This window comes from Lolium perenne, chromosome 5 (assembly GCF_019359855.2).
Source record: "Lolium perenne isolate Kyuss_39 chromosome 5, Kyuss_2.0, whole genome shotgun sequence".
Classification (NCBI taxonomy): Eukaryota; Viridiplantae; Streptophyta; class Magnoliopsida; order Poales; family Poaceae; genus Lolium; species Lolium perenne.
In genome coordinates this window covers 51,104,536-51,176,469 of record NC_067248.2, presented here as the reverse complement: position 1 = coordinate 51,176,469, position 71,934 = coordinate 51,104,536, and the positions used below count along the sequence as shown (strand labels likewise).

The 71,934-nt window shown below is 45.2% G+C and overlaps 2 protein-coding genes and 2 long non-coding RNA genes across 15 annotated transcripts; 2 read left to right on the top strand and 2 right to left on the bottom strand.

Moving 5' to 3' along the window:
* Positions 1-22,800: 22,800 nt before the first annotated feature.
* LOC127299162 (uncharacterized) lies at positions 22,801-24,489 on the top strand. Of its 2 annotated transcripts, none has more exons than XR_011744795.1 (4): positions 22,801-23,467; positions 23,573-23,753; positions 23,858-23,933; positions 24,043-24,489. It is a non-coding gene; the product is annotated as an uncharacterized lncRNA (long non-coding RNA). The 2 variants fall into 2 exon arrangements; XR_007850345.2 differs by having other exon boundaries at positions 23,568-23,753.
* A 259-nt stretch (positions 24,490-24,748) lies between these two features.
* Positions 24,749-39,339, top strand: LOC127299161 (uncharacterized). Of its 11 annotated transcripts, none has more exons than XR_011744786.1 (8): positions 24,749-25,812; positions 25,925-25,986; positions 26,246-26,332; positions 34,405-35,350; positions 36,006-36,095; positions 36,669-37,039; positions 38,106-38,223; positions 39,168-39,339. It is a non-coding gene; the product is annotated as an uncharacterized lncRNA (long non-coding RNA). The 11 variants fall into 11 exon arrangements; XR_011744790.1 differs by having other exon boundaries at positions 24,749-25,986; positions 34,405-34,588; positions 34,837-35,350; XR_011744789.1 differs by having other exon boundaries at positions 24,749-25,986; positions 34,405-34,950; positions 35,031-35,350.
* Positions 39,340-52,220: 12,881 nt separating this feature from the next.
* Positions 52,221-53,721, bottom strand: LOC127299159 (uncharacterized). The gene is made up of 7 exons (XM_071820581.1): positions 53,519-53,721; positions 53,359-53,421; positions 53,155-53,268; positions 52,999-53,056; positions 52,847-52,891; positions 52,703-52,774; positions 52,221-52,629 (listed from the first exon to the last, which is right to left on the bottom strand). The coding sequence occupies exons 1-7, from the start codon at positions 53,695-53,697 to the stop codon at positions 52,537-52,539; spliced, it is 624 nt and encodes a 207-aa protein (XP_071676682.1). The 5' UTR covers positions 53,698-53,721; the 3' UTR covers positions 52,221-52,536.
* Positions 53,722-54,028: 307 nt separating this feature from the next.
* Positions 54,029-57,482, bottom strand: LOC139831480 (uncharacterized). The gene is made up of 3 exons (XM_071820764.1): positions 56,644-57,482; positions 55,673-56,241; positions 54,029-54,051 (listed from the first exon to the last, which is right to left on the bottom strand). The coding sequence occupies exons 1-3, from the start codon at positions 57,480-57,482 to the stop codon at positions 54,029-54,031; spliced, it is 1,431 nt and encodes a 476-aa protein (XP_071676865.1).
* Between the last annotated feature and the right edge of the window lie 14,452 nt (positions 57,483-71,934).

Below are 71,934 nucleotides of genomic sequence, written 5' to 3'. Positions count from 1 at the left end.
TCAATCATTTTGTGTTAGATCTTGCATTATTAGTGCTTGTGATTTGCTTTTGTTTAAGATTCGTGCCGATGATGATGAATATTTGGGCACAAATTGATTCAGGGTTTGGTCAGTAAACAATTGGTGTGTACAAATTTGTTGTGCATGATCTTTGGTTTACTGACTCAAATCCTGGATATAAGTGTGTCCAATGTAACTGAGGCTACCTCTTTTTTTCGAGCCCATATTATCATGCATGATCTTTGTTCACTCTCTGTTCCATCATCGTTGCAATTGACTCCGTGTTTTTTGCACGATCTTTGGTGCTACGTGACAGGTGCAGAGCAGCGACGTCGACAGCGACGACGAGTCCTTCCACACCCAGACTCGTCACGTCCTCAGGAGGCTACAGTCCGGCCATTACGATGGCCCCTTTGCTCGAGGCATTTACAAGTGCCCCTTCTGCAACAGGAAGCTCCGCGCCACCGACTTCAACTGCCTGGTGAACCATGCTGAATCCATTGGCAGATGCGGCACTAGAGTTGGAACGACGGTGAACGTGCATGCGTTCATGGCCAAACACAAAGCACTTGGGATTCACCTGCGCAACCTCCAGGCGAGTCACAGGCGCAACCTGGAGGCGTTGAACATGCCTACTGCACTCTCTGTATGTATTTGCTCTATCTCAGAGAGCAGCTTAAATTCATGTAAAATGTAGCTTATGTTGTACGGTTCTATCGGTACTACTGTTGGATCTGTCGTGAACATATCTATGCTATGTTGGCTGCTGTATGCAGCTTATCCTATATTTTTTCTGGATTTGTGCCCTAGATTTCCTACCTGATTGGGTAAAAATGAAGGCATAAAGAAATGAATGTCGTTAAAAAACAGAAGGAGAAGCTGCTCTAGATTTGCTACCAATTTGGGCTATCAAATATGAATGAGATCGAGCGAGAGAGAGGAAAAATGTACATTGAAAACTGCTAATCTGGGCGAAAGAGACAGAAACCACTCGTGCCCACGTCTCGGACCCACACGGCTCCACACGCTACGGCCCCAAACGCTACGGCCACACACGCTACGGCCACACAAACATGGTCTCGTCCTGTCCCACGCGGTTCCTTCCTACCATCCCCACACGACGCGGCCCCAGAAACGACACGACCCCACTCGTCAGCACGGAACGGCCAACTTAACGGAATCCTGCCGTCCGAGCTGCTTCTGCTCCTTCTATGGGTTTCAGACAAGTGATGCGTGTAGTTGACACGTCCGTTGGGAACCCCAAGAGGAAGGTGTGATGCGCACAGCGGCAAGTTTCCCTCAGTAAGAAACCAAAGTTTAATCGAACCAGTAGGAGTCAAGAAGCACGTTGAAGGTTGATGGCGGCGGGATGTAGTGCGGCGCAACACCAGAGATTCCGGCGCCAACGTGGAACCTGCACAACACAACCAAAGTACTTTGCCCCAACGAAACAGTGAGGTTGTCAATCTCACCGGCTTGCTGTAACAAAGGATTAGATGTATAGTGTGGATGATGATTGTTTGCAGAAAACAGTAGAACAAGTATTGCAGTAGATTGTATTTCAGTATAGAGAATTGGACCGGGGTCCACAGTTCACTAGAGGTGTCTCTCCCATAAGATAAACAGCATGTTGGGTGAACAAATTACAGTTGGGCAATTGACAAATAAAGAGGGCATGACCATGCACATACATATTATGATGAGTATAGTGAGATTTAATTGGGCATTACGACAAAGTACATAGACCGCTATCCAGCATGCATCTATGCCTAAAAAGTCCACCTTCAGGTTATCATCCGAACCCCCTCCAGTATTAAGTTGCTAACAACAGACAATTGCATTAAGTATTGCGCGTAATGTAATCAGTAACTACATCCTTGAACATAGCACCAATGTTTTATCCCTAGTGGCAACAGCACATCCACAACCTTAGAACTTTCTGTCACTGTCCCAGATATCAATGGAGGTATGAACCCACTATCGAGCATAAATACTCCCTCTTGGAGTTACAAGCATCTACTTGGCCAGAGCATCTACTAGTAACGGAGAGCATGCAAGATCATAAACAACACATAGACATAACTTTGATAATCAACATAACAAGTATTCTCTATTCATCGGATCCCAACAAATGCAACATATAGAATTACAGATAGATGATCTTGATCATGTTAGGCAGCTCACAAGATCCGACAATGAAGCACAATGGGGAGAAGACAACCATCTAGCTACAGCTATGGACCCATAGTCCAGGGGTAGACTACTCACACATCACTCCGGAGGCGACCATGGCGGCGTAGAGTCCTCCGGGAGATGAATCCCCTCTCCGGCAGGGTGCCGGAGGCGATCTCCTGCCTCCCCCGAGATGGGATTGGCGGCGGCGGCGTCTCAGTAAGGTTTTCCGTATCGTGGCTCTCGGTACTGGGGGTTTCGCGACGGAGGCTTTAAGTAGGCGGAAGGGCAAGTCAGGAGGGGGCACGAGGGCCCCACACCACAGGTCGGCGCGGCCAAGGGGGGGCCGCGCCGCCCTAGGGTTTGGGCGCCTCGTGGCCCCACTTCGTCTCCTCTTCGGTCTTCTGGAAGCTTCGTGGCAAAATAGGACCCTGGGCGTTGATTTCGTCCAATTCCGAGAATATTTCGTTACTAGGATTTACGAAACCAAAAACAGCAGAAACAAAGAATCGGCACTTCGGCATCTTGTTAATAGGTTAGTTCCAAAAAATGCATGAATATGACATAAAGTGTGCATAAAACATGTAGATAACATCAATAATGTGGCATGGAGCATAAGAAATTATCGATACGTCGGAGACGTATCAGCATCCCCAAGCTTAGTTCTGCTCGTCCCGAGCAGGTAAAACGATAACACAGATAATTTCTGGAGTGACATGCCATCATAACCTTGATCATACTATTTGTAAAGCATATGTAGTGAATGCAGCGATCAAAACAATGTATATGATATGAGTAAACAAGTGAATCATATAGCAAAGACTTTTCATGAATAGCACTTCAAGACAAGCATCAATAAGTCTTGCATAAGAGTTAACTCATAAAGCAATAATTCAAAGTAAAGGCATTGAAGCAACACAAGGGAAGATTAAGTTTCAGCGGTTGCTTTCAACTTATAACATGTATATCTCATGGATATTGTCAACATAGAGTAATATAACAAGTGCAATATGCAAATATGTAGGAATCAATGCACAGTTCACACAAGTGTTTGCTTCTTGAGGTGGAGAGAAATAGGTGAACTGACTCAACATTGAAAGTAAAAGAATGGTCCTTCAAAGAGGAAAGCATCGATTGCTATATTTGTGCTAGAGCTTTGATTTTGAAAACATATAGAGAGCAATAAAAGTAAAATTTTGAGAGGTGTTTGTTGTTGTCAACGAATGGTAGTGGGCACTCTAACCCCCTTGCCAGACAAACCTTCAAAGAGCGGCTCCCATTTTATTTTATTTTTGTGTGGCACTCCTTCCAATCTTTCTTTCACAAACCATGGCTAACCGAATCCTTCGGGTGCCTGCCAACAATCTCATACCATGAAGGAGTGCCTTTTTATTTTTAGTTTTATTATGATGACACTCCTCCCCACCTTTGCTTTCTCAAGCCATGGCTAACCGAATCCTTCGGGTGCCGTCCAACAATCACATACCATGGAGGAGTGTCTATTTAAGTTAATTAATTTGGGACTGGGAATCCCATTGCCAGCTCTTTTTGCAAATTATTGGATAAGCGGATGAAGCCACTAGTCCATTGGTGAAAGTTGCCCAACAAGATTGAAAGATAAACACCACATACTTCCCCATGAGCTATAAAACATTGACACAAATCAGAGGTAATAAATTTTGAATTGTTTAAAGGTAGCACTCAAGCAATATACTTTGGAATGGCGTAGAAATACCATGTAGTAGGTCGGTATGGTGGACACAAATGGCATAGTGGTTGGCTCAAGTATTTTGGATGCATGAGAAGTATTCCCTCTCGATACAAGGTTTAGGCTAGCAAGGCTTATTTGAAACAAACACAAGGATGAACCGGTGCAGCAAAACTCACATAAAAGACACATTGTAAACATTATAAGACTCTACACCGTCTTCCTTGTTGTTCAAACTCAATACTAGAAATTATCTAGACCTTAGAGAGACCAAATATGCAAACCAAATTTTAGCATGCTCTATGTATTTCTTCATTAATGGGTGCAAAGCATATGATGCAAGAGCTTAAACATGAGCACAACAATTGCCAAGTATCACATTACCCAAGACATTTATAGCAATTACTACATGTATCATTTTCCAATTCCAACCATATAACAATTTAACGAAGAAGAAACTTCTCCATGAATACTATGAGTAGAGCCTAAGGACATACTTGTCCATATGCTACAGCGGAGCGTGTCTCTCTCCCATAAAGTGAATGCTAGGATCCATTTTATTCAAACAAAACAAAAACAAAAACAAACCGACGCTCCAAGCAAAGCACATAAGATGTGATGGAATAAAAATATAGTTTCAGGGGAGGCACCTGATAATGTTGTCGATGAAGAAGGAGATGCCTTGGGCATCCCCAAGCTTAGACGCTTGAGTCTTCTTGATATATGCAGGGGTGAACCACCGGGGCATCCCCAAGCTTAGAGCTTTCACTCTCCTTGATCATGTTGCATCATACTCCTCTCTTGATCCTTGAAAACTTCCTCCACACCAAACTCGAAACAACTCATTAGAGGGTTAGTGCACAATAAAAATTAACATGTTCAGAGGTGACACAATCATTCTTAACACTTCGGGACATTGCATAAAGCTACTGGACATTAATGGATCAAAGAAATTCATCCAACATAGCAAAAGAGGCAATGCGAAATAAAAGGCAGAATCTGTCAAAACAGAACAGTTCGTAAAGACGAATTTTAAAATGGCACCAGACTTGCTCAAATGAAAATGCCCAAATTGAATGAAAGTTGCGTACATATCTGGGGATCACGCACGTAAATTGGCATATTTTTCTGAGCTATCTACAGAGAGGCAGGTCGGAATTCGTGACAGCAAAGAAATCTGAAACTGCGCAGTAATCCAAATCTAGTATGAACTTTTCTATCAAAGACTTTACTTGGCACAACAAAACACTAAACTAAGATAAGAAGAGGTTGCTACAGTAGTAAACAACTTCCAAGACACAAAATAAAAACAAAGTACTGTAGGTAAAAACATGGGTTGTCTCCCATAAGCGCTTTTCTTTAACGCCTTTCAGCTAGGCGCAGAAAGTGTGCATCAAGTATTATCAAAGGGTGGTACATCATCCTCACCTTGGGCTTTAGGAGTTGCCTCAACAATGCATGTTATCTTATCTATGTAAGTTTCAGAGGCTCCCTTTTCATTAGTCGTAGGCTTGCTACTCTCATCAAACAAATTTTCAGGAACAAGCCAAGCATAGTTATCTTCTAGTGCATCATTCATAGCTAGGAGTTTACATGGTATTGGTGCTTTGATCTCCCCACCATCATTAATATTATTAGTGTATCTTATTCTATCCATAACCATCTTTTCAAGGAGACTAACAAAATTGGTATATGAACCAAGCATATTATATTTAGCAAAGACCTTTCTAGCTTCTCTTGCTAGACCACCAAATTCTCTAAGAAGGGTTTCTAAAACAAAATCTTTCTTTTCCCCTTCTTCCATATCACCAAGTGTAAGGAACATGTGTTGGATTATAGGATTAAGATTAACAAATTTAGTTTCCAACATGTGAACTAAAGAAGCAGCAGCAATTTCATAAGTAGGCGCAAGGTCTACCAAGTGTCTATCTTCAAAATCTTCAATGGTACTAACATGATTGAAAAATTCTTCTATATTATTTCTCCCAACTATAGACCCACGTCCTACCGGTATGTCTTTTGTGGTAAAATTAAAAGGAAACATGATGAATCAAGTAAAGTAAATGCAAGTAACTAATTTTTTTTGTGTTTTTGATATAGCAAACAAGATAGCAAATAAAGTAAAACTAGCAACTAATTTTTTGTATTTTGATTTAGTGCAGCAAACAAAGTAGTAAATAAAATAAAGCAAGACAAAAACAAAGTAAAGAGATTGGGAAGTGGAGACTCCCCTTGCAGCGTGTCTTGATCTCCCCGGCAACGGCGCCAGAAATTTGCTTGATGCGTGTAGTTGACACGTCCGTTGGGAACCCCAAGAGGAAGGTGTGATGCGCACAGCGGCAAGTTTCCCTCAGTAAGAAACCAAGGTTTAATCGAACCAGTAGGAGTCAAGAAGCACGTTGAAGGTTGATGGCGGCGGGATGTAGTGCGGCGCAACACCAGAGATTCCGGCGCCAACGTGGAACCTGCACAACACAACCAAAGTACTTTGCCCCAACGAAACAGTGAGGTTGTCAATCTCACCGGCTTGCTGTAACAAAGGATTAGATGTATAGTGTGGATGATGATTGTTTGCAGAAAACAGTAGAACAAGTATTGCAGTAGATTGTATTTCAGTATAGAGAATTGGACCGGGGTCCACAGTTCACTAGAGGTGTCTCTCCCATAAGATAAACAGCATGTTGGGTGAACAAATTACAGTTGGGCAATTGACAAATAAAGAGGGCATGACCATGCACATACATATTATGATGAGTATAGTGAGATTTAATTGGGCATTACGACAAAGTACATAGACCGCTATCCAAAGATGCATCTATGCCTAAAAAGTACACCTTCAGGTTATCATCCGAACCCCCTCCAGTATTAAGTTGCTAACAACAGACAATTGCATTAAGTATTGCGCGTAATGTAATCAGTAACTACATCCTTGAACATAGCACCAATGTTTTATCCCTAGTGGCAACAGCACATCCACAACCTTAGAACTTTATGTCACTGTCCCAGATATCAATGGAGGCATGAACCCACTATCGAGCATAAATACTCCCTCTTGGAGTTACAAGCATCTACTTGGCCAGAGCATCTACTAGTAACGGAGAGCATGCAAGATCATAAACAACACATAGACATAACTTTGATAATCAACATAACAAGTATTCTCTATTCATCGGATCCCAACAAACGCAACATATAGAATTACAGATAGATGATCTTGATCATGTTAGGCAGCTCACAAGATCCGACAATGAAGCACAATGGGGAGAAGACAACCATCTAGCTACAGCTATGGACCCATAGTCCAGGGGTAGACTACTCACACATCACTCCGGAGGCGACCATGGCGGCGTAGAGTCCTCCGGGAGATGAATCCCCTCTCCGGCAGGGTGCCGGAGGCGATCTCCTGAATCCCCCGAGATGGGATTGGCGGCGGCGGCGTCTCAGTAAGGTTTTCCGTATCGTGGCTCTCGGTACTGGGGGTTTCGCGACGGAGGCTTTAAGTAGGCGGAAGGGCAAGTCAGGAGGGGGCACGAGGGCCCCACACCACAGGTCGGCGCGGCCAAGGCCTGGGCCGCGTCGCCCTAGGGTTTGGGCGCCTCGTGGCCCCACTTCGTCTCCTCTTCGGTCTTCTGGAAGCTTCGTGGCAAAATAGGACCCTGGGCGTTGATTTCGTCCAATTCCGAGAATATTTCGTTACTAGGATTTCTGAAACCAAAAACAGCAGAAAACAAAGAATCGGCACTTCGGCATCTTGTTAATAGGTTAGTTCCGAGAAAATGCACGAATATGACATAAAATGTGCATAAAACATGTAGATAACATCAATAATGTGGCATGGAACATAAGAAATTATCGATACGTCGGAGACGTATCAACAAGGTCTTGGGGAAAACTGAGGAAAAACTAAGGAGCTGGGGAAAACTGAGCACAACTAAGGACCCGAGGGCACATAAATAGAAATCCCTATTTTTAATTATTTTTTGAATTTTTAATATTTTTTTGCAAACCTAAAACCTGAAAATTTGAAAATCTTATAATTTGCTAAAAGTAATAGTAATGTTCTAGGATTCAAAAAATCTTATAATTATTAATTTTAATTTTAAAAAAATTGAAAATATATAAAATTCTAAATTTTTGGAAAAAACCTAAAATCTTCCTGCTTTCATATTTTCATTTGGAATTTTGAGAATCTAAAAATAGGCTAACCGGGGAAACCCAGGTGAATTCGGATGTAAATTTTTCCCACGATGATTTTGATATATTATACGTTTTTTTCCGACGTCGTATGCAAAAGTTAATGTGGTTTTGCCATTTTTCAAAAAAAAATTTACAAAAAAAGTCAAAATTCGAATTTCTTAATTTCACCGAATAGTAGATTGCATAACATACAAGAATCTGAAAACATTTTATATTTTGAATTTTCTATCATTTTTATTTGTATTTTACAAAGAAAAAAAGGCGAACGGGGGGGGTGAGGTGCGTGGGGAGTAGGAAAACCTTTAGTACCGGTTCGTGACATGAAAGGTCTACCCTTTAGTACCGGTTCGTGTCACGAACCGGTACTAAAGGTTTTCCGGCTAACGCCAACCCTTTAATACCGGTTCGTGACACGAACCGGTACTAAAGGTCCTTCCCAAACCTGTATTAAAGGTTGCAGGGGGGTCTGGGCAATGCAACCGGTACTAATGCACCCTTTAGTACCGGTTCGTAAGGAAACCGGTACTAAAGGGTTGGACAGAAGCCCCCTTTTCTACTAGTGCATGAAGAGATACACATTTCCTGAATTGGGATAGTGGTAGCTGATATTAAACTACCGTTATCGATAGTATCAAGTATTTTAGTTCATTGACATGTATTACCTGCAGATTGACTACAATGTTATAGAGGACATGGATTGAATTTGGTAAAAATACGTTGATCAAGACTGGGGCGAGCAAACTGACCCTTCGCAGGAATCAGTGGGTAAGTTTTGTTGGTTCCTATGAAGAGAGAGCTTTTCATTATAAAAAAAACGAAGAGAGAGCTTTTAGTGAGTGCGAAGAAATTGGCGGTGTCTCGTCGCGGCGCTGGATGGTTAGCATCTGTGGTGCGCTGTTCTCTTCCCAGAGGTCTTTGCCGTATGGGCCACCACAGGTTTGGCTCCCCTCCTTCTCCCACTACTTCTCCCTCGTGATGTGTCTTGAGCTGGTCAATTCGTGGTGCTAAACACAGACCTGCTTCTTATAAGGGAATGGATACATGAACCATTCATGATTTTGTACTACCGTAAGTATCTAGGATACTTTATTACTTTATCATTCAATTTGCCAATTCAAATCCTAAATGGTTCAGACTCAAGAAACTGCTTTGTTTCGTATTACTTTTTTTATTTCAGTGGGAACAACTATATTAGAGGAGAGGCTTGAGAGGTTTGGTGTTACTTTTTTACTTTACCATAGCACTATGGTTACAGATGGCTTGAGTTGTTTGATACATTTAAATACACCGATGAAAGTTGCAGCAACATTGCTCAACCCATTGTTAATACATGTTAATGCAAATTCACTGCCAAGTTTGGAGAATAGCTTTAGAAGAAACAGTAATTCACAAGTTCATCTAAAGCACATAGTTATTTGTACCATTAACTTCTATATTGATCTATTTCTTTGATATATAACCAACCTACCAAGTTTATTTCATTGCTTGCATTATTTAGTTCACCTTTGAAACATAGGGCTTTCGTAGAAAATGAGATATCCACTCTAATTGGGTATGGGGTTCTAAAGAAATTCATACAAGAATATTTTGTGTTTAGAACAGAGAGTAAGATTGCATAGTGAGTTTTAAGTTTCAGAGTTGAAAAACTCATCTTGAGTACTCCTAACTAGCTGTATAATTTATGTCGACAAAAAAACATGGAAGAATAATTTTCTTGGCCATATTATGAATGTTATGTCTATAAGGTTGGTAGTTTCCATGCCATGTGAAAACTGTGGCTCCTAGACGAAAGCATTCCTGATAAAACCACTTAAGAGGTAAGTTGTACGTTCTTTCACTATAAAGAGATCATAAAGTTCATATCCTTTAGTGTACGCCATGCACGGATGGCGCTTGGAGGATCTCAGCTGGGAGCAAGCATGAGGAACATAATGAGGCGTGGGGATGCACACGCGTAGTCCATGCTTGTGCTGCTCATAGTGAGTCTGTCAGGACATTATTACAATCTATATAAGTAAGTCATGTTCTGTAGATAAATCCATGGATAAAGGTTTTCCTAATTGGTTAGTAAGTATGAGTAGAGGAAACAATTAATGAAATCCTGCAGAAAGAACTAAGTCATGTAGAAAGAGTGCAAGTAATACTAGCCAGCTAGCTAAATGTGCCCAGGTTCAGATCCCCTTGACCTGGCAAGTCTCGGTTCTAGAATTCTCTCAAGGAAGTAGTCTAAATTTAATATGTGCAGTGCAACGTGTTGGCTATAGCTATTTTTCGTTTGGCTAGATATCCTTTTCCTCTTTACAAACGTTACATCTCGTGCACCGCATTCCGCAATATCAACACATCAGATGTTCTAAGGGAACATATCAGAATTCGAATTCAGAGAAAAATAACCGGTCCTCTCCTAACCAGATTTTGTTGTTCTGTTCTGATCACATGTTCCCTTCTGGCTCTTGTTCATTCTTCCTCCATGGTTGCAACGTTTGATTTGGAGGAGTTCATCTGACATTGCAGGTTCTGCATAAATAATATGGTCACTAAACAAACTATTGTCAAAACAATATCGCATAGAAAGTAATATGAACAATTGGATGCCACGCAGAGTTCTTCCTCATGGTTCTCAGTGATGGCTGGTCTGAGCCCATGCTGCCAGCTGATACGTCTCAAACGTATCTATAATTTCTTATGTTCCATGCTACTTTTATGATGATACTCACATGTTTTATACACATTATATGTCATTATTATGCATTTTTCGGCACTAACCTATTGACGAGATGCCGAAGAGCCAGTTCCTGTTTTCTGCTGTTTTTGGTTTCAGAAATGCTACAAAGGAAATATTCTCGGAATTGGACGAAATCAACGCCCAGGGTCTTATTTTTCCACGAATTTTCCAGAAGACCGAAAGGATTACGAAGTGGGGCGACGAGGCGCCGCCACACCAGGGCCGCGCGGCCAAGGGTGGGGCCGCGCCGCCCTAGCGTGTGGGCCCCTTGTGCCGCCCCTAAACCAACCCTTCCGTCTACTTAAAGCCTTCGTCGCGAAACCCCCAGTACCGAGAGCCACGATACGGAAAACCTTCCAGAGACGCAGCCGCCGCCAATCCCATCTCGGGGGATTCAGGAGATCGCCTCCGACACCCTGCCGGAGAGGGAAATCATCTCCCGAAGGGCTCTTCATCGCCATGATCGCCTCCGGATCGATGTGTGAGTAGTTCACCCCTGGACTATGGGTCCATAGCAGTAGCTAGATGGTTGTCTTCTCCTCATTGTGCTATCATGTTAGATCTTGTGAGCTGCCTGTCATGATCAAGATCATCTATTTGTAATGTTACATGTTGTGTTTGTTGGGATCCGATGAATATTGAATACTATGTCAAGTTGATTATCAATCTATCATATATGTTGTTTATGTTCTTACATGCTCTCCGTTGCTAGTAGAGGCTCTGGCCAAGTTGATACTTGTAACTCCAAGAGGGAGTATTTATGTTCGATAGTGGGTTCATGCCTCCATTGAATCTGGGACAGTGACAGAAAGTTCTAAGGTTGTGGATGTGCTGTTGCCACTAGGGATAAAACATCAATGCTTTGTCTAAGGATATTTGTGTTGATTACATTACGCACCATACTTAATGCAATTGTCTGTTGTCTGCAACTTAATACTGGAAGGGGTTCGGATGATAACCTGAAAGTGGACTTTTTAGGCATAGATGCATGCTGGATAGCGGTCTATGTATTTTATCGTAATGCCCTGATTAAATCTCATAGTACTCATCATGATATATGTATGTGCAAGGTTATGCCTTCTTTATTTGTCAATTGCCCAACTGTAATTTGTTCACCCAACATGCTATTTATCTTATGGGAGAGATACCACTAGTGAACTGTGGACCCCGGTCCATTCTTTACATCTGAAATACAATCTACTGCAATTGTTCTTTACTGTTCTTCGCAAACAAACATCATCTTTCACACTATACGGTTAATCCTTTGTTTTCAGCAAGCCGGTGAGATTGACAACCTCACTGTTACGTTGGGGCAAAGTACTTTGATTGTGTTGTGCAGGTTCCACGTTGGCGCCGGAATCCCTGGTGTTGCGCCGCACTACACTCCGTCACCAACGACCTTCACGTGATCCTTGACTCCTACTGGTTCGATAAACCTTGGTTTCTTACTGAGGGAAAACTTGCTACTGTACGCATCACACCTTCCTCTTGGGGTTCCCAACGGACGTGTGTTCACTGCACGCATCAAGCTCTTTTTCTGGCGCCGTTGCCGGGGAGATCAAGACACGTTGCAAGGGGAGTCTCCCACATCCAATCTCTTTACTTTGTTTTTGTCTTGCTTTACTTTACTTTATTTACTGTCTTGTTTGCATTCTCCATATTAAAAACACAAAAAAATTAGTTACTTGCATTTACTTTATTTACTTCGCTTTATTTACTACTGTTAAAATGAATACTCCTGAAAACACTAAGTTGTGTGACTTCACTAGCACAAATAATAATGATTTCCTATGCACACCTATTGCTCCACCTGCTACTACAACAGAATTTTTTGAAATTAAACCTGCTTTACTAAATCTTGTCATGAGAGAGCAATTTTCTGGTGTTAGTTCTGATGATGCTGCTGCCCATCTTAATAATTTTGTTGAACTTTGTGAAATGCAAAAGTATAAGGATGTAGATGGTGATATTATAAAATTGAAATTGTTTCCTTTCTCCTTAAGAGGAAGAGCTAAAGATTGGTTGCTATCTTTGCCTAAGAATAATATTAATTCATGGACTAAATGTAAGGATGCTTTTATCGGTAGATATTATCCTCCCGCTAAAATTATATCTTTGAGAAGTAGCATAATGAATTTTAAGCAATTAGATAATGAACATGTTGCTCAAGCATGGGAGAGAATGAAATCTTTGGTGAAGAATTGCCCAACCCATGGACTAACAACTTGGATGATCATCCAAACCTTCTATGCATGATTGAATTTTTCTTCGCGGAACCTATTGGATTCAGCTGCTGGAGGTACCTTTATGTCCATTACTTTGGGGGCGGCAACAAAGCTTCTTGATGATATGATGATAAATTACTCTGAATGGCACACTGAAAGGACTCCACAAGGTAAGAAGGTAAATTCTGTTGAAGAAACCTCCTCCTTGAGTGATAAGATTGATGCTATTATGTCTATGCTTGTGAATGGTAGATCTAATGTTGATCCAAATAATGTTCCTTTAGCTTCATTAGTTGCCCAAGAAGAACATGTTGATGTGAACTTCATTAAAAATAATAATTTCAACAACAATGCTTATAGGAATAATTCTGGTAACAACTATAGGCCACATCCTTCTAATAATAGTAATGGTTACGGTAATTCTTATGGGAATTCTTACAACAATAATAGGAATGCACCCTCTGGTCTTGAAGTCATGCTTAAAGAATTTATTAGTACACAAACTGCTTTTAACAAATCTGTTGAAGAAAAGCTTGGTAAAATTGATATTCTTGCTTCTAAGGTTGATAGACTTGCCTCTGATGTTGATCTTTTAAAATTGAAAGTTATGCCTAATAAGGATAATGGTAATAAAATTGTTACTACAGCAAACGCCATCCAAGTTCGAATTAATGAAAATATTAGATTGATGGCTGAATTGCATGCTAGGTGGGAAAGAGAAGAAAAACGAAAAACTTGCTAAAGAGAATAATGTAGCTAAAGTTTGGACTATTACCACCACTAGTAATGATAATGCTTCACATGTTGCTACACCTCCTACTATCAATGGTAAAATAATTGGTGTTGACAATTTTCTACTCCTAGTGCAAAGCTTGCAAAATTGCCTGAAACTGCTAAAACTGTTGAAACTGTTTGTGATAAAACTACTGAAATTTTTCAAAATATTGGAGACAATGATCCCATTGCTGTAGATCATAATGGTTTAGATTTTGATGATTGTCACATATCTGAAGTTATAAAGTTCTTTAAAAAACTTGCTAAAAGTCCCAATGCTAGTGCTATAAATTTGGCCTTTACAAAACATATTACAAATGCTCTCATAAAAGCTAGAGAAGATAAACTAAAACTTGAAACTTCTATTCCTAGGAAGTTAGAAGATGGTTGGGAGCCCATCATTAAGATGAGGGTCAATGATTTTGATTGTAATGCTTTATGTGATCTTGGTGCAAGTATTTCTGTTATGCCTAAGAAAATCTATGATATGCTTGACTTGCCACCATTGAAAAATTGTTATTTGGATGTTAATCTTGCTGATCATGCTATAAAGAAACCTTTGGGGAGGATTGATAATGTTCGTATTATGGTTAACAATAACCTTGTCCCCGTTGATTTTGTTGTCTTGGATACTGAATGCAATGCATCTTGTCCATTATATTGGGAATACCTTTTCTTCGAACTGTTGGTGCTACCATTGATATGAAGGAAGGTAATATTAAATATCAATTTCCTCTCAAGAAAGGTATGGAACACTTCCCTAGAAAGAGAATGAAGTTACCTTATGATTCTATTATTAGAACAAATTATGATGTCGATGCTTCATCTCTTGATAATACTTGATTCACACTTTCTGCGCCTAGCTGAAAGTCGTTAAAGAAAAGCGCTTATGGGAGACAACCCATTATTTTACTCCTGCACTTTTGTTTTATATTTGAGTCTTGGAAGTTGTTACTACTGTAGCAAACTCTTCTTATCTTTATTTTATTACATTGTTGTGCCAAGTAAAGTCTTTGATAGTAATGTTGATACTAGATTTGGATTACTGCGCAGAAACAGATTTCTTGCTGTCACGAAATTGAGTAGCCCCTTCTGTAGAAAATTCAGAAAAATCTGCCAATTTACGTGCGTGATCCTCAGATATGTACGCAACTTTCATTCAATTTGAGCATTTTCATCTGAGCAAGTTAAGTGCCCCAGAAAAATTCGTCTTTACGGACTGTTCTGTTTTGACAGATTCTGCCTTTTATTTCGCATTGCCTGTTTTGCTATGCTTGATGGATTTCTTTGTTCCATTAACTTTCAGTAGCTTTGTGCAATGTTCAGAAGTGTTAAGAATGATTATGTCACCTCTGAATATATGAACTTTCAATTATGCACTAACCCTCTAATGAGTTTGTTTCGAGTTTGGTGTGGAGGAAGTTTTCAAGGGTCAAGAGAGGAGGATGATACAATATGATCAAGAAGAGTGAAAAGTCTAAGCTTGGGGATGCCCCCGTGGTTCATCCCTGCATATTTCAAGAAGACTCAAGCATCTAAGCTTGGGGATGCCCAAGGCATCCCCTTCTTCATCGACAACTTATCAGGTCACCTCTAGTGAAACTATATTTTTATTCAGTCACATCTTATGTGCTTTACTTGGAGCGTCTGTTTGTTTTTATTTTTGTTTTTGTTTGAATAAAATCGGATCCTAGCATTCTTTGTATGGGAGAGAGACACGCTCCGCTGTTGCATATGAACACATATGTTCTTAGCTTTATTTTTAATGTTCATTGCGAAGGTTGAACTACTTCGTTCATTGATATATGGTTGGAAACGGAAAATGCTTCATGTGGTAATTGGTATAATGTCTTGAATAATTCGATACTTGGCAATTGTTGTGCTCATATAGATCATGTTTAAGTTCTTGCATCATGTACTTTGCACCTATTAATGAGGAACTACATAGAGCTTGTTAAAATTTGGTTTGCATGATTGGTCTCTAGAGTCTAGATATTTTCTGGTTAAGGTGTTTGAACAACAAGGAGACGATGTAAAGTCTTATAATGCTTACAATATGTTCATATGTGAGTCTTGCTGCACCGTTTTATACTTGAGTTTTCTTCACACAACCTTGCTAGCCAAAGCCTTGTATTGAGATGGATTACTTCTCGTGCATCCAAATCCTTGAGCCAAAAACTATGCCATTTGTGTCCACCATACCTACCTACTACATGGTATTTCTCTGCCATTCCAAAGTACATTACTTGAGTGCTACCTTTAAAATTATATTCTTTGCCTTTACAATACATAGCTCATGGGAAAATAGCCTTAAAAACTATTGTGGTGAAGAATATGTACTTATGTATCTTATTTCTTAATAAGTTGCTTGTTGAGCGGTAACCATGTTTCTGGGGACGCCATCAACTTTTACACCTTTGTTGAATATCATGTGAGTTGCTATGCATGTTCGTCTTGTCTGAAGTAAGGGCGATTTTCATGATCAAATGGTTTGAGTATGCATATTGTTAGAGAAGAACATTGGGCCGCTAACTAAAGCCATGAATCATGGTGGAAGTTTCAGTTTGGACACAAATCCTCAATCTCTTATGAGAATATTATCTGTTGTTGAATGCTTAAGCATTAAAAGAGGAGTCCATTATCTGTTGTCTATGTTGTCCCGGTATGGATGTCTAAGTTGAGAATAATCAAAAGCGAGAAATCCAATGCGAACTTTCTCCTTAGACCTCTGTACAGGCGGCATAGAGGTACCCCTTTGTGACACTTGGTTGAAACATATGTTATGCAATGATAATCCATGTTAATCCAAACTAATTAGGACAAGGTGCGAGCACTATTGGTATACTATGCATGAGGCTTGCAACTTATAGGATGTCTTATACATAACACATATGAATTATTACTACCGTTGACAAAATTGTTTCTATGTTTTCAAAATGAAAAGCTCTAGCACAAAAATAGTAATCCATGCTTCCCTCTGCGAAGGGCCATTCTTCTACTTTATTGTTGAGTCAGTTCACCCACTTCTTTCTATCTTAGAAGCAAACACTTGTGTCAACTGTGTGCATTGATTCTTACATGTTTACCTATTGCACTTGTTATATTGCTTTATGTTGACAATTATCCATGAGATATATATGTTGAAGTTGAAAGCAACCGCTGAAACTTATATCTTCCTTTGTGTTGTTTCAAAGCTTTCTACTAAGAATTTATTGCTTATCTTATGCAAGTCTTATTGATGCTTGTCTTCAAAGTACTATTCATGAAAAGTCTTTGCTATATGATTCAGTTGTTTACTCATTGTCTTCATCATTGCTTCGAATCGCTGCATTCATCTCATGTGCTTTACAATAGTATTGATCAAGATTATGATAGCATGTCACTTCAGAAATTATCCTTGTTATCGTTTACCTACTCGAGGGCGAGTAGGAACTAAGCTTGGGGATGCTTGATACGTCTCAAACGTATCTATAATTTCTTATGTTCCATGCTACTTTTATGATGATACTCACATGTTTTATACACATTATATGTCATTATTATGCATTTTCTGGCACTAACCTATTGACGAGATGCCGAAGAGCCGATTCTTTGTTTTCTGCTGTTTTTGGTTTCAGAAATCCTACAAAGGAAATATTCTCGGAATTGGACGAAATCAACGCCCAGGGTCTTATTTTTCCACGAAGCTTCCAGAAGACCGAAAGGATTACGAAGTGGGGCGACGAGGCGCCGCCACACCAGGGCCACGTGGCCAAGGGTGGGGCCACGCCGCCCTAGCGTGTGGGCCCCTCGTGCCGCCCCTAAACCTACCATTCCGCCTACTTAAAGCCTTCGTCGCGAAACCCCCAGTACCGAGAGCCACGATACGGAAAACCTTTCAGAGACGCAGCCGCCGCCAATCCCATCTCGGGGGATTCAGGAGATCGCCTCCGGCACCCTGCCGGAGAGGGGAATCATCTCCCGGAGGGCTCTTCATCGCCATGATCGCCTCCGGATCGATGTGTGAGTAGTTCACCCCTGGACTATGGGTCCATAGCAGTAGCTAGATGGTTGTTTTCTCCTCATTGTGCTATCATGTTAGATCTTGTGAGCTGCCTATCATGATCAAGATCATCTATTTGTAATGCTACATGTTGTGTTTGTTGGGATCCGATGAATATTGAATACTATGTCAAGTTGATTATCAATCTATCATATATGTTGTTTATGTTCTTACATGCTCTCCGTTGCTAGTAGAGGCTCTGGCCAAGTTGATACTTGTAACTCCAAGAGGGAGTATTTATGCTCGATAGTGGGTTCATGCCTCCATTGAATCTGGGACAGTGACAGAAAGTTCTAAGGTTGTGGATGTGCTGTTGCCACTAGGGATAAAACATCAATGCTTTGTCGAGGGATATTTGTGTTGATTACATTACGCACCATACTTAATGCAATTGTCTGTTGTTTGCAACTTAATACTGGAAGGGGTTCGGATGATAACCTGAAAGTGGACTTTTTAGGCATAGATGCATGCTGGATAGCGGTCTATGTACTTCGTCGTAATGCCCTGATTAAATCTCATAGTACTCATCATGATATATGTATGTGCATTGTTATGCCTTCTTTATTTGTCAATTGCCCAACTGTAATTTGTTCACCCAACATGCTATTTATCTTATGGGAGAGACACCACTAGTGAACTGTGGACCCCGGTCCATTCTTTACATCTGAAATACAATCTACTGCAATTGTTCTTTACTGTTCTTCGCAAACAAACATCATCTTCCACACTATACGGTTAATCCTTTGTTTTCAGCAAGCCGGTGAGATTAACAACCTCACTGTTACGTTGGGGCAAAGTACTTTGATTGTGTTGTGCAGGTTCCACGTTGGCGCCGGAATCCCTGGTGTTGCGCCGCACTACACTCCGTCACCAACGACCTTCACGTGATCCTTGACTCCTACTGGTTCGATAAACCTTGATTTCTTACTGAGGAAAAACTTGCTACTGTACGCATCACACCTTCCTCTTGGGGTTTCCAACGGACGTGTGTTAACTGCACGCATCACCAGCGCAGATTTATTTTCTTTTGATATTTTGGTGGCTCCGAAATAATTGTGTTATGGTCGGATTTGAGAGTCCACAATCTTCGACTCACGTTGCATGTGGTGGGTATTAGCTTCAATTCGTGTCACAAATTGAGTTCTTTGGATGATATCCCCACATAATTTGGTAGTTTAAGCGTTTTTCTTTTCTTAAATCTGATAATGGGATCCTTTTGTGATAGTTGCCACTAATAAATATTAAATTCTCCCTTGATTTGCCTTATATGAGGCTTGCAGTTTCGATTGATCATGTAATAAGGGAAATTTCTATTTGTTAACATGCTTCCAATCTGTGACTAGGTATGATCTTGGTTTTATTCTACACCATAAATCGTAGCCCCCTCTTCATGCTCATTTTTTTCAGCAAGTAAATTAAGTATTTCTCCCCTTTTGCTGATGTTGTAAATTGGCTCAAACACAACCTTTCTTAAATGACCGGTTTTCTCAACCAACATGTGCCTTAGTTTTAACCTATTAATTCATTAAGTAATTCCTTGCTCTAGAAATAAATATCATTGGTCTGAGATTATTATTGATCTAAACTTGAGTGATAGTAAGTTAATTATGTATTGACTGTCCTACTTGTAGTAGGACCTCATATATAATTTGAATTGTCGAAGAACACTTGAATCTTACTAAGTAAGAACAGATTTATATGATAGTAGGGATTCAAAGTTTACTAAAATCCGAAGAAATGACTCCTTAGTTTCTTTACATTTATTGTAATCAAATTGATGTTCTTGTTAGATTATTCTTTGTCAGATACAAACCGTGGTTAACCTGGTATGCCGTTCCCTCACAAAAAAATTCAGGTGCTACATTCCATGTGATTGATGAAATGTAATCCAGCAGAATAAATTGTTGGGTCTATTTCCCCTCGTGTCTTCGATATAGTCACATGCCACTACTATTTTTGTACTTGCACATATGAGAACTCACTACTACATATGCACACAGGTGGAGTCACAAGCTACTGCTATTTGGTACTTACACTGTTTGTCTCATTCTTTTATATGCACCTCTTCATGAGGTTTTCAAAATATTAATTACTTCACTTTGAGTGGACATTCCTTTATAAGGTTCTAAATTATATGCACATGTGTATATGTACCTTTTTTTTCTTTAACCTGTAAGTTCCCAACATACATATATCTTGTTTCTGTGCATGAGATGGGAGCAGTTGCCCTTTGAAAATAGTAGACTGGCTAATAGTTAGACTGGCTAATAGTTAGATCCCAAATATCTAAAAGGCTTATTTTGGTCAACTTAATTGACAACACTGCAATCATTGTATAATCTGATATGTGTTAGCCTATTTTATAACGTTTGAATATAATCTATAAAAAAGGGCATTTTCAGATTCACCTATATCCTGATTCTTATTTAATGCATAGATAAAAGAGCTGTACCCAGGGTTGATTTCCTTGATTTATGATCAGTTTCAGCGCTCTCCTACCATTGACCAAATTGACACCTCAAATGTTTGTTTATGTGTACAGAGCAGATTTCGTGCTCCCGAGCTCCAGTGCACCTGGTTAGTTCAAAAAAATTGAAACCATATCTGTGAATCTTAAAAAAACTGAAAAAAAATATTCGGATGTAGTTCAAGAATTATCCCACAAACGTGTAAAATATCAATTCCAAATACTTTGTATTCTGAGCTGTAAAAAAATAACAAAAATGTAGATCTGTAGAAGTATGTTTCATATCCCCAAATTTTATCAGATTTGTCATTTTTGTGTAGCCCACAATACAAAGAATTTCAAGTCACGATTTTACATGCTTGTGGGATACAACACTAACTATGTGCAGAATTATTTTCAGATTTTTTTAAAACTTGTAAACCATGATTTTAAATTTATTTAAACGACGAGAGTACTGGTGCTCAGGAGCAAATGATACTTTCCGGTGAAGTACATAGATGTTGTAATGGTGCTAAAAAGATGGATTAAATATATAGAAGGCAAGAGAATTTGTAACCTATTTTTCTTGAGTGATGTTAATCTACCCACAAATGTAGATGACGTCAGCAGCCGATTCCATGATTTTCACCCAAGAAAAAAATCACGCTAGGATAGAAAATATATCGCACCAAATCGACAGAAACATGTTTGGCTTCCTCATAAGAAATTTATTTCAAATTGGCTCTTTTGCGGAGTATTTTCCTTGCAATAATCATACATTTTCGATTTAATTTTCTACTTGATTTGTCATGATGAACTGCTGCTTAATTTTTTTCTTGCAAGAAAGTTGTCAAGGATGGTGGAAAGGTTGTCACTTCTGACTTATTGGACTTCAGTAAAGCAAGGGATGTTCTTATGGGAAATTAAATTATAGTTTTTTATAATACACTTCCTTTTCTGTATATATTTATAATATCTCTAAAGTTGTTGTTTTATGTTGTTGTCTTAGTTGAATAGAAGGCTACATATTTAAATATATTTACTTTATGACTTCAGATACCATATGATTGGCATTTAATTGATGCCTATGTGCAAGATGCAGGCTCAGCTTGCGCTATATCCAGTAGTGCTTTAACAAGCGGGAAATCTGGCCTCTTTGCTAATGCCACCATTTTACCATTTGAGAAAATATGACTGCTTTAGTATCATTCTTGTGAGAAAATAGTGGTAACTAAGATGATATCCTTTTATGCAAAATAAGCTATTAATTCCTCCATTCGATCCTTCCCGATAGTGGCTCTTCTAGGAACTGGTTCAAGAGTAAGAATCATCAAAGTCATTGCAGTTTCTAACCTGGTGTTGTTGTACAAATATTTATGTTTCCTACAATCAAATTAGTTTTAGTTGTGACCAAACAATGAAATTTATTTTCAGTGAGTTGTTCTCTTTAGAATGATTATGGAGTGTTCATTTTAAAAGGTACTTAATGGTGTTCATCTATGCAGTTGGCGGAGCTTTGGTTTTAAAGTTGTCACTTCAGATGTGAAGAATGAGCGCACATGTGAATGTTCTCGCACTCAGAAGGCCACTCTTTGCCAGTGGTTCACCTAAAAGTTCTACAAAACGCACTAGGCCCCACCGTATTCCACCTAGGGCCAATACTTAGGGAGCTAGCAATGAAAGCATGTAGATGCTCACAAAAAAAAAAACACACCACAAAACTACACGTTGGTACTGAGAACGGCACGGCAGAGCGCGCTAGGTTCATCTAGTACGTTAGAATATGTCGCCCGATTATCTCTCACTAAAGCTCACACGCGAAGCCTCCACCAACTCGCAAATCAACCGGTGCATTAGGCTCAATAAAAAAGAATCATCCAACGCGTTAAATCGCATGTAGGTAAGCTTGGCGATAGCGACTGCCTGTTTAACCATGAGCGCTCGGAAGGCTGGGAGCTGATATGGATATGGTAGTCTTATTTGCACACACTCAAGATTCAAGTGGACGTTTGTTGGTGGCATCGTATTATTATCAATCCTTTTTTTCAAGGAAACACATAATAGGTCACCACTTCAACCTCACATTGAATTTTTTTTTTCTTTTCTCATATGATACTAGCATGTAGGTTACTGAAAACTGCCTGGCTCTTCAAACCTTGTTGTACATTCTAGAAGCTAAAGGCTCCTTACATCTAAAGGTATAATTGCTGCACCCCCATGGGGCTCTCACAGCGATTTCAGCCTGTGAACCGTCCGATTTTTACTGTGTATGGCCGAAATTCGATCTCATCCGTCCGTTTTCTAGCAGCAGTGTTTGGTACTGTCCATCCTGAGCGCTAGCGAAAGTCATGCACTGGCCAATTTCTACTCGCGTCTGGCTGCATTTGGGCCCTACGGTCGGTCGGGTCCGCGCGGCAGTCGCTGCGGGTCATTTCGGTGTTCCGCTCTCGTCGCGCCCGGTGGTGAAAAATATCTTCTATGTGCGGAAAAGGAAAAGGTGCGGCCGAAACCCTAGCTCACCCAATCGCCTCGCAGTCTCGCACTCAGCTCCTCCCCGGCCAATCCTCTCTCGTCGCATATGGAGGTGCTGCTCCGCCTCCCTGTCTGCCCACCATTCTCCTTTCTCCCAAGCCTCATCTTCAAGCCCCATCCCCCGAGCCGCTCTACCTCCCTGGACGGCCGCCGGCCAGCAGGAGCAGCGCACCGCTAGGGCAAGCAGGAGGGGCTGCTGGAGCTCTTCCCTTGATGGTGATGGCGGACTCGACCTCGCGCCGGCGGCCTCCACAGGAGCAGCGCGGAGGAAACACTAGCCGTCGACTCCCCGCGCGTGATCCTCCTCAATCGCCTGCTTCGCTCCTTCCCCAACCCCCGTCGTCCACGCGCCGCCTCCATGGTGGGACTCCTCCATATTCGCCCCCATGGCTTCCTCCTCCTCCAATCTGTCGTGCCACCAGCCCCCGATTCGGTTCCTCTCCGTCGGCACCAGCAGATAGTGGGATGGAGGAGCAGGTTGGTGTCCTCGTCCCTTGCTTCACCAGGCTGCAGGGGCGTTCAAGACGCCGCCGTCGTCCTCGACCTTGGCGAGCCAACCTCCACCTTGCGCCGTCGCCATCGCCGGTAGCAGCGGTGGGTGGCTGCTTCTTCGTGTCTTTACTCTGTATCTCCCTCACGTGCTCTGGTATACCCTCTATCCGCTATCCTTCTCCAACCTGCATCTTCTCCTTTTCATTTTATCCATCCATGGCATGTCCGTCACTGATTTGGTCTTCTCCGTCAAGCCAAGGCTGTAGTTACACACTCTCTCTCATAACGGCTTGGGAAGGGCAAAGGTGGAGGTCTTCAGGCAATAGGGTGGCTGCCCAGGATTCCTTCTCCTCCATGGTGTTAGTGACAAGATCCCAAGGCCCTGGGCAACTTCTTCATCTTCAATTCTTCATGCCATTTTTTTCTGCAGTCCAGTTCAGGTTTATCTCCAAGCAACTGGCCTTTCCTTTTGTTGGCCTGTTGATTTTTGTTTGTATAAATTAAGTACATCTTGTGGCTGCAATTTTCCCCTGCTGTGTTGCAGGTCCTACATGGTGATGCTTTGTATGGGGTCATAGAATTTCAGAATTGCAGACAAACAACTATTGATTAGAGATTCAGTATGTGTTTTGGAACTTTATTGCATCGAAAAACTAAGCATACACAATGATGATTCCTTTCTTTCTAATTAGAATCATCCTTTCTTATTCCCAATTTTGATTATGGCAGTGCGTACAAGCAAGGTATGAAACAACAAGTTCTGCTAGGATCTCAGCTTCCACATGCTGGTCAACTCCAAATTCTTCAAGTGTTACGCCCTTCAGTAAAACTGAGGTGGGAACCGCCCAACAAGCCATTCTGATGTTTCTTCCATTGATATTTTATTCTATTCACCTCCACCAAATAATTATATTCAGCTGTGGCCTACTGTTGGAGGTGATATAAAAAATAGCTCTTTGCCATTCTGCTCTACCTGAGTATGGTGAAGCACCCCCAACCCCAAGAGATTTATGTTTTTCTTTCTCGGGGTGTTATTCTTTTCTAAATTTAGTGTACATTTTTTATCCCCTTAAATATTGGTCGATAGCTAGAAATATGGATCCTTTGAATGCAGTAGTAGTTGGTTCTTTAGGAAATTACGAAGGCATATGATCTACAGTTTGTCCTACATGCTCTCTGCAGATGGAAGAGATTATATCTAAAGTGAGAAGTCTAAAAATGAATCTGATGTTGGGCAAGCTTTATAGGATATCTAGAAATAACTGTACAACTGCCATATGTATAAAGAAGTGTTTGAGGTACAACATTGCAAAGGTTTTGTTTCTACGATCATGAATGAATTATATAACTGTACATTCTGTCTGAATTATAATATAAAACTTTTATAGGGTGTCAGTATATGGGTTAATCATTTTTAGGTCTGACCATCATTTTAAAGTGGCACTATTTATTTATATTATATAGTGTTTTGCATGAGAGTATAAACTAGGATATTACTTGCACATACATTTGAAAATATTGCTTGAAAATATCAGGTCTGAGGCGTGTATGCTATTTAAGAAGTGTTTTCCTACCTTGGAAACTTGTAGCTGTAGTTTCTCCTGAGCCATGATATGATACTTTATCAATATTACGTATTTGGTTCTTGAAAAATTAGGAGAGTATATAAATAAGAGTGCTCAAATCTTGCTAGCAAGTGCTTGTTATGATTGATGTGAGGATTGTTTCTTTGGGGGTAACTAACTCAAAACCTCAGATTGTTTTATCTACTTAAAAAATAATTGGTAAGGCATTCTACGAGGCACTATTTGCCATGTGGTGTGGAGTGTTATTGTCTGATTTTTTTGGCTTGTTATAGTCTAGAGCGTTTCTCAAATAATTTTGGAATGGATTTTGTGCAGATTTGCAGCGAAGTAACTCCCAAAACTTCTTTGCAGCAAACTAACTCAAAAACTCATTTTTTTTCTCTTCGTAGATAATAATTCTCAGATACTTTCTACTTATAACCTCAATCATATATATTTTTAAGTCATTGTTCTCTAGGCCATCATATTTTCCTAAAGATGGTATTTCAGTTTCAAGAAAATCATTGTTGCCTGTCATATAAGGATCAATTACTTCATTCAGTTATTGAACATTTGTAATGGACTATGATTTTGCAAATTATGTTTATATTTTGAATATGTAGATTGGTATTCAAGTCCCTCAGGGACCCCTTTGCTAATGAAGCATCACTACCTTGTTGGCTATACATGACCGTGCATGTGCTATTCCTTTATGCAAAGCAATCAGCTCATTCTTGGCTTATTCTGAGTGCAGCTGTCTGTTCTTTTGCAGCTGATGAAGAATTTTATTGGATCTCAATTTTCATGAAAGCTTCACTGATTCCATAGATGGAAGTCATGTATCTTCCAGCTTTGTAATGCTATTTTTTTAGTGTGGGTTTCTCTTGACTGCTCTTAGTTGAGTGCTAATTGCTAAGCCATTATCTCAAGCTGAGTATGATTACCTCTTGCTAATTAATGTCATTATTAGTTAATTTCTAATTGTTTTCCAGCTCACAAGATGATATTTTTTCTAAAATCCGTGAGTTGTTTCCTTTATCTTGCAGCTTTTGAATAGAAACTGCAAACTTAACTGAACTAACATATAAACAGGATTCAGAGGAGTAAGGTTAGTGCCTCTTGCGGTGGTTTGTTTGATTTGTGCTAGCTTTGTTCACCAGATTCAGTAGTGTATTAGTTATGTTAGTATTTTTTTGCAATATAGATGTTGACGTTGCATCTTCAGATATGTTTTCCACCCCTTTTTTTTGCAATAGAGTGACTACAAACTAGATGTGACATGTCTTACCGATCAGTATTCACACTATATTTGTGACTGCATCTTCAGTTTTTTGTCGCTAAATTGGATTTTTTACCATCTTTACCAGCAAGGGGCCCTGCATTCTCTTCTACTCTCGCTGTGCTGGTTTCGATGCACCGGTGCAGGACCTTGACAGTGCCCGCTCAACCTAAAGGTTCATCCTCCACCTCTCTCTCTCTCTCTCCCTCTCTCTCTCAATACTCCAATCAATGTTTTTGGGAAAGGTAGGACGAGCCGCTATTGGTTTGGACATGCTTTCCCCTGCTTGATGTGGTTTTTCGCTGCAAAAGGAGGTCACCACGTGTTGATACGTTAGAGTGTGTGATATATTTTGCTTTGGATGTTTTCTTTTCTCCAGCTTCATAATGTTTATGCTTGATGTTTGATAAATTGTCCACATGGGCTTACACGTTTTCTCGGGTTGTGGTGCATGATGTACGTGAGAGTGAGAGTTTGCTCTTACCTGAGTCTTGAGAGTTTGTTATTAAACTGTCCACAAAGCCAGGCCGAGCTTGCTCTTACTCGAGTTGTCGGGCCTGCTGTGCAAAGGACAAAGTTGGCTCCTGATGGTGCTATTTGTTCATATATAGACCATTCTTTCTACTCTAAGGTTTGGAACTTAGTTTTGCTCCATTGCGAGGCGACTGACGGGTGTTGTGGAGGCCTCGAGCGACATGTGCCTAACTGCGAGGCGACTGACGGGCGACGACGCCCTGGCGGGCGGCGGCGGCGCTGTCCGGCCGGGTCGAGGAGGAAGGGCCTCCTCCACCCTCCTCCGCCGACGCCGGCGACGGTCGCTGGCGCGGTGCGGGGTCGGTTTGGAGGTGCGGAACTCCTTTGAGGTGCTCGGCTCCGATGCGTCCGAGTCCGAGGAAGATCCAGGGTGGCTCTCCGGGCCGGAGGCGCGGCCGCGGGGGCAGCAGCTGGTGCAGCAGGTGGCTCTCGAGGGCGAGGTGCGGAAGGGGGACGAAGGGTCGTCCTCACCCACGCCGGCGGCGGCGCCAGATCTGGGGTCAACGGTGGACTTCCCTGCTCTGCCGTCGCAGATCTCTTCCCCGCCCGTCTCGGTGGTCCGCGACGGGCCCGGCGTCTTCAAGGTCGGTGCGGTCTCCGTCTCGTGGGGAGCGGTGCGGTGCTCTGGGGCGGCGACAAGGGCGTCGGCGGCGCCGGCGGCGGCGGCGGGCTCCGAGCTAGGGTTGGCTCTGGAGGCTGCGGTTGGGCCGGTGAGGGTGCAGCTGTCCAGTGGGCCAGGTGGGCCTCCTGGGCCGTCGGCCCAACCCGTCCTGGACCAGTCAAGTGCTTCAAGGCCCTGTTCGGATGCGGGGCGGTCGGATGGTGGCCACGTGTCCCAGGGGCATGTTTCTGCGGCTTCGATGCAGTGCGGCGCGCGGAGTGGGGGGTTGGACGGTTTTACCCCTCCGGGATCGGTACTTAAGTGGTTCTGGCGCCCGGTCGGCTCCAATGTCCAAGGGTTAGGGTTTCCAGCCGCCAAACGGGATCTGAGACTTCTCAATCCTCCAGCCACCACTCTCCTCCCTTCCCCTTCCTTGCGTCCTCCCCCGCGGCGGCGTCGCATGGACAGAGAGCGGAGGCTGAAGCGCCCTTTCGGGGAGTCGGGGGATGGCCAGGGCGGCTGGCGGCGCGAAAGGGATCTCAGGCAGAAGCTGGATAGGGAGCAAGAAGAGCAGCGGCGACAGCAGCGTGAGCGTGATTGGGATGCTCAGCGACGGGAGGAAGACCACCGCGCCAGGGAGAGGCAAGGCAGGGAGCTGCAGCGGCCCCCGGCCCCGAACCCACGAGGGCGTGGTACGGGAAGGGGGGAGGAGCGCGTGGACAAACACATCCGCCTTGGATCTGGGTCGAGGGCGACCGAGTTGGGTGGCGGGGAGGCCACTCATATTACTTGCTACAACTGCGGGAAACTTGGGCATGTCCAGGCCGCATGCACCGAAGAGCCCTTCTGCATCAAGTGCAACAAGGTAGGCCACTTGTCCGCCATGTGTGCCTTCTACAACAGGGCGGCCGAACCCTTCTGGGCTGGGTACGGCAGCAACGGGGTGGGCTTTGTCTGCTGTGAAGTATCAGAGGAAGAAATGCTACCGCCGGCACCCAATGCGGCAAGGATTTCGCTGGAGATTGGATCCCTTTCGGCGGAACAGTTGGAAGATGAGCTCAAGGACCTTGTCGACGAGGGATGGAACTGGAATGTGCAGCAGCTCAGCGAGTCAGACTTCGCAGCCTTCTTCCCCTCTAAGGAAAGCCTCCGCATGGCCATCCGCGGTGGAGGCCTCAACCTGCCAATGAGCAAGCTGCACGTGAACGTGGAGGCTTCTGTCGGGGACCCGGCTGCGGCGGATCAGCTCGAGGAGGTGTGGGTGAAGCTCTTCGACGTCCCCGCCCCTTACAAGCAACCGTCGCGCATTCTGCTGGCCACTCGGGAGCTGGGTCGACCTATGGGAGTGGATGAAGCGTCTCTTGATGCGCCTGACAGCCCGGTGAGACTCTTGGTGGGATGCAAGAGACCGGTTGCCCTGCCCTCCTTCATTATGATGTATGTCAACTCCCAAGGGTTCAAGGTGAGAGTGCAGCTGGAGAGTGAGAAGATGGCAGTTTCCTCGGTTCCCCCCCCTCCGCCTAAGCCGTTGGGAGACGACAAGGATGAGGACCTCGAGGAATCGGAAGGGGATGGTTGGGATGGGCGTCGCGGGAAGCATATCAGAAAGGGAACAGAGCCGGCCAACCCTCGCCCTGAGTCTAGGGGATTCAGCGGCGCTCCTAAGCATAAGTCTGTCGCCATGGACATTGGCACGGCGTCGCGGGATCCGTCTGAGGTCGTGATCCCCTCCTCCGCACTCAGTCAGTATGGTTCCAATCTGCTTGGAAAAGGGGACATTTTTCCTATCCTGAAGAACCTCTTGACACCGGACCAAGCGCCCACTCAGCTGGAGGAATCAGAAGGTTCTGACGAGGACCAGCCGCCCCTCTCCCCATCTCTGGTGACCGTTTCTACAACGCCGGAGGGGCTGTCTACACCAAGAAGGGACCCAAGATCTCAGGGAAAGGACATGCACCTTTCTGACCAAGACAGGGTGGAAGCTGGGATTAGCCCCTCGTGGGAGAGCGACCCAGATATTATGCGAGCGCGGGAGCGCAGGAGCAAGAGCAACATGGACCGCCCATCCCTGGTCAGAAACCCGGACGGGAAAGATATCGCCATTCAGCTGGTGTTTGAGGGAGACAATCAGGGTGCCAAGGAAGGGTTGGGCTCGAAACCAATGGATGGTGAAGTGATCGGGGAGCTGGCGGCTTCGGTGGTGCGGGCGCCAAGAACCAAGTCTTCGGTGGGAGGCCCGTCGCGCTTCAGTCGCAGGGGTGCGACCGCGTCGGCTGAGCCGATTCTCCAAAGAGCCATGGCACGCGCCGAGCAGAAAACTACAGGTATATATTCCAAATCTCTTCATGATTTTGCTGCCCTTACTAAGTCTTCCGATGAGCACTTGCTAGCTGTTGCAAAAGATAGTTGTATAGTTTTCCCTTCCGCGGCCGGTAACCCCGCCCCGCTCCTCTCCATCATTCGCGCTAAGGAACTGGCCCAAGCAGAACTGGCCCTTGCCCGGGACAAGCTGGCTGCGGAGAAGGCCATTACAGAGGCTCAAAAACAACCTGAATCGGCGGAGACAACTGGGGTTGCCTCCCAATCCCCGACTCTGCCACTAGAAGGGTCTGGTGGGCAGAAGAAACGGGCGGCGCTCGCTGTCAAGAGAAAGGCACACAAGAAACCAGCGGCAGTTCGTACAAGGATTCTAACCCGCCAAGCACGGGGTCGCAAAGCGGGTCCCCAATGAGGGCTCTCTTCTGGAATATTCGTGGTTTCGGGCGTAGGGGGCGCCGAACCATGCTTAAGGACTACCTCCGCATACACAGAATCGACATTGTATGTCTGCAGGAGACGATTAAACAAGACTTCTCTGACCAGGAATTGCGTAGCCTCGAGGTGGGGGAGAAGTTCTTTTGGTGCTGGCTGCCCGCGAACGGCCAATCCGGGGGGATGCTGTTGGGCTTCAGGGACAGTGTGTTCGAGGTGGGAAGGGTTTCCCTCGGGAGATACTTCATCAGCGCGTCCATTCTCTCCCGCGCGGATCGCTTCAAGCTGGAGGTAATGGGAGTGTATGGCCCGGCGGATCATGCTTTCTCTCAGATCTTTCTGCAAGAGATTTCTGACAAAGTGGCGGCTTCGGAGTTACCTATCCTCATGGGCGGAGACTTCAACCTGCTGCGGGATGCAGCGGACAAGAGCAATGACAGAGTGAACTGGGCTAGGATGGAGGTTTTCAACGAGAACATTGCTAACTGGGGCCTCCATGAGTTACCTCGCACGGGCGCAAGGTACACTTGGACTAATAAAAGGCTTAACCCGACCCGCTGTGTGCTGGACAGGGTGTTCATCGCACCAGAATTAGAGGCACACTTCCCTCTTTGCTCCCTTTATGCTGAGACTAGCCTGGGTTCTGATCATACCCCTTTGATCCTCGATTCTGGGGACGAGGTGATCTGTAGAAGCAACAGATTCTTTTTTGAAGCTGGCTGGTATGAGATTGAGAACTTCCCGGACACGCTGTCGGAGTTCTGGAGTGTGTTGTCTGCCAGGGTGAGGGGGAGAGATATTTTGGACTGGTGGAACTTTATGAGTGGGGACCTGAGACAAAGACTCAAGGGCTGGAGTGCGAACAAGACATCTGAGCTAAGGGCTAGCAAACAAAACCTGCTGGAGCAGATCAAAGGGCTGGATGACAAAGCCGATTCGGTGGGGCTTGACGGAGACGAATGGGCGTTCCGTTACCACCTGGAGGACCAAATCCTTTCCATCTTCAGGGCAGAGGAGGAATATTGGCGGCAACGGGGCAGAGTTCGTTGGTTGTTACAAGGGGACGCCAACACTGCATATTTCCACGCTGTTGCTAATGGCAGAAGAAGGAAGTGTAATATTCTGCGGCTGGTTACTAACCAGGGCCCTATCACTGAGAAAAGCCTCATTCAAGAGCATATTTACGACTTCTACCGCCAGTTGCTGGGCTCCACCGAGGCTAGGGTGTGCTCGCTGGACCCTAATGCTTGGGGTGGGGAGACAAGGGTCTCGTTGGATGAAAATGCAGAGGTGATGCGCACTTACTCGGAGGCTGAACTCGATCGTCACGCAAGATATGAGGACTGACACGGCCCCGGGCCCTGACGGCTTCCCGGTTAGCTTCTTCAAGAAATTCTGGCCACTGGTCAAGATGGGGGTTTTGCATATCATCAATGATTTCCTCCTTGGCAGGATTGACATTGCTCGTCTCAACTTTGGGGTGCTCTCTTTGATTCCAAAGGTCCCCGGGGCGGACCAGATCACTCAATTCCGTCCAATCGCTCTTATCAATGTGATTTTCAAATTTGTTTCTAAGGCGGTGGCTACTAAGCTGGACCCCATTGCGAACAGAGTCATTAGTCCCAACCAAACAGCGTTTATCAAGGGTCGCTTTATCCTTGATGGGGTGTTGGCCCTGCACGAACTGGTACACGAAGTTAAGTCAAAGAAAGAGGCGTGTGTGCTGCTTAAGCTAGATTTCGAGAAAGCCTACGACAGGGTTAACTGGGAATTCCTCACGGAGGTGCTGCGTTGCAAAGGTTTTGATGCTGGGGTGGTTCACCGCATCTCCCAGCTGGTGGCGGGAGGCCAGACTGCGATCTCGATCAATGGGGAGATCGGGCCCTTCTTCCGGAACAAGCGGGGAGTGCGGCAGGGAGACCCACTCTCCCCGCTTCTTTTTAACTTCATGGCGGAGGCGCTCTCAGTTATTCTGTCCAAGGCAAACGAAGCTGGGCACATTGCCGGGATCGCCCCTCACCTGATTCCTGGGGGAATCACGCATCTCCAATACGCCGATGATACTATCATCATGATCCAAGACGACGACGTGCAATTGGCTAACCTTAAGTTCATCTTGCTCTGCTTCGAAGACATGTCGGGTCTCAAGATTAATTATCACAAATCCGAGGTGATAGTCATGGGGACTTCCCCGGAGCGTCAGGAGGCTGACGATGGAACAGTGGTTGTTCCTCGTTAGAAAGCTGGCGGCTAGAGTGGAACCCTGGTGGGGTAAGTTTATGTCGTCAGGGGGGCGTCTAATCTTATCCAACACCTGCTTAGACAACCTCCCCACGTTTGCCATGGGCCTCTTTTTGCTCCAAGACGGTATTCACGCCAAATTCGACACTCATAGAGCCAAATTCTACTGGGAAGGGGTCGGCACCAAAAGGAAGTACCACCTTGTCAATTGGCCAGCTGTTTGCCGACCCAAAGCGGTCGGAGGCTTGGGGCTTGTCAACTCGAGACTTAAGAATATTGCCCTGATGCTCAAGTGGGTGTGGAAACTGTATCAAGGGGGCGATCAACTCTGGAAAAGGATCATCAACGCTAAGTACCTAAGATCGAACGATATCTACGCCTCCACGGGAGTGAGGGGCTCCCAGTTCTGGCGTAGCTTACACAGAATCAAACATTTGTTCAAACTTGGGGCCAGACACTGCGTCCGTGATGGCACACGCACGAGCTTCTGGATGGACAGATGGGCGGGTGACAGGCCGCTGAAAGACAGGTTCCCAGGCCTGTTTAGTATCGCACTGGATCAGATGGGGTCCGTTGCTCAGGTGTGTACCAGAGTGGAGCCGATGCGTTTCCGTAGACAACTGCCTCTTGAGCTCACGGGTGACCATGGCGAGCTTCTTGCCTTGATTGGATCAACCACTCTCTCCCAGGGCCAGGATACGGTTTCGTGGCTCTTGGAGGAGAATGGGATATACTCGGTGAAATCCATGTATGCCCGATTGTCGCGTGGGGCGACGATTGCTCATTTCAAGGATGTTTGGGCCGCTAAGATTCCGCTAAAGATCCGCATCTTCTCCTGGCAGCTGGTGCTTGACCGCCTTCCTTCTAGCTCCAACATCCTGTCCAGACATGGTCCGGGTAATGGAAAGTGCGCCCTGTGTGGAGAGATGGAGACTGCAGACCATATTTTCTTCGGGTGCTCTCTGGCGAGGTTCGCCTGGAGCGTCATTAGGGAGATCCTGGGTTGTAGCTGGTGTCCAGCCTCTTTTCCCCAATTCTTTGCGATTATCTCCAACTTTGCTGGTAGAGCTAGGCGGACGATCTGGTGCCTGTTCATTGCACAATCTTGGGCCTTATGGGTGATCAGAAATAAGCTTACTATGGAGTCTAAACTTATCCGACACCCCGCTGATGTTACTTTTAAAACTATGTTATTTATGCAGCACTGGCTCGGCGTGGCAAAGCCAGCGGACCGTCCCTGGCTTAGATGGTTGATCGCGGCGCTAAGAAGCATCCATGCCCAGCTTACTCCTGCGGACCTGTGAAGCCTGAATCGTGAAGCTGGTGCCGGACTTCTACCCTTGTCTAGTCGTTTTAGGGTTCTCGGTCTGTTAGGGGAGGCCGACCCCGTTGTGTTCCTTCTTTGGCTAAGCTGTATGCCGCAGCATGTATTAACTATGTCTGAACCTTGCGGGGCTTTATTAATTTAAAGTCGGGCACCTAGTGCCTTTTATCTAAAAAAAAGTTTTGCTCCATTGTCTCGCTGGCTCACTATTTCAACCATCCACTCCATCTTCGGTGCACTTCTCTACTATTGTTTTGAGATTTAGTTGATAATTTGCATCATGTGTCACCTATCTCACTATAAAAACAATGGTTATTGAGCCCCATAGATTTCATATGATATTCTGAACCAGGACTCTGTTATCTAAAATTTGCAATGACATATAAGAACCTACATTTACAAATGGAGCAAAGTATCTCTTTTGTTTCTGTGGAAACTGCTGAAGATTTTCCTTTGCTTCTTGAACACAAAATTTTTGCCTCTCTCAAAATCGGAGATTTTGTAGTAGATTTTCTCAGATACTATATAATCGATCGGAAACTTTATGTTTGAATCCCATTTGCTAACAGACATTAGTCTATGTGCTTAGAATATCTTTAAACTGTAAAACCTATTTTACTCACTTTTCCCTGCCAGTGATTAGGTAGACGATCATGAATTGGCCAGTATGTTAGTATAATATTTTATTTTACTTCACTCTTCATGCCCTTATTATGATAATTGAGATTTTGATTATAGAGTATCTTGCCAAAGCCTCACTACGAATTATGGTGTAATTTCCTGATGATAAATGTAGATAACCTTATCATATCATGCGACGGACTTCATTTCACCTCGTTTGGAAACAAGATTTTGTTTGAAGAGGTGCTCAAGATGCTGGAATATATTGGTTTTAGCCAAAAAATTCTCTGGTCGGATCTCCCGTTGTTCCTTGAAATTGACCCAAAAGATCCATTGAAAGCATTGGAAATTTGAACAAGGTACTTTATGGTTTGATTAATCATAAGGCAAGCTCTGCTTGGTTTGAACTCTTGTGTATTTATCATGGTAATTGGAACACTTTATGCCATGGGCGCGACATGTTTAGAAGATGTGATTTATGTTCCATGTATTCCGTAAGAAGTGATCATGCCATTCTACGGTTTGCTAGCAAAAAAGACAGTGAAGTTAAATGGCATTTTCTATTATTTTCCTGTACATCGTCTTAGCGGCTTTTATGGTTGTCCAGTCAAATACCACACTAATGTGCCAGTTTAGCACATTCTTACCCGTTGGCACATCGTCTTAGCGGCTTTTATGGTTGTTTAAGTTTCCCCAGTCTTTGCTGCCACGCGCATCACAGGTATGATAAATTTCTTCCGTCTAGCTATTTTTCATTTTTGACATAATGTGTGTCATCATCTCTGTTATCTGATTTGTTAGACAGTGCTAGACGGAGGAAATATTAGAGTACAACTACGATTTCTCTTGGCTTAATGTAAAATGTCACTCTGTTGGTCTCTCGGCTTATTATAAAGTATTCCACAAAATGTTTTACCCAGCGATTGACTATGTAAAAGGTTGGATGGCCTGCCGATTGATTGACTTATTTTATGATTATTATCATCGATTTGTATAAATGTTCCACACATTTTGCCAGCTGTTTACGAGTGCAGACAGGGTCGCAGGCAAGGTCATCTAAGGCACGCATCAAAATCCCAGATTCCCTTTTGCAGGCAAAGAACAAGCTGACCATGTCGCAGGCAAGGTCATCTAAATTGTATGGTATTTACTTCATACTTAAATTTACTTGCTACTATTTATCACATTAATTGCAGTCTGCTGCTTGCAGGAATAAACACATGATGTCTAGAATCTTGCATATTTTTGGTAATTTTATGTTGTGTATCCATCGTTCTGCAGTTTCAGAATTGATCTCTGATGAGCAAGTTCAGTTTTGCTAAACATTTTATATTACTGAACAGAGGGAGTACATCCTAGGGATTCATTTTAGCGGATTTCTATGATGTGCGCCCTTTAGTTTCAGACTTGTTTATGTACCTTCATTAGGATGTAATAAGATTTATAGGTGTTGTGTAATTGAATTGGAGATTCAGTTCATCAATGAGGTTGAAGTACTTTTGCAGTGTGAACGAGAAGCCCTTCTATTTTCTTTTTTTAGTCACACAAATAGTTTGAAAGTGGATAACTTGTTTGGAGCATTACATGGATACAACTTATGAGTTCAATCTACTTTCTCTTTGTTTGTGATAAGCAAAAAACTATGGTTTTGTTTTCTTGGATCTGTTTCTTTAATTTTACGCTCACCCTATTATCCAACATAATATGTGCATTTTAGAAGCGTAAATTAACAATGGTCTGTTCTGATGGATTTTTACTTGATACTTCTGTTTGCAGAGATGGAGCATGTATGGATTGAAGGAGTGAAGAAGTTGAAATATTAGCAATATATTAATTAATTTCAAACAACAAGGGAGATCCAAAATGGTAATCTTCTTTCCACTTGAATCTTGAATATTGCATTCCTATGGCTCATGTGCATCCACCAACATTCTGTTTGTCGGCTCAATTCACTTGAGCGCTCAGGAAACATTAAAAATGTCCTTGAACCAAGCTTCGGTCATGTGGCATTCTGATAGTTATTCTAGAGGATTGCATTCTGGTAGTGTTTCAAAATCTATAGATGATATCCTTGAACCAAGCTTCGGTCATGTGGCATTCTGATAGTTATTCTAGAGGATTGTTATTACCTTTTTATCCTATCCACCATTTCTTATATCCTGAGGCATATGTTGGCAACCTCTTCAATCTGTGGAGACTACGGACATAAAAATAGCAACACATAGTTAAAACGTTGTTTCTAAAAGTGAAGTAAAGGAACTGACATACAACCATTTAGTTCTCTACTTAGGTGCTCCACAATTGTATAGTATTTAGTTATTTAGTTTTTCAAGCACACATCATGTTTATTTGATATACAACTGATTGAATAGTTTCCCATGACCTCCTTGTAATCTCATATGGATTTCTTGCTGGAATGCACTCTTTTGGTTATCCAAGAATGATAGCATTTTCTGGGTCATCGCACTTTCCTCTAAGTTGTTGTCCTGCTTCCACAAACAATGCCATGGGTATGTATGTTAGAGCACCGGCCTCTTCTCTGTCTTTTGTCTCCAACTAAGTTTTATTTCTTCCACAATTGTTACCTATCACTATGTATGTCCATATTTATTACTGAGGAGTATATCCCTTAGTTTTTTCTGCTATTAAGAATTTTAGAATAGCTACGATTCTCTTATTTTTTCTGTGTGGGTATATATATTGACATTGCACTTGCTGCGAAATGTCCTGCTATACAGGGATGCCCCCTTTTCTTGCAGCATTAGGCGAGAGTAGCACTGGCAGCTGCTGCATTGCAACTTCGAGCCGAGGTGAGCCGCCTTTGATCTACCTCCTTGTCCTCTTGCACACTCGTAATGATCTCATCTACCCACCTGTGAGTTACTCCTCCATTGCAGAGCTACTAGCCTAGCTTCATATGCACATACGTCGCCTCAATTAAATATGACAAGAGGGAGTACGTCATATGATTTTTATTACCATGTTTGTCAGTTATAATGATGGAAAAGCAAGAAGAGCCACTTGGTATATTTTCTTAGTCTATTGATGTTTTTTCTTGGTTACCTTTGCTTCTTTGCCTCCTGTCAGTCTGATTAGTACAAGGGTGTTGTTTGCTGTGTAGTAAGGTACTGAGGTGCTGTTTGCTTTTAAGTACAAATGATAACTTGGTTGGTTAAAATGCAGATGTTGTTTGTTCTTTAACTTCCTTACTTGAAAATAATAAGTTGACTGGAAAATGGGCAGTCCACAGCTTCTCCTTAATTTGCATGTCCTGGAAAGAAAACTGGAGCTATGGCCTCTTTTAACACCATATTTATAGGTAAATGATTATAAAAGCCAATGTGAGGAAGTATTGTGGCGCGGTGGTCATCTGATTTAGATATGCTTACTTGCAATTCTTTTGATGCTTATTTGTACTTTTGTTTCTCTGCCAGCAAGTAATAAATCTTACATATCGATTATTCTACTATGCATTTTTTTTTTGAGTCTATCTTGAGTTTGTTTCATATCTGCTGAAAAAAACAATTTGTCACATCATCAGTCTCATGCAAATAAAAAGAGTCTGTAATGAAGAATAAAAAGCGTTCTCATATTGTTCATTTGTAGATGTATGAAAAATAACCGAGCTTTGGTCAGTCACATGCAACCTCATATATTTTGCTGCACTTTTCCCGAATAACTCAGAATTCATATTGCTTTCTGATTATAATATGCACTTTCCTACTGAACATTTTGTAAATATCGCCACTATTGTTTCAATACTGCATACATGTTTGTGTGTCCATCATTACATTGCATAGATGAAATTAAGTTTATTTCAATCTCAATATTTTGAATGCACTAACCCTATCGTTGTATAAATTGCATTCATTTCAGTGCAAGCATGACTTCCCACTGGGATATGTACAAAAGTTCAAGGGATCGAGCACTAAGCCAACTATTTGACAACCAGGGATAATGGTACCCTGCACCAACGGACCCTACTGCCGAGGAGGTACATATTCTTATCGACTATTTTCATGCTTTATTGGTTCAGAAGTCAACCATGTTTACTTTTTATGGTTGATGTTTCGGTTGTGTTATATTGGTGTGATCCATTTATATTTATCTAATATAAGGAGGAGCAAAAGAAGTTCCTGCTGTTTGTTTGCATATTTATATTTTTACTAGGCTTCATTGATTACTGAAAATGATTCATCGACAGTGGTGTCGGGCACTGCACCACAAGTCATGTTAGTGTGGTCTTGTAATATTTATTTTATTTTCTCGAAAACATGAACTTGAACATAAAATCGGATGTTCCACATTGTCTGCAATATTCAGTGTTCTTTCTAATTACTGGAACGAAATGAAGTGGGGTGGCTAAAACTCACCCTCTTCTTGGTTATAGCATAGCAGTAAATTCAAGTAAAAATGTTATAGTTCAGCCTATTGATATGATGTTAGTTAGGTGATGCTACTTTGTTGTTCATTTTATCCAGTTGACATTGTGAGCATATGCCAATTTCGACTTCATCTCTTCATTGGGAAAATACCTCAACTTGCTTATTTATGGTCCTCATGTATAAGGAAAAATGATATAGCATCAGATTTATGTGCTTACTAGGTTTGTTTGTTCATTCTGGAGCTTTTTTAATTCTCAGAAAAAAACATTGTGTTAATTCTTACCTTATGGATTTGATAAGATAATAGAAAATATTTAATAGCTATTGACTTATCATTGCCGGTCACTTTTACCACTTGGCTGTCATGATTCAATGTGCACTAAAAAAAGCCTTGGCTGAAATAATGAAATGGAAGATATACACTCTCCTTTGCTCAATCTTTCACAGCGGATCCTTTTTTTAAATGCTATACTTCTGAAATATTTGCTTCCTATTTATAGGTATTTGGTTCAAGTGGGCAAGATTAACTTTTTGTTTTCATCATCTACTGCAGGGAAAGAGCAGCTTATTCACAAAAGGTGTATATCTTATGCTTTTTACTATATTGTGGTTGCACACTGCCACTGAACTTTTGGATCGATTTGTATATTTATATGTTGTTTTTTGGCCACAACACCCGAACAACAGAATGGTTTTTCCCATATACCTGTCCATTTGATTGAACACCTATTTTGGTACATTTGGTCGGCGGCATTGCTTTGTGAAACTTACGAAATGTAATATCATATAAGCAAATTTTTGTTGTTGTTATACAAAATATACATTCACATGAGCTCCACGGGGTCGTGCGCCAAGGCGCACATCTAAATCTAGTTTGGTTAATGAACTTCCAATCAGATCCCCACTTGACCAAGTCTTGAACTTCAGAGTGACTCCAGATGGTGCATTTCTTAATTTTTTTTGTGCAGCTTTAAGACATAAAATTACAATCTAAGTGCCTAAATGCAAATTTACTCAACCGTACAAATGTAATAAAATAGTGTTTCCAATCATCATTTGTTATCAATAATAATAAAACTAATTAGTTTTGTTAAAAATTATGGGTGTTGTACACATGTCTACCCATAGCAACGCACGGGTATTATGCTAGTGTTCATAATCTACGAGTGCATCGGCAAAACCTTCTTGTACAGGTACTAAAATAACTGTCCAGCCTCATCGGTCGCCAAGAAGACAGGTCCTACCCGCGTGAATATATTCTTCAGTCCCGGAAAATGATGACTTAAATTTGACCTGTAAACAACCTTGGGCTGATTTAAGCATAACCCTGTAGGTCGAACCATCAATGGCGATTAAATAAGTACTATACTAAAGGGCAAAACTTCTTCTTTCACATAATTTTGAAGCCTTCTCTGAATTAACGTGGTGCTGACACATATGCTGTTTGGATGTTTTGCTTCCCACTGATTATTTTCTGTGTACAGTTTTGGTGCCCTGTGCTAATTTTTGGACGCGCTGGGATTCTCTGATGGTTATTGGCTTCCTTCTTGGCACACCTGTGTGTTGGGTTGTTGTGGTGCTCCGACCATGTGATCATAGCTAGAAGATGGTTGCGTTAGGGCCCCTTCTTGGGCCCAAACCCTCCAAAAAAAAAAGGCCACTGTGATCCCCTGGCGGGTTGCTATTGACCTTGCTAGACCCACTCGGATCCTATAGCCTTATAAGGAGGCGGAAGTGCAACCACATCATCCATGGATCTGACCCCTTTGTGCCCGTGCTCTCCAGGCCTACTCCCGCATCTACGTTGGCGAGGACCATCCTTGACAAAGTGGTGCCGTACATTGGTAGTCGAAACATGCCGACCAAAGATGTCGTCGGCTCGAGGACCAAAACCTCTTCAACCTCTGTTTTGCTCTACATCTGGTCGCGCCCACCGCGTGCGTCACGCTCTGTTCTGCTATGTGGCCACCTCCCTCTCCATCCTTGTTGTTCTTTCATCTATATCAGGTATTGCACTTTTTTTTGTTAGTCCTTGCCCCGCTATTTCCCGGAAATGCTTTAGGCGCGTTTGGTAGGCTGCAGAGGCCTTTTTTTGCATGGGATGGGACGTGGAACGGGCCATTTAGTTGCCTGTAGGCTGCTGCGTTGTTGCAGGAACCGGGTTTTAAAGCACCCCCGGGACAGGCCCAGGAGGAACGCCCGGAATGGCGGTTTCTCTAGAGCCGGGCCCGTTGTGGCCAGAAAGTTGCACGCGTGGGGAAGGGAGACGGAAACGCCGCATCCCTTCGGGAACACGTGCGATAAGTAGGCTCCCCGCTCCCCACTCCTTCCTCTCACTTGCGATCTCAGTCTCTCTCACACCCCCCAACTGTCACATCACCAGGCGGTTCCCCTTCCGCTGTCCAATCCGCCACACCACCGCGAGGAGGAGCACCGGTACCGGAGGAGGAGACGTCGGTGAGCAGCATCGCGACATCGGCCGCAACCTGCTCTGCAGTCTTCATCGGCATCTCTAGTTCGGCTGCGAACTCGACCTTGTCCTCGACCGGAACAATGGCGGTAACGACCTCTTCTTATCACTGACGAGGGAGCTCCTCGGAAATGCCCACCATGAGGGGATTAGGGTTGACGGAATCCTGCAGATTAACACGAGACATCGGATACCAAACGAACAGGGAGCGAGATTTTACCCAGGTTCGGGGCCCTCGATGAGGTAAAACCTTTACTCCTGCTTGTCTGATCTTATTTATCGAGTAAAAGAGGTTACAATGGGGCAGCCGATAGACTGCTATGGTGAACTCGCCGAGAGGCAAGGTTTCTAGGGTTGGTGTACGCTAGATTGTGTTGGTTGCGTAAGTGTGTCGTTCGACATGCCCTCTCCTAGGCTTTATATAGGAAGCAAGGTCCCGAGAGTCCTGTCCGAACTCGACTAGGTTACATCAAGATCTAATTTATCCTTTTCTTTATTGACGTCTTCTTGCATTGTTCGTCAAGAATCCGTCTTCTTGTAAGTCTTCTTTGTTGTAACGGATGTATGTGCCCATCTTGGATCATGGCAATCCTCACGGGCTCCCTGTAGGGCCAAAGGAGGTAGACCAATGTCGAGTACCCGAAGGGTAATGCCCACATCACTCACCTTCGTACTCGTTGTGCCAGAATAGACCATGATTGGGCATTTACGACGACATGCAGATTAGATCTGGTAGGGTTTCCATTAGGATAGGGTTCGGATATATGTTTGCAAGGTGTTCGTGGCCATTGCTTTTTGTTCTTGTCGAGTTCTTGGTGTTCACGATCTCAATTTGCTTAGATCTGTTACTATAATCTCCAATCGTGGTAGATCCTTCGTAGATCGCACTGTGGATTGGTGAAACTGTCAGATTTTACTGTGCATGTAAAGAGGGGAAGGGTTTTTTATGCTGGGGTTTAGCATGTTGTGATTGATGTGTAAAATATTAAGCTGAGTCGCGCTAGTTTGTTCAGACGCAAGAGGAGTGTGAGGACTTGAAGAACGAAGTTGCTCTACTCAAGAATCTAAAGAGAACACAAGCACAAGTGACAAGGGCTAAGAAACAGGAATGGAAGGCAAAAAGAAAGGCTTTGGAGGTTGGGAAGAGAAAGCTAGAGTATGACATATACAATCTGCTCCAAGTGAAATTTGCAATGAAGGATAAACTCAAGAGGATCAGGGCTATTACTGATGAGTGCTAAATGTGTTTTAGATGTACTGTTGGAGAATTTGTAATGTAACCTAAGCAGAATTTGTAATGTACCCTAAGTACCACTCGTAATGTACTCAATTTGAACTGATACTTGTGATGTTTCTAATTGAACTAGGCAGATGATTATAACCCGGGATCATAGTATGAGGAGATGATTGATCAAAACCTATGGCATGACTGAACATGACCATGCCATTGGTTCTGATCAAACATCTCCTCCATATGTCCTCATAGTATGAGGCCTCTTCTACCTTGCTTTGCATGTTTTTGCTTCTTCAGTTCTGCATTGGTCAATGATTGAACAATGGCACAATGGAAGGCAGGGGGCTGCCCTCAAACTTAGACATGTGTGTCATATTACTTGCACACTAGACTTAGTTTGCGGATAGTTCCTTTGCCTGCCGTGTGATCCTATATATGAGGCCTCTTTTTGTTTGTCTAATTCATTGGGCAATGATTGAACAATGACACAGTGGAAAGCAAGATGCTGCCCTCAAACTTAGTCGTGTGTGTGATATTATTTGTACACTAGACTTAGTTTGAGGCAGTCCCTTGAGCTTCCATGTGAGTCAATGTATGAGCCCTCACTAATGTTTTCAATGTCCGTTTTGCATCTATACTTGTGAGAAGGCACACCTCTAATGGCATGTGTTCTTGTGGCAGACTGAGAAGCTCAAGCTTGGGTCACCTACTCAGACCCCTGATGAGGGGCCGTCGAAGAAGCGAATGGCATCTAACGTCGGCCACTTCCAGGAAGACGTAGGGCCAGACCAGTTCTTGCGCATCGTCTTCAGGCCCACCTTCAACTGGCTCCTGATCCCTCAAGATTTTGTCAGATGGTTTGGAGAAATCCCTTCAAATATCATCGTCCGCACCAACACTGGCTGCAACTGGAGGATGACTACGATGAGAGAAGGCGATGACGCATAGATCGACCAGGGATGGGCGGGCTTCGCCGTCGTCCATCAGCTCAAGGTAGGCCAGTTCCTCATCTTCAAGAAGGTGTCCTCCTTCGACTACAGTGTTGGTCATCTTTGATCACACCTACACTGAGGTGATGAGCAGGTGCATGTACCATGACAATGCCACCAGCTGTGTCGTCTTCGAAAATCATGTCTGAAGCTTACCTGCTTATGTGTCGCTGCTACCATGTCGTGTCTACTTGATGTTTGTGTTGTGTGCTGAACTATGATCGTGTCTGTTGTGTCCTAAACTATGATTTGTGTCTGAACAATGGTGTGTCGTCTATGATCAGTGATAAGTTTTCCTGAACTATGATTGTGTTCTTGCTTGTGATGTTGATTGTTGGTAACCTCACCACTGAAGGGAAGAGGTTACCAGAAGCGGATTTTGGGTTGCAATCAAACAACAGGACCGCCGTTCTGCAATGCTATTACGCCTGAAAACCGACCTACCAAATAGGCAGATCCCAAATCTCTACGAGACCAAAAAAAAAACTCTGTGCAGGCTACCAAAAAACGTGACTTTTCTAGCCCATGGCCCGTCTGGAACGCGTAGGAGCCTTCTTCCCACTGCGTCAGTGGTGCACGAAACTGCTGCACGATACCAAATGCGCCCTTAATTCATGTGTTCTTTGGTTCTTCGTATTAGGTTTTATCCTCTGGTTTTCACCGTGTGGGCGTTGGACAACAATCGGCGCCGTCGCCTGCTCTGTATCTGCCATCTGGGAGTGCCGCGTCGCCGGGAAGCCGCCAGCAGCCACCCCAACGACGACCAGGCAGGCCATGACCGTCTGCAAGGCATAGTACGCGGTGGACGGAGGGGTTCCAGGTGGTGGCGGCCCTCAGGCGCGCGGTGTGCGATGAGCTGCTGCTCTGCAGTTCCATGCCATGGAATGACATGGGAGTGGCCGTTCGTGCAAACAGGGGATGCGGCAGTTCTCCACTTGGTTGCTGACACTCGGCGATGACTACGGAGACGGCGACGACATTGCTTGGATGGAGCAAGCTACCATACCCGTTCCCTCCCAGCAACAAATCGGTGAGCTAGCTCTCCTCTGAGATGCATATCATGCTAATAATCCATACAGCCAAGTATTGGAGAAGGGAAACCAATCATTAATTTTCAAGGTTTTCTTTTTAAAGAGAAGGCCTAAGCCTGCGTTAAATTAATAACGTCCGACGGGACGGAAACCAGTACACCGACACTTACAAGGACCTGCTGGGGTTACCAGCTCAACATGACATCATAGGAGGACAACAGGAGAAACAAAAAGGGGAACAAGCAGCTCTAACTAGAAACTAGGTAGAGATCTTGAGTCCAGCAAAGAGGCGAAAAATCCTGCTGAGAGGGCGCGGCGCCGACACTGTCCAGACTAACAGACCTCCCGAGCAGAAACAGAGCACGCCCATGACCGAAGGAGCTTGGTTGACTTCATGATTCGAGATTCTGAAGGAGGAGGGCTTGAATGCGACGCCTCCAAGGAGGAAGACGGCGCTCAAGGGCGTCGACGTCGCCTGCACTGGCCAAGGCCTTGCCGAGCTTTCGCCCTAGCCCAAACACCACCCCAAAGACGCAACCTTGACGCTTGTCGAACGACACATTGAGTCCACGGCTTGAAGAAGATATCATCGGCGTCACCCGTGGCAAGACACCAAGCTAGACAACCACCCCTGGGTTTCTAGGTAGCCGACCGAACCGGGATAACCACTGTGTAACTGTAACCAGGAGACAGTGGCGGCGAGAAGCGCAAGGAGGGTGAGAGGGTGAGCCTAGAGTCGATGAAGATAGACTTCGCCCCGACCGAAGAAGCACGCAAGTTTTGCAAGGAGGCGTGATCCAGCCACACGAAAGGAGGGATATTTGGTGGCGCCTCCAAGAAGGTAAATGGCGTCAAGGACGTCATCGTCACCCGCACCGGCCGTAGCCTTGCACGGCTTTCGCCGGTTTTCCGTCCCGTTCTAGTAGCCGGCCAACGCCATGAGACCGTAGAAAGGAACCAGAAACCAGACACCACCGACAACACCTCCTCAAGTGTTGCCGGCCCAAGGAGATGGGGAGACTCAATCCCAAGAGTCACCTACTCCAAGCTCATCGCCGACACCGATCGCACCAATCAAGCAAGCAAGAGCTCCAAGATCGCGTGATGGCCTGTCCACTCCGCCTTAGTTCATCCCATCTCAGAGAATGACCCAACAAATCTTGGATCTGGGGAAATATGGTTCATTTTCCGCGGAAATGGCCCAGCACCTCGTCAAGATCCTGGCGAGGCGACAGCGAGAGACAGGTGCTACACACCACCACCTCCGCATCATCCAAGTGACCGCGGCCGGTGACAGTCCAGCACCAGGCAACGCTGTCCACCCCTGGAGCAGCGCCGCCGCCCGAGCCCACCCCTAGAGCCGAGCCCACCAGATTGCCCAGGGCCGCCGCCCGGCATCCAAGGCTACGCCGCCCCGCCGCCCTCACGTCCGGAGATACGAGCCAAACACGGCCGCCGCGCGAGGCGACGCCGAAGACCACCGCCCGGAGCCGCCGTTCCGGCGCCCAAAAGCCCCCACCGAGTCTCCCCCAACAACCACACCCGCGCCAGCACCTACCCCAACCCCGGAAAATCCAGAGGAGCCGCCGCCTGGAGAGACGTACCTGGACCGGGGCGACCGTGGGCGGCGACAGCAGCACCGGCGAGCCACGCGCGGTGACCTCCCTCCCTGTGGCTGCGCAGAGGGGCCGGGGGCCGAGATCCCCGCCGTCCCCTTCACCGGCGCCGTGGTCTTCGACCGGCAGCGCCTCCGGGGGCGGCGAGGGGCGAGGGAGGGAGGAGGGGGCGGCGGCGGGGTGGGGTTAGGGTTTCGCCCCCCGCGTCGCCTGGAGGAGACGACGCGAGGCGCGGTCTCTATGTTTCACTGGTTGGTATTCTTTCAAGGTTTTCTTTCATTTATATTGAAAGTTTTTGCTAGTGAGTTGGTGGAGGTATATAGATTATATTATCATGATATCTATGTAGGCTTCTTTCTTGGTATAGTTTCCTACATAACCGAGGATATGCAGAGCTAGCTTGATGTTGCACATATATAAGGGCACAATTAGTTACATGGTGTGAAAAATAATACTAGGTTACCTCTTTATTTCATGTCCTCGAAGATTTTAAGTTGGAATTGTGGGTGTTATTTTAGAAAACATAATGTGTCATTCTCATAGGGATGTGTCACTGAAAGAAAGAAGCCTGCTGAAGTAGGCCAATCAGAAAAGCCTGCTGAATTATTGTTGGTGTTGTTCGTTTTACCAAGAAGTAGGCCAATCAGAAAAGCCTGCTGAATTACCAATGGGAAGCCAATTTACCATGTCATGTATTATCATATTCTTCTTTGAGAGGAATAGATATTGCATTTCATAATTGTATGTTCCCCTTAAAATCATTTACTCTATGTGTCTTAGGATATTATGTTTTATTCAAAATGAACTAAACCATTTGGAATTAAACCTACAAGGCTGCTCTGTTTGAAGGATTTTTTTTGTTGTTTTTGATTAATTTCTTTAGCTAGCTAGTATGAACAGTGTGCTGGTCGCATATGTTTTGAGTTCCACCTTTTTGGTGTTGTGTGCTTCCATTGAGAAACAGTTAAAATTGGCCAACTGATTTTTCCGTAGTATAATTGTTCTTTGGTAAGCTCAACATCTATGAAATAAGATTATCATGTAGAGAATGGGTCAGTATTGTGATAATCGAGTTCATTTTGATGGTTGAATGGTCAACCACAGCAAAACAGAGAATTAGAAGCTTCTTGATGTTGCCAGTGACTGCTGCAGCATGTTCATCTTTTCAGTGAAAAGTTGATTTTTTACATGTCTACGTGTTGTTCAATTTTTTTTTTGACGAATGGTTTACTAAGATATGTCATGTCCTCTTCGATTCCCCTTGTGGATTTTGTAAGCATAATTATATGTTCCATAATTTGGACATACAAAGTATCAGTTGGTGATCCACGCGAATTTTTGGCTCCTGGGTGCGCTAGCACCCCCTTTTAGCAATAAAATCGAAAAAAATACTAAAATTGATTCAAAAAATTCGGCATAAATCATGTGTGTGGAGCACATATGTAGGTATGTGCATGTCAAATTTCAACCTAAAATATGAAAGTATGTAGCCTACACAAAAATAACAAACTGTACTGTTCATAGTATAATGACTATACGTATACTATTCACAGTATAACAAAACTTCATTTTCACTTTTTTGTATGAGTCACGTACGGCCGTATTTTTTTCTGAAAATTTTCCCAGATAAGCATTGAGATGAGATGTACGCGAGGTAATTATTTCAACTTTTTTTAAAACATTTAAATAACGTTTTTCGAATTTTTTGAAATCAGGTGCGCTGGTACCTAGGTTCTCCACCATATTTTCGTTGGTGATCCCAGGTTTATAGAGTTGTGTTTTCTTCTTCCACACGAACTTTGTCCTCTGAGGTGAGCTACCTTCTAATAAATACATCGTGATGTCTATTTGTTATTCTGGAGGTGGTATAATATGTTTTAGAAGTCAGTCTTCAAATATCATAAAGGTTGATCACACACATCATTGTTGTATCATGCAACTAAATCGTGCATTCAACTATATAAATGTTGCCATATACTCAACTAACCAGGCACCATGACATATTACCTGTAGGTGTTTGGTGTATTTATCAAAGCTGAAAGCTGCTCAAAAAGGAGCTCCACCTCTTTTTCCTCCACCCCCCCCCCCCCCCCCCCCCCCCCACGTTCAGCTCACGGCACCCAACTACCCTTGATCCGGCCCGTAGCACCATGATGGGCACCTGGCACTATCACTGTCCACCATGACCTCTTCATTCCCACCAAAAACTCCGTGTGCTCCACCTACAAGGGCTCGGAAACCACCAGCTCTTCTACTGCCAGCAGCCCAGCACTAGCAACTGTGCATGGTGATTGAGGACCAGGAGATTGTTGCCGCTCTCAAATCTCGACCGGAAAATCCTAGGGGTTTTGTCAGCTTCTCCCACATCACCGTCATGCGAACATTTGCTCTCTGCACTGCCTCCGAGAACGGAGACAAGGCCCTTCTCGGTGGTCCTCTCCACCTCGGTGCCAGCTCCAGATCCCGCAGGAGCAGGTCTCGTACCTTCGCAACTTTCCGACCAGGCTTCCTCCCCTGATTCGGCGCCTGTAATGCCATTACGGCCACCGCGGGCGCGCGAACCTCTGGCATCGCCCCGCTCACCGACGGCTGCTTCCGCTCCAACGATGATGAGCTCAGAATCAACGGCGATTGGCCCAAACGAGCCGACGCAAAAGTTGAAGCATTTGTGCCTATTGAGTTGTTCCTTCCTCGGGCGCCTTGTCGATCTCCCGCCGCGCCCTCGGCATTTCCGGTCGATTGCCCGAACGCGCAACGCCTTCGCGAGGTCCCATCTTCTCCGCCCTAGCTCCGGCACCAACCTCCCCTGCTGCGACCTCTCACCAGCCTCTTCTCCCTGTTCATCCGCACAGATCGCCAGCGTCGGTCTTCGATTTGCTTTGGATTTGGGTAGGAATCTAGCTAACGGCGGCGAGATGAGCGAGGAGGGTGGATGCGGTGCTGCTACGGTAGCAAGTGGCGGAAGGAGGCACCCGCGTGACGCGTGGAGAAGCTCCTCTCTCCGCCCTAGCCCGCCATGGACGGGAATCGAGGTGATCCCGCCATGAACAGTACCATGGGTCGGACACGGGGCGGAATCGCCTAGATATCGCGAGAGCATGGACATATTTTTCCCTAGCTTTGGTCAATACTTTTGATTACTGGAAATGCATCGGCAAGCATCTCCATCCATCCAACATTATGCACTCCACTCACTATATGAAGTTTCTACGGACATTTGATGTTTATTTATGCTGGAATTCACCAACAGGTATGTACTTAACTGATTATCTAGATAATACAAATAAGTAGTTCATTCTTATGTTTTCACTTATTGTAGTCCTTCCTAATCCATTTTCAGCTTATTTTGTGTATTACTTGCTGATTATCTATGTAGTGTAGGCTAAGCTCAAACTCATTCCATTTCTTGACTGTCTAGACCTTAATCCATTGTTTGATTACATTGCAAGACAAATTGATGAATTGTTTCCACAGGTTTTGATTCTATTCTTAAATATGCCAACCCCAATTACGCCACTCTGCTATATCATTAGGTATGCGATCTTGATATGTTTAACTTCCCTAAAGGAATTTCAGCATTCATTTGCGTTGCCAGATTCTGTGTTATCCCTCTTTCAGAGTTTCACCATGCGACATACTGATGTGTTTTTTCCCACAGAATTTTCGGGTTCGTGACCCTGGTTCCTCTAATACAAATCCAGGTTGTCGGTTCATATCATACCATCCTGGGAGAAGTATTACTATGTCCGAGCTTTTTACAATCAAGAGAGCTGTCTTAAATACTAAGGTGTGGTGCTAAGGGAAGACTCTTGATCTGTCAATTCAACATATGGATAAAGTACGATTTCGGTTAAATGATCCATTTGTCCTCACAACTTTCTTTAAGCCTCGCCCAAGTTTCCTAACATGAAACTATAATCATATTTAATTTAATTATCTGCAAATAAACATTTCAGCATTGCTGCTGTAAATTTTACCTATTCAAGTTCTCTCCATGGACCCGCAATATTTCTGTATTGTTTTGACATCTCAAGTTTGTTTGTCCGTGCTTCCATTGCAAATTGATGTAGTGCATTCAATTGTCTTTCAAATTGGTGCTCTGAATTTTATTTTTATAGAGTATTTATTCTATTCTTATTCCGGGCAATCAAAGTAATGCATCAGGCAAGAAATAAAGCATTAATCCAAAGATTCAGAGCCAGAATAAGATTTAGGAAACAATCAAAGTAATGCATCAGTCAAGAAATCAAGCACTAATCAACATACAAGATACAAGCCGAGGCGGTCTAGGAATCAATTGAGGCTTTTCATCAGCTGTACATAGGCACAACAGAATCGTTGGCGACAAGCACCATTGCAGAGTTCGGTACATCATTCTGCAACAGGCAACAAGAATCCTAACCGCTAGCTCCCAACTCACAAGGGCTTGTGCGACTTTATTACAAACACACGGGCGAAAAACACACAGAACAACAAAATATTCAGTTGCAATCACACAATGTCATGATAGGGTTTCTAATAGTGAAATAACTTAACGGCCCTTCAACAATACTAAGCAAACATCACAGTATGCGAAACAGAGTTCAACATCTAAAGCCAGAAGCACAAACATATTTAATAGTAGTATTGTCCATATGGCAGCTTGAACTGCACTTGCATCTGAACCCTCCAAGTGTCAGCTCAGACAGAATCAGGTTGTGGAGTTGGTTGCAGTAATTGTGTGATCTACGAAGACATTTCTGCAAGCAAACAAAGTTGCGTTGATACTGGCATCATGTTCCCTACTCTGGTGCTCAAACATGAATAATTCTGCTAGAACAATGGAACATGTCAAAGTTAACAACTCCAAAACATTCAGTAGAATGGGTTTATCTGAATCTCAAAGCAAAACGGACGTTACGGAAACACAAACACCCATGCGTGTAAGTACAAAAGTATTTCCTAACATTCAGTTACATTTTTAAAGAGTTTGTCTTTCTCATATGCAGTCCAATAACATGGCAATTAACACCAAATAAATATCAAAAGCAAATGAAACAGCTATATCAGTGATTTGTGGTGGTGTTCAAAGGATGATATTATCAAGCCAAGATGAAGCAATAGCAAAAGAGCACTGGTTTGTTCTACACTTCCTCTCTTCCCTATTATAAGAAGTTTTGGCAGGCTTGATTAGCTTGCCAAAACGTCTTATAAAATGGAACAGAGGGAGTACTAAGTTTAGTTCCTCCTTCCTTGCCAACTACAAGGCCAAAACAAAACCGATTCCAACAGCATGCCACATACAAACCATGGCATGATGCTTAGATGAGGTTGACACCGCTCAACGTTATTGCGCCAACATAAAACCAATGTGGAAATAGTAAAAGAATTTGGAAATCACCCAAAGCTGACAAAGTTATATCCCACAATTTTTGTATGACTTGATCAGTACAATTAAACTTATAAATTGTGAAAATTATAACAAAAAATTTACGCAAAGCTGAATCTTTTGAACATTACTGGACAAAACCAACACAATAGAAACACTGAACGAACAAGACCAGTTTATTTATGCTGGCACAAGATAAACTTCTTTTGTTGACAATCATGTTCTCATGTTTTTGGCTACATATGATCCCAAGCTTAAGGTTGACAATCAATTCATGTAAGAATTAGGCTCACAGACTAGAAAGCAGGAGCTATGGTATCTAACTCATTGTGGAAATAATAAAAAAAGGTTATCTGATCGAAAGCTGAATTATTTCAGCATTGTTACTAGACAAAACCAACAATAGAAACACCGAATGAACAAGAATAGAAGTAAATTAATGTGCCAGCAGAGCAGCAAATACTGAACTTTCAAGATAATAAAGTCATGTGAGCTTGACTTTGTATTAACATGCATATGAGAGGCTCATAGAGTAGAAAGCAGGGACGTATTAACTCATATCCATATGTATAAATCTAATAACTAGTTAGTTCAGAAATTAATCAGATCCATACAACAGATGCCATAAAAACAAAACAAGAGAACATGCATTACCTGCTAATTGAGTAACCAATCAAATAGATACACATATAGCAAAAAGAAAAATGCAAATCACCTATTCAAACACATGCTAGAGATCTGGTGTGTTCACATTTTCAGATTCACCATCTTGTTCGTCATCGCACACGTCAGCTGCAGTGTCTGTAAGGGAAAGAAAACCATGAAAGTTCAAGGAGAAGCTTGATCAACAATAAAGAAAATTAAATGTGCAAACACAGTTTAATTATTCTTCCAATGAAAGGCAAAGTAGATGAGATTATCTATTGTTATTGGGAACAATATATATGCTGAAAGAGCATTGTATCTGCAGAGGATGCTTAGCGAACTATACAAGCCTCACGCACCCAACCAAGTGAAAAAGTTGCGGCCAGAAAGGCAGCAACTGGTGATAGCGAACTATACAAGCCTAATACAGGAAGCGCCGCGAGCGAGCCGAAGTCCTGTATAATCTCTAAAGAGCACTAAGCTCCCAGTGTTGCCGGCTCCTCCGGGCGATCCGCACGTCACTATCGCCGGCCCCACGTTCAGGGATGTGTCGGCGCCGACGGATCCATCTACTCTTGTGGTCCATCCTGCGACCAACCGTGTGGGCTATCTGGCGCCGTGCTAAAGGAGGGAGGGGCACCGCCGCCGCAATCCCATGCCATCTGCAGAGGATGCTTAGCTTAGCATGGTAAAGTCATCTAAAAATAGGTAAAACCGCTAGCTATTTGTCTCAACCTTCTTGATCTCGTTAGCCTTAGCTATGAGTATTTTGTTCACACGTGCCTTGGCTACATAAGGGGCCTTGTCCTGCAACACAGATCCATATATCAACAACAAATCAGCACGGCAAAAGTTACAGAAGATTAAAAGCTGTCTTACCGAATCACTAAGGAATTTCCAGTTTTCAGCAGCTTTCTGATGAATCTGAAAGTTTTCCACGAAAAAAAATTTGTCAATTCATCCACAAACAATGGAAACAAATCATTATGCCTGCTGAAAGAGGTAAGGAGGCATTGAAGGATCGAACTGACAGCATGTACGGACGGCCTGTCATAGACGCCAGGGAAGTTGTTCATCCAAAAGATATCCCTAACCAACCGAATCATGGTCCAACAAATCAGCACTGTCCAGAAAAGCAAAAGACTGAACAATAATCCGAAAAAAAAACGTGGGGGATCTCATCTCACTGGTAGGTGTACAGCGGGAGCAATTCATCCTCTGACATCACCGCCAACCCGCGTGTAACATCCGAAAGGGCATGGGTCTTAGGCTTCTCCGCTCCATTGCTCCTCACCGCCAACCTGCGTGGAACGTCGAAAAGGTCATGGGTCGATGCACCAAAATCAACCTCTATATGTTGCATCACACAAATAAATCGACTGGATTCTTACTTGCCCTTGCCCTTGACCTTCTTCCCCTTCCTCGATTGGATTGCATCGCTTTTCGCTGCCGCCCTGCATAAGAGTCCATGGTTATGGAGCGACGGCTCGACGCACCAAAACTAGGAATGTCTCTTGCATCACAGAAACAAGATTCGGTTTGGATTCTTACTTGATGTCGGCCTCGTCCGTGCCGGCGGCTCCCATGGATTTGATCTGCTTGCAAGCCTTCATGTCTGAACAAAAGGTGAGATCGCTGCGAGGCGAAGCCAGGAATCGAACGCCCGGATTGAGGAGGGTACTGGAGTTCGGGGAAAAGGAAACGAGAGAGACGAGAGGCGATCGGGGCATTAGGGCAAGCACCTCTTTGCCCTTAGGTCAGGTACTGGGCCAAATGCAGCCAAGCCCTGGCACGTTTTAACCTTTAGAGGCTTTATTATTACAATCTTTTTTTTTTGAGAGAACACAGCTCTTTATTGATCACGAAAAACCATTACAGATTGTCTGCCGGATACATTCCGGGGTGCAATTACGAAAAATAACAGAAACAAAGCGCTCCGCAGAGCGAGCTAAAGTATGAGTTGCCTCATTACAATTACGATACACATGAATAAAGGAAACCGCCGCGAAGGAAGAGCTCCTTGCCTTGATATCCTGCACCAGTACGCCAACCTGACTGCGATCAACAGTAGAGGAGTTGATACGCTGCACCAAAGACAGGCAATCAGAAGCGATTACCACATTATCGAAACCTTCATCTCCGGCTAGGGAAACTGCGTGGCGGAGAGCCAACGCTTCAGCAACCTCCGGCGTCATGACCTCCTGGACTAGTTCACTGCAAGATAGCAAACAATCTCCTCTGTGGCTTCGGATCACGGCGCCAATTCCCATCCAGCGAGAAGAAGGGAACAGAGCTGCATCAACATGAATTTTAACCATACCTTCAGGCGGCGGAGACCAACGTGGCATAGAGATGGTCTCACGACTAGTAGAAGGGTCCGGTTTGTATAAATGCAGCTCTATCATTTCGATATAAGCTTTGCACTGTTCGGCAACACTATGTGGATGTCTCATTGGTTCACCATTTTTTACCCCGTTCCGAGTAATCCACAAATGCCAAGTAACCACGGCGAGGGCCGTGTTCTGTCTACCAGATGATCTGCTCAAGAAGTCAAAAACCCAGTATTTTGGTTCCGTGAAAGAAGCTCTCTGAAGCTGAATTCCTGAAGTGATTTTAACCTCTTCCCAGACTTCTTTTGCATACTGACAGAACAATAGTGTGTGCGCTGCGGTCTCCTCCCTACTACAGTACACACAAAGCGGCGAAGCAGGAATATGTCGCCGATTCAGCTGTACACCAGAGGGCAGACAATCATGGGCAAACCTCCACAGATTAATCTTCATTTTTCCAGGAGCTTTAATCGCCCAAAGTCTCTTCCAAGCCAGGTGGTCCTCCTGGTGGATAGAGTGAACACCACCGCCTCTCTTGCTTCTCTCCACATAGAACTTGTCATGACGGGCAAGATGGTAGGCAGAACGTACGGTGTAATCTCCAAACTTTGTAAAGGGCCACGAAACAAAATCTTCGCCAACCCGCTTACTGACAGGTAGCTGTAGAATCTTTTGAGCCACTTCCTCTTCAAAAATGGTGCGAACTACGTCCACATCCCATGCACTGCGGTCTTCGTTGAGCAGAATATCCACAGTAGCGCCGATAGGAATCAGCGTCAGAGGTCGTAACGTCTCCGGACTCACTCCAGGAATCCATCTATCCGTAAGCACATGAATTTTCTCACCGTTGCCCACATTCCAACGGACTCCTAACTTAACCAATTGCATGCCATGACAAATACTTCTCCAGGTGTAAGATGCGGACCTTGGTTGTGGAGCGTCCCAAAGTTCACATTCTGGAAAGTATCTCCCCTTTAGAACTCTTGCACACAAAGAGTTAGGTTCAGTGAGTAATCTCCAGCACTGTCGCCCAAGCATGGCCTGGTTAAATAACATAAAATCTCTGAAACCCATCCCCCCTAAAGATTTGGGGGTCGATAACCACTCCCAGCTGCGCCAGTGCATCTTTTTCTTCCATCCTCAATACCCCACCAATGATCAGCGATCGCCTTCCGAAACGCATCACAAGTAGAGATAGGAAACATGAAACAACTCATAATAAAGGTAGGAATTGCTTGGATAACCGATTTTAGCAAAGTTTCCTTCCCAGACCGAGACATCGGCCGATCGGACCACCCATTCATGTGCTTCCAAGCTTTGTCCAAAACCGGCTTAAACGCCGCAACAGGAGAGCGACCAATATTAGTGGGCATACCCAAATAGCTTTCCTGAAGGGCTTCATTGGCAACTCCTAGCCGAGCCATGACATCCATTTTAACACTGTCAGTACAGTGCGGATCAAAGAAGACAGAAGACTTATCCATGTTTATCTTCTGGCCAGAACCTTCGCAATATCGGTTAAGGGTCTCCTTCAGTGCATCCACACTCTTCGAGTCATTCCGAGAGAAGAATATGCTATCATCTGCGAATAGGAGGTGGGAAATAGGTGGGCCAGAACGACCATTACAGACTCCTTGTAGAACCCCCACATTCTCCTTTTGTAAAAGCAGACTAGACAACCCTTCAGTACAGAGCACGAATAAATATGGACTTATAGAATCTCCTTGACGGATTCCACGAGAGGGAACAACAGGCGAGGTGAGCTCTCCATTCACCCGAACTGCATAACGAACATGGGTAACACATCTCATAACTACAGAAATCCATGCTGGTGCAAAACCCAACTTGCAAAGGACGTCGTGCAAATATCCCCATTCAACACGGTCGTAGGCCTTCATCATATCAATCTTGAGCGCAAAGAAAGGTCGTTTTGCTTTCTGCTTCCTGATCGTATGAAGACACTCATTAGCAATCAAGGCGTTATCAGTGATTAACCTGCCCGGCACAAAGGCACTTTGGTGTTCAGAGATCACCAAAGGAAGGATAACTTTCAAGCGGTTGGCTAACACCTTCGATGCAAGCTTGTACAAAACATTACACAAACTGATGGGTCTGAAATTTTTTAAATGAACCGGGTTTGTTACCTTTGGAATGAGCACAATGATAGAATCACAAAAACCCTCTGGAATTTCTTCACCCATCAAAAAACCCCGGACGGCAGCACATATGTCATCTTTCAAAAATTCCCAATGAGTCTGATAAAATAGAGCGGGAAAACCGTCGGGTCCTGGAGCCTTAGTTGGCCCCATTTGGAACAATGCATTCTTGATTTCAGAGTCCGTGTACGGTTTCACAAGATCTTCATTCATTCCATCCGTGACTTTGGATTCAATAGCATCAAGAACCATATCTGACTCACAAGGTTCAGAAGTAAATAAGTTGCCCATAAAATTCTCGGTCATTACCTTTATCTCATCAATGTCCTCACACCTTGATCCATCCTCCCGGATCAGTGCTCGGACTTTATTAGTGCGTCGGCGAGCAGAAGCGCGAGCATGGAAAAATGCGGAGTTCCGATCACCCGCCTTCAACCATTCCACACGGGACCTCTGTCGTGACATCACTTCTTCCCGCTCAAAGAGCTCACACAACTCTCGTTCCACATCCCTTGACTTGGCGAGCACAGAAGGGCTACAAGGCGCCAAACGAATAATTTTCAATTTATGCTCTAGCTGGCGAATCTTTTTCTTCACCACACCAAAGGAGGCCCGGCTCCAATCTTGTAGCGAGGCGGTCACCGAATGAAGATTAGCCCAAGTCGCCTGCAAGGATTTCGGCCCAACATCGGCCTCGGCCCAGGCCCGCTCCAAAGTGTCCCGGTAATCTGGCGCACGCAGCCATGCAGCCTCAAATCTGAAACCTGACTGAACTGGCTTCTTTTCTTTAATTTCTACCGAATTTTGGAGGCGGACGAGCAAAGCAAAATGATCTGAAGTAGTTGTGATAATATTCTCCACTACGTAATCATCAAAAGCTGCAGTAAAAGCACCATTAGCTACAGCTCTATCAAGCCGCACACGGACTAGATCATCTCCATCTTGCTTGTTTGACCACGTAAACATAGGGCCAGAGTAGCCCATGTCCACCATGCCACAATCATTCAAGCAATCCTTAAATAACGCCATCTGTGCATCCGATCTTTTCCGTGGCCCAGCATGTTCGTACTGAAACAAAACCTCGTTAAAATCTCCACAAGCTATCCAAGGACCCTCCCATTGAGTTCTCAATCTTCTCATCAGACTCCAGAACTCATGTCGCTTATCTCTACAAGGTTCCCCATAGACGAAAGAGGCCCGCCATGGAACACAAGTATCCGACGAAATCACTACATCAATGCAGTGAGCATTTTGTCCCTTGAGAGTCACTTGGTACTGCTGCGTCCAAAAAAGTGCAAGGCCCCCACTGAGGCCCTCACAACTAACAGCGAGACTGCCCGTATATCCAAGACTCCACATAAAATTACAGACACGCTTATCCTTCATCTTTGTCTCCGACAGGAAGAGGAAGGAGGGTCGATACGTTGAAACAAGCCAACGCAATTCTCCTACTGTCGAGTCTGACCCAAGGCCTCGACAATTCCAACATAAAAGTATCATTGCGTGCGGTGGGGCTGCTCAACAGCCTCCACCAAATCCGCCGATCCTGAATTTGTAATTCGCTGCTTCTTATTTGAATCATTTGAAGCATCTTCCCCATGAATAGCAGCTCCATCAGTAGGAGCAGAAATGACAGACCCCTTTGATAGAGCCAACACACCATTAGTCGTTGCAGCAACATCTGTGCATCCGATCTTTTCCTTGGCCCAGCATGTTCGTACTGAAACAAAACCTCGTTAAAATCTCCACAAGCTATCCAAGGACCCTCCCATTGAGTTCTCAATCTTCTCATCAGACTCCAGAACTCATGTCGCTTATCTCTACAAGGTTCCCCATAGACGAAAGAGGCCCGCCATGGAACACAAGTACCCGACGAAATCACTACATCAATGCAGTGAGCATTTTGTCCCTTGAGAGTCACTTGGTACTGCTGCGTCCAAAAAAGTGCAAGGCCCCCACTGAGGCCCTCACAACTAACAGCGAGACTGAGTTAGGAAATCGACTAGTATTCTCTCCAAAAAAAAAAAAGTACTACTGTAGTAGAAAAACATTGAATAAGGAATCCCAAGTTTGATTTTTAATAGGTAAAATAATAGAAAGTCTTATTATCATCGTCTACAGCATCAGTCGGTTTGATTTTAATTGGTTGACGCGGTGCTCCTTTCTGGGTTTTTTTTTTTGTCACTTTGACTCGTGGGTGTAGCACTTCTTCCCGATCCAACTTAATGCTACCGAATCCAACGCCGACCCATCTTACATAGCATCTTCTATCGCGTCCTTTAAAGGAAGCCCCAAAGAAATTTGGGGGAAGTCGAACATATAATTGTCCCAAGTTAAATGTCTTAAAGTTTCATTATGTTTGTGCGAGTTTCAAATATTGTCTGGGTGACTGGCCCATCTTCTATATACTGGGGGCTCTATCAGGGACGTCGAACACAGCTTTCGCACTTGATTTTTGTTTGGGGGAGCGTTTGGGGGGTGCGGCTGGGAATAGGTGTCCCCCAAACATATGATCCGACCTTTTTGATGGGATGTCGTTTTGAGACGCGACTGGAGATGCTCTTATGAAACGGAACCGAGAGCCTCTCCTAGAGAGCTAAGCACCAGTGCACACTCCACGGCAACCCCATGAAGTGGTCGTGCAAATCGGTAATAGGAGCCTCCTGCGGTCCTGCCCTTAGAAGGTGGATTCTATCGCCTGGTCTAGTGCATTTGGTACTCAGTCGAGCCGAATGGGTTGCCCGCGAGTTAGATATAGGCGTCCACCCGATCGATGCCATGAAAGGTGCTCCAATCTCAAGATTTGTGTGTGCTCCCAACTCAAAGAAGGTAGGGGACGGAGGGAGATATGGGTCGAGGGCAGCCACATTCACTACGGGAAAACACTTCGTTGCCGTGCGACAGATCGCACGGCAAAGGCCCTATTTTGCCCGGCAAAGGCTTTGCCGTGCGTCGACGCACGGCAACGTCTGCACGGCAACGCCTCCGACGGCAACGAAGACATTGCCGTGCGCATGGCCAAACTGCACGGCAAAGGCCTTTGCCGTGCGCGCGCTACGTTGCCGTGCGGCAGATGCTTTGCCGTGCGACATGTCGTTGCCGTGCGTGCGCCTCGTTGCCGTGCGGCAGATCTTTGCCGTGCGGCATCATCTTTGCCGTGCGTGCAGCTCGTTGCCGTGCGGCAGACTCTGCCGTGCCTGCTCCCTTTGCCGTGCGGCAACGCCCCAGCCCGCACGGCAAAGGCTCCTCCAGGCACTCCCAGCGCCGTGCCAGGAGCACAGGCTGGCGACGCGTGGCGCCTTTGCCGTGTGTATGCACACGGCAAAGTGACCAAAAGTCCTTTGCCGTGTGCATACACACGGCAAAGGCCCCTGGTTTTTTCATTTTTTTCTGTTTTTCTTTAATCCCTGCATTTCAAAATTGCATTTCACATATATATAACATATACAACATATATATTCACCATAGCATCACCAAACACATCAACAACACCACAAATACATCGAGCACACATAGTTCATGCATAACAAAGTGCAATGTCCATTATTACAATCCATAACAAGTGCGAACATCCATAACAAGTGCGAACAATCCATTACAACGACGACGAGTGCACGAAGACCATGCCATCAACCTTGTCGTCCTCCGCTTCCGCCGGCCTCATCGTCATTGCCTTGTGACATATAATCTATAAGCAGGTTGATGGAATGAACATTTGCATTTGCATATTGAACACTTGAACAAGTACAAGTAGCGGGTTGGGCACAAGTGTAGGAGGACTCACCGCGGTTCATGCTCCGGATGATGTTCATGTTGTTGACGGTGATAGGTGTCCCCGGGGTCTGAGTGGGCGGTGGCGGCATCCACGGCATGGAGTAAGGTGGAGGAGCAGGAAGACTCCCCGGTGGAGAAGTCAGAACCGTCTGGCTCATCAGCCAGCTCATTCGTACTCGTCCGCTGCTGCATCATCTGCTGCTGCTGTTGCATCTGCTGCATCATCTGTGTCTGCTGCTGCTGGTACTCCAGAATCTGATGCTCCATCTGCGCCCTTTGCTCCTGGGCCGCCTGCTCCTTCGCTACCATCTCCTCCTACGTTGTGTTGCCGCGATGTCATTAACATTTCAATGGAAAGCATGTAAAGGAAATGTAGAGACCCGAGGAAGAACATACCCGTAACCGCTCGTCAGCTAGATCCGAAGCCCGTGGCCGGGGCTCTACCTCAGGCTGGCCGCTCTTACGACCACGACGGATCTGGCGGAGAGAGGGAACCCTCGCTGGGTCGACGCACCCGTCACCAAACCATAGGCGGCCATGCTTCAAGCCTTCTCCCGCAAGCACCGCGACCTCAGGGTCAAAGTCCTCGGCCTCTGGGTTGGCGTCCTCGCCGTACTTCTGCTTGAACTTGGAGACATACGACGTGCACTGGGTCTCGGATTGCGGGTTAACCCACACGGACCCCGTCTCAGGATCAGGCGTCTTCCTTTGCTTCATCTTCTTTAGCACGGCAAAGACGTTAGGCTTCGCTCCTGTCCTGACTTCCTGCAAAAGAGAACATGTAATTGAGTGAAGTGACACACCCTTGCGGAGTTAACAAATATATAACATGAATTCAAAGAATGAAGGAACCATTAATTTGCTCACCTCCTTCTGCAGGTGAAGAGAGATGGGGATGCTGCCTTGGATATGCGATCCACCTCGCATCTCTGCCCGCTTCTTCTTGCCCTCCTCGTGCTTCTTGAGGTACTGGGGGCATGTCCACCACATGACCATCGCACGAAAGCACCTATCGTCGTTGCCGACGTACTGAGGAGGGTTCTACATGCACAAGATAAACCCATTATGGTAAAATAAACTACATGGCGATAAAGAAATCAATAACACATAAATGCAAATACCTGCAAGTACTGCCACGGTTGCATGAGCGTGTCGCGAGCGTCCTCCTTACTCATGTGGACGAAGCGGTCGGCGTGTCGCGGACGCATTGAATACGTGCCTCGTAGTGCATGCCAGTCACCCTCTTCCTTGCAAGCTGGTGTAGGACATCATCGCACGCATTCTCCTTGCCCTCGGCCCTCTTGAAGTATTTATGCAACCATGCACATAGGTAAAACAAGGGGCATTAGTGCAATTATTGTGAACCAAGGAGAGTGTATGAATGGTAAGAAGTCAAAAGTCACGTACCCAGAATTTGGCAACAACCATATCCGCCGCGGTGCCGCGGCCAAGAGGATCTTCCGCGAGGCTGTAGTGCGCCCACCTCCAAGCTACGTCGCAGCCACCAGTAGGGAAATTGACTATCCCAGGGAAATACCATCTAAGTAGGCCCCCAAGGATGTTCGAGTACCCACGTGGCGGTCTCTGCGTCGGGTCTTCAAACTGGAACGAGCTGCACCATGAAACGACAACATCAATATGTATGTGATAATAATTTTGATAATGACAAAATTGCGATAACGAAATGCCAAAAATTAACATGTACCTCCTTCCATAGGGCTGTAGAACAACGTGCCTGTAGCGCCAGTGCTTCAGCGAGGGGAGCTGTGTTATCCCACGCCGATATGGCTTCCTATCACGTGGCCTCAGCCTCTCCACAGCTGGAACGTACTGGTAATCCTCCGGCTCACACCACTCTAGGCTTGGATCAGGATCGAACACTAAGTTCCCCAACCCCTCATCCTCCGAGAGGTCCTCCTCGTCCCCCTCCTCCTCCTGGTCCTCCCCACCCCCCTCCTCCTCCTGGTCCTCCCCACCCACCTCCTCCTCCTGGTCCTCCCCACCCCCGTGGTGCTCCTGGTCCTCCTCCTCGTCATCATCATCGGCTGCGGGAGGGGGGCTAGGACTAGGAGTGAGTACCCGCGTCGCATTCTTCCTACGCGGCCGCCCTGTGGGAGCGACAGGAGGGGGGCTAGGAGGGGGGGTAGTAGCTCGGCCCCGCCTCGAAGTCCCTACACCTACCAAGTCCTTGAGCTTCTTTTTAAGACCGCCACCCCTTTTTTTTGGCGGCATGCTTCAATCACCTGCAAACACAAATGAAGAGAGTGGTTTATTAGTACGCAATATTGTAAAGAGATAAATATTAGTGAAAGCAACAGAAATATAAGTAGATGAACATTAATGAAAGCAACAAATAATGCAAAAGGATGAACATTAATTAATTAGTGGAAGCAACAAATAGCTACCATAGAGTTCTCTCAAACATAGCACGGAGTTCTTACAAATAACCTAGCTAGACAATCTCTATTACACGGAGTTATTACAAATAGGCTAGCCTCACAATTACTACTACATAGATCAGTAGCCTGTGTCGCCATCCGTGATTGGACCGCGTGTCTCCTCATCGTCATCGTGCTCGGCGAACCAATAATCATCAATGAAACCTGGAGGTGGTCCATCTGCATCGAGGTCAATCCCTGCTTTGAACGCCTCGAGCAAACTCAGGTCTTCCGGGGCACAGACATCCTCAGCTTCATCTTCTGCATTGTCTCCATCCATGCCCGCATCTTCTTGTTCATCGTCTACGACCATGTCATCGATAGTCGGCAAGCCGATTGTGAAATGGCCGGGGAGCCCTTCTTCCTGATAAAACTCGACACTCCTTGCTGAGGGGTCTACGCGGCGGTAATCGTCCTTGTTTGGCGGGGACGGCCTATTGCGTGAAGGCACCGTCATCACAACATCCCATCCATGTAGACGTTTTGTCGGGTTTCTGCACGCGTACGGGAGATAGAATACTTGAAAGGCCTGGGTTGCCAAGATGTACACATCCTCTCCCTTATAAACGGAGTTCCTTTCAACTTCGACCAACCCAATTTCAGGATCCCGTCTCACCCGACGTGGGTCAAACCAATGGCATTTGAAGACGACGGGATTTAGCCCTTTGTGAAACCCGTAATTCAGCTCGTATATACCCTCGACTCTTCCATAGTAATGGAGCCCATCATCACCTTGACATACCACCCCGCTATTTATTGTCTTCGCGTTGGGCCGGCTTGTTGTGTATTGATGGGTGGAAGCGATACCCGTTCACGTCATAGGAGTTGAACGCTTCTACGGAATGGTCAAAGCCCCTAGCAATTTTTCTTAGCTCGACTTCATCTCTTTGTCGGTTCTTGCCTACAAGTTTAGCACAAGAAGTTTAGAACGAGAAATGACCGATAAATGTCGGAAGTGCTAGCTAATTTGGATAGAATAGTACCAAATTACAAAACCAGCTACTGAGACCGAAACCGCCTCCCTTATCGAAAATTTGCTTGGATTCTTCCGGGGTAGGCTCCCTGTGGGTATTCTTCCAATGTATAGCCTTGAATTTCCTATACCGATGAAAAGAGGAAGAGTTAGCCACGAACATACGAGTGAATGTTTGCGAATAATTAAATGGTTCGCACTTACTCGATGTACGGCTTCACTTCGACCATGGTGTTTAAGACATACGAGTGGATCAAGGTCCGCTCATGTAGGTCCGTTCTGTACGGCTTCGAGCCACTTGACTTGCCACCAAGCCCCACGAAGATGCTAAGCTTGGGTACTTCTTCATTGTTGGCGGCATTGTAACGGAGGACCGGGTTGTGCTTTGTGGGAATGTTGGGATCATAGTGCTTAGTGGTGAAGTTTGCCAGCTCCACGTTCAGGACTGCCTCGGCTATGGATGCTTCGATCTTGCATTTATTGCCAGTCATTTGACGAAGCTTTTGTGTTTCTCTCTCGGGACCAAACTGCCAACGGCCCCACCCGGGCCCCCTTTAAGCACTCCTCCGCGAGGTGCAGGATCATGTGTTGCATCGGATTAAAAAACCCTGGAGGAAAGATCTTCTCTAGATCGCAAAGCAACACGGGTGCCTCTTCATCCAGCTTCTCAATCACTTTAGTGTCTAACTCCCTAGCACAAATCTGGCGGAAGAAAAAACTCAACCTCGCTAGCACTCGCCAAGTCTTCTCATGGGACATAGCCTCGAATCATCACCGACATTATCCGCTCAAGCCATATGTGGTAGTCATGACTCTTCAGTCCTTGTACTCGCAGCGTTTCAATGTTCAGGCCCCTCATCCAGTTGGCTGCGAACCCATCGGGGAAAAACAAGGAGTCCTTCATCCATTGGAAGACCTCCCTTTTTTGGGCCTTTGTGAGGCAGAACGGAGCGTGTGGCTTAGTCCAAGTTTTTTTGGCACCATTAGGTGGCTGCATGTTCAAATCCGGCCTATCACACCACATTTCTTGATCAATTCGAGCCTTTATGTTATCCTTCATCTTCTCAGTGTCCACAATCGTGCTCCAAATGGCTTCACTGATATTCTTCTCGGTGTGCATTACATCAATGTTATGCGGGAGCTCGAGAAACTCAAAGTAAGGGAGCTTCCATAAGCACGGCTTGTGAGTCCATTGGTGTGTCTCCCCATATCCTAAGAAACCATTCCCATCAGGGCTAGGCTGAAGAGCATCTAACTCGGCCTTGATTTCCGTTCCGGTCTTCGGAATTGGCTTCGGGCCACGGACAACACGGCCTTTCTTGAAACTCTTTACATCACTCATGTATGCATGCCTCCGCTCAAGGAACTGTCGAGCTTCATCAAAGCATGAATACTTGCCTCCCTTGTTTAGCCAGAAGAAAGTCACGGCCTGTCTGCACTGTGGGCAAGGCCACTTCCCATGTGTACACCACCCGCAGAACAAAGCACGTGCTGGCAGGTCATGCAGGGACGTGTGGTACCACACATACATATCGAAGTACTCCTTCTTTGATGCGTCATATGTTCGGATCCCGCGACCTTCCCAGCCACGAACCAAGTCATCCACCAGCGTTCCGGTACACATTCATGTTCTTGCCCGGGTATTTGGGCCCTGGGATTATCATCGACACAAACATGTTCTCGATCTCATGCAAACGCTGTGGGGAGGTTCATGGGAATAACAAACACCGGCCAACAACCGTATACTGCAGCCGACATACCATATGGATTGAACCCATCGGTTGATATCGCAATCGCTACGCTCCTCGGGTCACCTTTCAGTGGAAATTTCTTCACAAAGTTCTTCCATGCAGTACCATCCGACGGATGTATCATCTTGTCGGTGTATCTGTTTCCTTCCACGGCCCACCTCATCTGCTGGGCAGTATCCTCGGTCATGAAGAGCCGCTGGATCCTCGGTAGAACTGGAAGATAGCGGAGGATATTCTTGGCAACCGTGGTCCGCCTCTTCCGACCATCACCATTGCGGTCTACCTCAAAGTACCTAGAGGAATTGCATTTGATGCAATAATTTGTGTCAGCGTGCTCCTCTACGAATAGCATGCATCCCTTTGGACAAGCGTGTATCTCGCTGAGATGACATCTTAAGGTCACTGAGCAATTTGGTCGAATAGTAGAAGTTTTGCGGCAAGAGGTGCCCTTTCGGCAGAAGGCTGCCTACGATGACCAGAAGTTCATCGAACCCATCTCTGCACAAGTTCCTATGGCACTTCAAGGCCATAAGGCGAGCGATGGCATCTAGTTGGGTAACCTCTGTATTTTCATGTAGGGGTTTCTGCGAAGCAAACAAAGCCTCATAATACTCCTTTGTGTTTTCCTCCGGGTCCTCACTTGTCTCCGCATCCTGAGGTGTCTCCACCTCTACATGAGAGCTTTCAGGCACATTACCATTAGCCAAGTTTTCTAAGCACCTATCAAAACCAGTGTCATATTCCCCCTAGGTTGAATCGCCGCACCTCCGTCCTAGCACCTGCCTTTGCCATTTCCCCAGGGTAAGTCCAAATCCAGAAGTACGGTGTGAACCCAAACTTGATCAGGTGCATACTCATAGTTTCCTTGTCCTGTGCCTTTCGGTTAGCGCACTTACTACAAGGGCACCAAACACTTATAGGTCTGCTAGGGATGGCAAACGCCCTATCCACAAACTGCTCGGTCTTTTCTCCCCATTCATCAGTATAGTTCCACTGACTGATTCTGCCATCGTACATCCAGCCACGATTATCCATCCTCTAATCAGCAACAAAACAGACGAACATAGCATTTATATATCAAATAGGAAATAAATGCATCATATATTTATTTATTTTACGCGTGCATCAACCTGAAACTCTACTAGGTGGGCTCCTAGCAGCCGCCGGATCCGTAGATTGAGTACGTTCTCCCAGCTCTACCCCGATCCGAGACAGAATTTCGGCAGCACCTCCCCGCTGCTCTCCCGATACACGTCTCGGCAAAAAGCCGAGAGGGGTGTGCATCCGGAGAACAAGGGGGAGGCGCTACCGAAATCCTGTCTCGGATCAGGGTAGAGCACGGAGAACGTACCCAACTACGCATCCGCCGGCTGTCCCGATAAATGCCGTAAGAGTTACGGTTCATAATATGCGAGACCACTAATGCATATTTATCCGTGTAACCCTTACGGTCGGGAAGAGACGCCTAGGTATCGCGACAGACTTGGTGATCTAGACACAAAGAAAACCCTAGGTACAAGAGAGGCGAACGGATTCTCACCCTCGAAGCGTGATCGACTGCCGGTGAAGAAGATCAACGACCCTCCGCCAAAGTCCCCTCCGGTAAAATGGTCCCCTTGAGCAATGCTCCTCAAGCACCCCGACAACGCCGGCCCCTGTGTCCACCTCAAAACATCGTCTGCATAGCGAGAAAAGTAATTAGCGACAAAAGATCATTTGTTTGCTCTAAATCCCACTATTGTAAATACAATATTTCTAATAAACTGTGCCTATTTTTCTATACTAAAATATTTTCTCTAAATCCCTATTTTCTCTAAATCCCTATTTGTTTGCTCTAAATCCCACTTTCTAAAATATTTTCTATACTAAACTACCCAATTTTTCATGCATATTTATTGTAACTACTAATTAGCATGCATAATATTTTTTAACTACCCTAAATACAATAAGTAATATGAAAATTTCAAAAAAAAAGAGGCACATACCTTGACTCTCCTCAGGTGGTGGCCGGCGCGGGAGGCTGCGGGTGAGGTGGTGGTGGCGGCTCGGGTGGTGGCGAGTGAGGTGGTGGCGGCTCGCTCGGGTTGTGGCGAGCAGGGGAGCAACAGCGGCGGCCTGCGTGGGCAGGGGCAGGGGCGGCCCAGGCGGTGGCGGCTGGCCGGAGGGGCCGGCAGCGGCGGCTGCGTGGGCGGTGGGGGCTGGCGGCGGCTGGCCGGAGGGGCAAGGAGCAGGAGGTGGGCGGCTCGAGGGGCGCGCAGAGGAGCAGGAGGCAGGGCAGGGGCGGCCCAGGCGGTGGAGGCAGGGCAGGGAAGGGGCGGCCCAGCGGCTGCGTGGGCGGCGGCTGGCCGGAGGGGCGGAGGGGGCGGCTGGCCGGAGGGGCGGAGGTGGGTGGCGGCGCTCGGCGCGTGTGGGAGGAGGCAGGTGGGGCATGCGCATGCTCGATCTGGCCAGATACACCTGGTCGGATCGATGCTGTTTAGGGTTAAGTCGCGGTCTTTGCCGTGCGCAGGACTTTGCCGTGCGGCAGAGAATCTTTGCCGTGCGGAAAGGACTTTGCCGTGCGCAAAGACCCCTTTGCCGTGCGGCCAAGCCTTTGCCGTGCGCAAATGAGCCTTTGCCGTGCGGCAGGCCTCTTTGCCGTGCGCTTACGCACGGCAAACATTTTTTTTTATTTTTTACCATTTAATTATGAACAACATTAATTAGTATTTATAATTATACTAAACCTGTTTTTTCAACATGTGTATTATTTATGAATGTATGTATCATGGTTTTCAATGAAAAAGTATATTGTTACATGTCACGCGGAGAAATCTAGGGGGGTAGACCCGCCGGGGCACACGTTCCGCTGTTTTGGGGGAGGAGGGGGATAACGACCGCCGGAGCACCGGAACCCCACCAAACCTTGCATGTGGACCTATGATATGTGTCAAAGTGTGGTGCAAGGTCTAATGGTGCAAAAGTAGCTCCCCTAAACCCTAAACCCTAAACTGGGGAGGCTTCGAGCCCTAAACCCCTCTAAATCCCTAAACCACGACGCCGGAGCTGCAGAACCATGCATCATAAACCCTAACCCTAAACCTATACCTAACCATAAATACTTACCTTTAACCTAAACCCTAGCCCTAGCCCCTAAACCCTAGCCCTAACCCTACACCTAACCCTAACCAGTAGATCAGGCACACCGTCGATCGTGTGATAATGGCTCTAGCTGCGGGTATATATGTGCCAAAGGGTCCCAATCTTGGTTCTCCATGTGTATATGTACTAAACAAACCTAAAAGAATGAAAAGTTACATTGGTGCACCCTCGCGCGGAGAAATCTAGGGGGGTAGACCCGCCGGGGCACACGTTCCGCTGTTTTGGGGGAGGAGGGGGATAACGACCGCCGGAGCACCGGAACCCCACCAAACCTTGCATGTGGACCTATGATATGTGTCAAAGTGTGGTGCAAGGTCTAATGGTGCAAAAGTAGCTCCCCTAAACCCTAAACCCTAAACTGGGGAGGCTTCGAGCCCTAAACCCCTCTAAATCCCTAAACCACGACGCCGGAGCTGCAGAACCATGCATCATAAACCCTAACCCTAGCCCTAAACCCTAAACCTATACCTAACCATAAATACTTACCTTTAACCTAAACCCTAGCCCTAGCCCCTAAACCCTAGCCCTAACCCTACACCTAACCCTAACCAGTAGATCAGGCACACCGTCGATCGTGTGATAATGGCTCTAGCTGCGGGTATATGTGCCAAAGGGTCCCAATCTTTGGTTCTCCATGTGTATATGTACTAAACAAACCTAAAAGAATGAAAAGTTACATTGGTGCACCCTCGCGCGGAGAAATCTAGGGGGGTAGACCCGCCGGGGCACACGTTCCGCTGTTTTGGGGGGAGGAGGGGGATAAGGACCGCCGGAGCACCGGAACCCCACCAAACCTTGCATGTGGACCTATGATATGTGTCAAAGTGTGCTGCAAGGTGTAATGGTGCAAAAGTAGCTCCCCTAAACCCTAAACCCTAAACTGGGGAGGCTTCGAGCCCTAAACCCCTCTAAATCCCTAAACCACGACGCCGGAGCTGCAGAACCATGCATCATAAACCCTAACCCTAACCCTAAACCCTAAACCTATACCTAACCATAAATACTTACCTTCAACCTAAACCCTAGCCCTATCCCCTAAACCCTAGCCCTAACCCTACACCTAACCCTAACCAGTAGATCAGGCACACCGTCGATCGTGTGATAATGGCTCTAGCTGCAGGTATATGTGCCAAAGGGTCCCAATCTTTGGTTCTCCATGTGTATATGTACTAAACAAACCTAAAAGATTGAAAAGTTACATTGGTGCACCCTCGCGCGGAGAAATCTAGGGGGGTAGACCCGCCGGGGCACACGTTCATTGTTTTGGGGGGAGGAGGGGATAACGACCGCCGAGCACCGGAACCCCACCAAACCTTGCATGTGGACCTATGATATGTGTCAAAGTGTGATGCAAGGTGTAATGGTGCAAAAGTAGCTCCCCTAAACCCTAAACCCTAAACTGGGGAGGCTTCGAGCCCTAAACCCCTCTAAATCCCTAAACCACGACGCCGGAGCTGCAGAACCATGCATCATAAACCCTAACCCTAACCCTAAACCCTAAACCCTAAACCTATACCTAACCATAAATACTTACCTTCAACCTAAACCCTAGCCCTAGCCCCTAAACCCTAGCCCTAACCCTACACCTAACCCTAACCAGTAGATCAGGCACACCGTCGATCGTGTGATAATGGCTCTAGCTGCGGGTATATGTGCCAAAGGGTCCCAATCTTTGGTTCTCCATGTGTATATGTACTAAACAAACCTAAAAGAATGAAAAGTTACATTGGTGCACCCTCGCGCGGAGAAATCTAGGGGGGTAGACCCGCCGGGGCACACGTTCCGCTGTTTTGGGGGGAGGAGGGGGATAACGACCGCCGGAGCACCGGAACCCCACCAAACCTTGCATGTGGACCTATGATATGTGTCAAAGTGTGATGCAAGGTGTAATGGTGCAAAAGTAGCTCCCCTAAACCCTAAACCCTAAACTAGGGAGGCTTCGAGCCCTAAACCCCTCTAAATCCCTAAACCACGACGCCGGAGCTGCAGAACCCTGCATCATAAACCCTAACCCTAACCCTAAACCCTAAACCTATACCTAACCATAAATACTTACCCTTCAACCTAAACCCTAGCCTTAGCCCCTAAACCCTAGCCCTAACCCTACACCTAACCCTAACCAGTAGATCAGGCACACCGTCGATCGTGTGATAATGGCTCTAGCTGCGGGTATATGTGCCAAAGGGTCCCAATCTTTGGTTCTCCATGTGTATATGTACTAAACAAACCTAAAAGAATGAAAAGTTACATTGGTGCACCCTCGCGCGGAGAAATCTAGGGGGGTAGACCCGCCGGGGCACACGTTCCGCTATTTTGGGGGGAGGAGGGGGATAACGACCACCGGAGCACCGGAACCCCACCAAACCTTGCATGTGGACCTATGATATGTGTCAAAGTGTGATGCAAGGTGTAATGGTGCAAAAGTAGCTCCCCTAAACCCTAAACCCTAAACTGGGGAGGCTTCGAGCCCTAAACCCCTCTAAATCCCTAAACCACGACGCCGGAGCTGCAGAACCATGCATCATAAACCCTAACCCTAACCCTAAACCCTAAACCTATACCTAACCATAAATACTTACCTTCAACCTAAACCCTAGCCCTAGCCCCTAAACCCTAGCCCTAACCCTACACCTAACCCTAACCAGTAGATCAGGCACACCGTCGATCGTGTGATAATGGCTCTAGCTGCAGGTATATGTGCCAAAGGGTCCCAATCTTTGGTTCTCCATGTGTATATGTACTAAAAAAACCTAAAAGAATGAAAAGTTACATTGGTGCACCCTCGCGCGGAGAAATCTAGGGGGGTAGACCCGCCGGGGCACACGTTCCGCTGTTTTGGGGGAGGAGGGGGATAACGACCGCCGGAGCACCGGAACCCCACCAAACCTTGCATGTGGACCTATGATATGTGTCAAAGTGTGATGCAAGGTGTAATGGTGCAAAAGTAGCTCCCCTAAACCCTAAACCCTAAACTGGGGAGGCTTCGAGCCCTAAACCCCTCTAAATCCCTAAACCACGACGCCGGAGCTGCAGAACCATGCATCATAAACCCTAACCCTAACCCTAAACCCTAAACCTATACCTAACCATAAATACTTACCCTTCAACCTAAACCCTAGCCCTAGCCCCTAAACCCTAGCCCTAACCCTACACCTAACCCTAACCAGTAGATCAGGCACACCGTCGATCGTGTGATAATGGCTCTAGCTGCGGGTATATGTGCCAAAGGGTCCCAATCTTTGGTTCTCCATGTGTATATGTACTAAACAAACCTAAAAGAATGAAAAGTTACATTGGTGCACCCTCGCGCGGAGAAATCTAGGGGTAGACCCGCCGGGCACACGTTCATTGTTTTGGGGGAGGAGGGGGATAACGACCGCCGGAGCACCGGAACCCCACCAAAC

Excerpts from the sequence above, each read along its gene's own strand:
- LOC127299159 (XM_071820581.1), bottom strand. The coding sequence starts at position 53,697 with ATGCCCCGATCGCCTCTCGTCTCTCTCGTTTCCTTTTCCCCGAACTCC. Across the intron at positions 53,057-53,154 it reads CTCCCGCTGTACACCTACCA|GGATATCTTTTGGATGAACA; the intron begins GTGAGATGAGAT and ends TCGGTTGGTTAG. Across the intron at positions 52,775-52,846 it reads GGAAATTCCTTAGTGATTCG|GACAAGGCCCCTTATGTAGC; the intron begins GTAAGACAGCTT and ends TCTGTGTTGCAG.
- LOC139831480 (XM_071820764.1), bottom strand. The coding sequence starts at position 57,482 with ATGGCGTTATTTAAGGATTGCTTGAATGATTGTGGCATGGTGGACATG. Across the intron at positions 56,242-56,643 it reads AATGAAGATCTTGTGAAACC|GAAGCAGAAAGCAAAACGAC; the intron begins GTACACGGACTC and ends TCATACGATCAG. Across the intron at positions 54,052-55,672 it reads CCTTCAGGAAAGCTATTTGG|CGTATCAACTCCTCTACTGT; the intron begins GTATGCCCACTA and ends TCTTTGGTGCAG.